Raw genomic sequence first — 69,687 nt, forward strand, 5'->3', positions numbered from 1 at the left:
CGTCCCCCCCTCGCCGTCCCCCTCTCGCTGTCCCCCCCTCGCCGCCGCCCCCTCGCCCTCGCCGTCCCCCCCTCGCCGTCACCCCACTCCCTCAGGACTGACCCTCCGACAGTGCCCGCTCCCTCAGCACTGACCCTCCGACAGTGCCCGCTCCCTCAGCCCTGACCTCCGACAGTGCCCGCTCCCTCAGCACTGACCCTCTGACAGTGCCCGCTCCCTCAGCACTGATCCTCCGACAGTGCCCACTCCCTCAGCACTGACCCTCCGACAGTGCCCACTCCCTCAGCACTGACCCTCCGACAGTGCCCGCTCCCTCAGCACTGACCCTCCGACAGTGCCCGCTCCCTCAGTACTGACCCTCCGACAGTGCCCCTCCCTCAGCACTGACCCTCCGACAGTGCCCACTCCCTCAGTACTGACCCTCGACAGTGCCCACTCCCTCAGTACTGACCCTCCGACAGTGCCCACTCCCTCAGTACTGACCCTCCGACAGTGCCCACTCCTCAGCACTGACCCTCCCACAGTGCCCGCTCCCTCAGGGCTGCCCTGAGGTTGTGTGAGTGTGGGTGGTGGGGGCCCCTGGGGGGTGATGTGGGTTGGACGCTGGTGTTATTGGTGGGTATTATGTTGTGTGTTCTCCCCTCCAGGATCATTATTGTCGTGTGTCACCGGATCTACGTATACACCTTCCCGGACAATCCCACCAAACTGTTTGAGTTTGATACCCGGGAGAATCCGAAAGGTGAGTGTTTCCCGTCCGGCCGGACCCCTCCCTTCCTCCGATCGCTCTCTGTTCGGTGTTTGACAGAAACAGCTCATCACGCTGTTCCGGAGCTGTCCTGGGGATTTCATCTGGGGGATAGGACAGGCAGAATGGGCAGAATGGCCTCCTCCTGTCTTTGTGGCCTTCCCTGACTCCTCCAATCTCCATCACCCATTCTCACTCCCTCGTTCCCTCCCTGTCCTTGCCCTCCACTATCCATCTCATCCCCCCCCCACCCACATGCTCCCTCTCTCTCTCCCACCTCTCCATCTCTCTCTCTCTCTCTCTCTCTCCCTCCCTCCTCCTCTCCATCTCTCTCTCCCCCTTGGTCTCTCTCTCTGTCACCTCCCCACCCCCTCACAACCCCAACTCTCTCTGTCCCCCCCCCACTCCCCCATCTCTCTGTCCCCCCCCCCACTCCCCTGTCTCTCTGTTCCCCCCCCACTCCCCCGTCTCTCTGTCCCCCCCCCACTCCCCCGTCTCTCTGTCCCCCCCCCCCACTCCCCCGTCTCTCTGTTCCCCCCCCTCCCCCCCCCACTCCCCAGTTGGTGCTCCCCCTGCCCCCCGGGAGGACCTGGTCGATGGTTTCCAGCGTGGAAGGCGCTAGCTAAATGCAGGTTGTTGTTGTTGTTGTTGCTGCAGGGCTGTGTGACCTGTGTCCGAGTCTGGAGAAACAGCTGCTGGTGTTTCCGGGGCACAAGTGTGGGAGCCTGCAACTGGTGGTGAGTGTCACAGGATCCCCCCACCCCCCACCCCCACCCTCACACCCCCACCCTCACACCCCCACCCTCACACCCCCACCCTCACACCCCCATCCTCACCCTCACCCTCACACCCTCACCCCCACGCCCACCCTCACACCCTCACCCCCACCCCACCCTCACCCTCACACCCACCCTCACACCCACCCTCACACCCTCACACCCTCACCCCCATGCCCACCCTCACCCTCACACCCACCCTCACACCCTCACACCCTCACCCCCACGCCCACCCTCACCCTCACACCCACCCTCACACCCTCACCCCCACCCCCCCCCACCCTCACCCTCACACCCACCCTCACACCCACCCTCACCCTCCCCCAGCCCCTACACCCCCTCCCTATCCCTGTCCTGACCTATGAACCCTTCAGCTGTGCTGACCCCCCACACAGAGTGATGGGTGTACAGCTGATACCTCCCCCCCCCCCCCCCGGGGGGTGGGGTCCGGGCGGAGGGATGGGGGTGGGGGTGGGGAGGTAGGTGAGGGGTGGCACTGTCTGGGGGGGTGTTTGGTGTTACCGGGAGGACCCCCTCTCACCCGCTGTCCGTCTGTCTGTCTGTGTGCCAGGATCTGTCTAACACGAAGCCGGGCACATCCTCTGCCCCATTCACGGTGAATGCCCATCAGAGTGAGATCGCCTGCATCGCCCTCAACCAGCAGGGCACCGTCGTGGCATCAGCCTCCCGCAAGGTACGCCCTCAGGACCAGGGGGTCCTCACTCTCGCTGTCACTCTCGCTGTCGCTGTCGCTCTTTCACTCTGTCTCACACTCGCACTCTCTTTCTCTCACTCACTCTCACTGTCACTCTCTCTCACCCCCTCTCACTGTCACTCTTTCGCACTCGCTCTCGCTCTCACTGTCACTCTCGCTCTCTCTCTCTCGCTCTCTCTCACTGTCACTCTTTCACTCTCAGTCTCACACTCGCACTCTCTTTCTCTCACTCACTCTCACTCTCACCCCCTCTCACTGTCACTCTTTCACTCTCGCACTCACTCTCGCACTCACTCTCGCTCTCTCTCTCTCACCCCCTCTCACTGTCACTCTTTCGCACTCTCTCACCCTCTCTCACTGTCACTCTTTCACTCTCAGTCTCACACTCGCACTCTTTCTTTCACTCTCGCGCTCTCTGTCACTCTTTCAGTCTCACACTCGCTCTCGCTCTCTCGCTGTCGCTCTCTCGCTGTCGCTCTCTCGCTGTCGCTCTCTCGCTGTCGCTCTCTCGCTGTCGCTCTCTCGCTGTCTCTCGCTCTCTCTCTCTCGCTGTCTCTCTCTCTCTCTCTCTCTCTCTCTCGCTGTCTCTCTCGCTGTCTCTCTCTCGCTGTCTCTCTCTCGCTGTCTCTCTCTCGCTGTGTCTCTCTCGCTGTCTCTCTCTCGCTGTCTCTCTCGCTCTCCCGCTCGCTCTCTCTCTCGCTCTCTCTCTCTCGCTCTCTCTCTCTCGCTGTCTCTCTCTCTCTCTCTCTCTCTCTCTCGCTGTCTCTCTCTCGTCGCTGTCTCTCGTTCGCTGTCTCTCTCTCGCTGTCTCTCTCTCGCTGTCTCTCTCTCGCTGTCTCTCTCACTGTCTCTCTCGCTCTCCCGCTCGCTCTCTCTCTCGCTCTCTCTCTCGCTCTCTCTCTCGCTGTCACTCTCTCGCTGTCACTCTCTCGCTGTCACTCTCTCGCTGTCACTCTCTCGCTGTCTCTCTCTCGCTGTCTCTCTCTCGCTGTCACTCTCTCGCTGTCACTCTCTCGCTGTCACTCTCTCGCTGTCACTCTCGCTGTCTCTCTCGCTGTCTCTCTCTCGCTCTCCCTCTCGCTCGCTCGCTCTCTCGCTCGCTCTCTCGCTCGCTCTCTCTCTCGCTGTCTCTCTCTCGCTGTCACTCTCTCGCTGTCACTCTCTCGCTGTCACTCTCTCGCTGTCACTCTCTCGCTGTCTCTCTCGCTGTCTCTCTCGCTGTCTCTCTCGCTGTCTCTCGCTGTCTCTCTCTCGCTCTGTCTCGCTGTCACTCTCTCGATCTCTCGCTCGCTCTCTCGCTCTCTCTCTCGCTCTCTCTCTCGCTGTCTCTCTCGCTGTCTCTCTCGCTGTCTCTCTCGCTGTCTCTCTCGCTGTCTCTCTCTCGCTCTCTCTCTCGCTCTCTCTCTCGCTGTCTCTCTCTCACTCTCCCTCTCTCTCGCTGTCTCTCTCTCACTCTCCCTCTCTCTCGCTCTCTCGCTCGCTCTCTCGCTCGCTCTCTCTCTCGCTGTCTCTCTCTCTCGCTGTCTCTCTCTCTCGCTGTCTCTCTCTCTCGCTGTCTCTCTCTCTCGCTGTCACTCTCTCGCTGTCACTCTCTCGCTGTCACTCTCTCGCTGTCACTCTCTCGCTCTCCCTCTCTCTCGCTCGCCCTCTCGCTCGCTCTCTCTCTCGCTCTCTCTCTCGCTCTCTCTCTCGCTCTCTCTCTCGCTGTCTCTCTCTCGCTGTCACTCTCTCGCTCTCTCTCTCGCTGTCGCTCTCTCGCTGTCTCTCTCGCTGTCTCTCTCGCTGTCTCTCTCGCTCTCTCTCTCGCTCTCTCTCTCGCTCTCTCTCTCGCTCTCTCTCTCGCTCTCTCTCTCGCTGTCTCTCTCGCTGTCTCTCTCTCGCTCTCTCTCTCGCTGTCTCTCTCTCGCTCTCTCTCTCGCTGTCTCTCTCTCGCTGTCACTCTCGCTGTCACTCTCGCTGTCACTCTCGCTGTCACTCTCGCTGTCACTCTCGCTGTCACTCTCGCTGTCTCACTCTCGCTGTCACTCTCGCTGTCTCGCTCGCTGTCTCGCTCTCTGTCTCGCTCGCTGTCTCGCTCGCTGTCTCGCTGTCTCTCTCGCTGTCTCTCTCGCTGTCTCTCTCTCGCTGTCACTCTCGCTGTCACTCTCGCTGTCACTCTCGCTGTCACGCTCGCTGTCTCGCTCGCTGTCTCGCTCTCTCTCTCTCGCTCTCTCTCTCGCTCTCTCTCTCACTCTCTCACTCTTTCACTGTCACTCTTTCACTCTGTCTCACACTCGCACTCTTTCTCTCACTCGCTCTCGCTCTCTTTCACTCTCTGTCTCGCACTCGCACTCTTTCTCGCACTCACTCTCACTGTCACTCTTTCACTATCTCGCACTCTCGCTCTCTCACGCTCACTCTCACTCTTTCTGTCACTCTCTCTGTCACTCTCACTCTCTGTCACCCTTGCTGTTGCTCACTCTCACTCTCTCACTGTCACTCGCTGTTACTCTCTCTCTCACTCTCGGTGAGACACACTCTCCTCAATGTGCGCACACTCTCCCTCGGTGTTACTGTCCCCTTGTAGACCCTCTCCCCCTGGTGTCGCGCGGAGACCCACCCCCCTCCTCCTCCATCTGAAGGTAAATCTCAGTCATGTTAAGGGCCTAAGGGCTTTCCCAATGGGGACTGTTCATCCGTCCGTTCCCTGGGCTGGGGGAGTCCAGGACTAGAGGGGCGTAGGTTTGGGGTGAGGGGGGAAAGATATAAAAGGGACCTCAGGGGCAACTCTTTCCCCCCAGAGGGTGGTACGTGTATGGAATGAGCTGCCAGAGGATGAGGTGGAGGCGGGTACAATGACAACATTTAAGAGGCATTTGGATGGGGACACGGGCGGGGAGGGTTTGGAGGGAGATGGGCCGGGTGCTGGCGAGGGTCAGCACGGATGAGATGGCCCGAAGGGCCTGTTTCCGTGCTGTATGTTTCTATCAGGCCTCTCGACGGGTTAGTCCCAACATGGATTGGGGTCAGTGTCACTGACCTGCTATTTCTGGCTGTTAAATCTGACCGAGGGGAGACCCTTTGGCCCATCGCCTGTGACTATCACTGGGCCTTTGTGGCCAGGCTTCCCTTCTTGCTGCGTCTCGACTCCCACGCTGCCGTGCGGTTCCTGCCCCAGGGATGTGTACCTCAACCCCGGCCTGGCCCCCATTCTCACCCCCTCCCTCCCTCCCCCTCCCAATCGGGATTCCCTGACCAGGAGTTGTCCCCGGGGGCACGTGCTAATGCCCCCAGCCTCACATCCGCCCTCAGTCCCACGGCCGCACCGGGGAGCCAGCCTGGGGGGAGAGCGCGATGCCTCCTGCAGCCGAAGGTCCCCCTCCCTCTCTCTCTCCTCCCCCGCCCCTTCCTGCTGGCTGAACGTTCCTGTCCTCCTCTCCGACCAGGGCACGCTGATCCGATTGTTCGATACCCAAACTAAGGAGAAGCTGGTGGAGCTGAGGAGGGGCACAGACCCTGCCACCCTGTACTGGTGAGGATCCGGGGGTCAGGGGCACAGCACCCACTGGCACTGGGCACAGGGAGACAGGGATAGAGGGGGAATGGGATAAAGACCCAGAGGGGGAGACGGGGATAGAGGGGGGAACGGGATAAAGACCCAGAGGGGGGAGACGGGGATAGAGGGGGGGACGGGATAAAGACCCAGAGGGGAGACGGGGATAGAGGGGGGGACGGGATAAAGACCCAGAGGGGGAGACGGGGATAGAGGGGGGACGGGATAAAGACCCAGAGGGGGAGACGGGGATAGAGGGGGGACGGGATAAAGACCCAGAGGGGGAGACGGGGATAGAGGGGGAACGGGATAAAGACCCGGGGGGGGAGACGGGGATAGAGGGGGGGAACGGGATACAGACCCAGAGGGGGAGACGGGGATAGAGGGGGAACGGGATAAAGACCCAGAGGGGGAGACGGGGATAGAGGGGGGAACGGGATACAGACCCAGAGGGGGAGACGGGGATAGAGGGGGGAACGGGATAAAGACCCGGGGGGGGAGACGGGGATAGAGGGGGGACGGGATAAAGACCCAGAGGGGGAGACGGGGATAGAGGGGGAACGGGATAAAGACCCAGAGGGGGGAGACGGGGATAGAGGGGGAATGGGATAAAGACCCAGAGGGGGAGACGGGGATAGAGGGGGGACGGGATAAAGACCCAGAGGGGGAGACGGGGATAGAGGGGGAACGGGATAAAGACCCAGAGGGGGAGACGGGGATAGAGGGGGAGGGGATAAAGACCCAGAGGGGGAGACGGGGATAGAGGGGGAACGGGATAAAGACCCAGAGGGGGAGACGGGGATAGAGGGGGAACGGGATAAAGACCCAGAGGGGGAGACGGGGATAGAGGGGGGGAACGGGATAAAGACCCAGAGGGGGAGACGGGGATAGAGGGGGAGGGGATAAAGACCCAGAGGGGGAGACGGGGATAGAGGGGGGGAACGGGATAAAGACCCAGAGGGGGAGACGGGGATAGAGGGGGAGGGGATAAAGACCCAGAGGGGGAGACGGGGATAGAGGGGGAATGGGATAAAGACCCAGAGGGGGAGACGGGATAGAGGGGGGACGGGATAAAGACCCAGAGGGGGAGACGGGGATAGAGGGGGAACAGGATACAGACCCAGAGGGGGAGACGGGGATAGAGGGGGAACGGGATACAGACCCAGAGGGGGAGACGGGGATAGAGGGGGGAACGGGATACAGACCCAGAGGGGGAGACGGGGATAGAGGGGGAACGGGATACAGACCCAGAGGGGGAGACGGGGATAGAGGGGGGAACGGGATACAGACCCAGAGGGGGAGACGGGGATAGAGGGGGAACGGGATAAAGACCCAGAGGGGGAGAGGGGGATAGAGGGGGAACGGGATACAGACCCAGAGGGGGAGAGGGGGATAGAGGGGGAACGGGATACAGACCCAGAGGGGGAGAGGGGGATAGAGGGGGAACGGGATACAGACCCAGAGGGGGAGAGGGGGATAGAGGGGGAATGGGATAAAGACCCAGAGGGGGAGACGGGGATAGAGGGGGAACGGGATAAAGACCCAGAGGGGGAGACGGGGATAGAGGGGGAACGGGATACAGACCCAGAGGGGGAGATGGGGATAGAGGGGGAACGGGATACAGACCCAGAGGGGGAGACGGGGATAGAGGGGGAATGGGATACAGACCCAGAGGGGGAGACGGGGATAGAGGGGGAATGGGATACAGACCCAGAGGGGGGAGACGGGGATAGAGGGGGAATTCTCTGTGATCTGGCGGTGTTGCGGATGCGGAGTGTATTTGAAAGCTCCGAAAGGGGAGGAACGGGATGGGAGGGGTTGGAGATACGTACAGGGCATTTGTCGGGGAGTGGGGGGGGAAGAACAGCAGAGAGGATGGGAGTGCTGGAATGGTTCCATTAGGGCCAGCACTGGCTCAATGGGCAGAATGGCCTCATTCTCTGCCATGGGATATAGAGAGTGGTGTTCCAAATCCTGGGGCAGTAACGTGCTGCTCAAGGGGGAGGGGGTGGAGGGGGTAGGGAATCCCGGGATGCTGATTCTGTTATTACCCCACCCTGCCCCTCCCCCAACAGCATCAACTTCAGTTATGAGTCGTCTTTTCTCTGTGCGTCAAGTGACAAGGGAACGGTTCACATCTTCGCCCTCAAGGACACCAAACTTAACCGGAGATCAGCGTGAGTGAGGAACGGGGAGGGCTGGGGGGGGCGTTCGAACCCTGGAATGGCAGGGTCTGACACTGGGGATGGACACTGCAAATGGCCGTCCACGGTCAGTGGGATGGACACTGCAAATGGCCGCCTCTCGGTCCACGGTCACTGGGGATGGACACTGCAAGTGGCCGCCCCTCGGTCAGTGGGGATGGACACTGCAAATGGCCGTCCACTGTCAGTGGGGATGGACACTGCAAATGGCTGCCTCTCGGTCAGTGGGGATGGGCACTGCAAATGGCTGCCTCTCGGTCAGTGGGGATGGACACTGCAAATGGCCGCCTCTCGGTCAGTGGGGATGGACACTGCAAATGGCCGCCTCTCGGTCAGTGGGGATGGACACTGCAAATGGCCGCCCACAGTCAGTGGGGATGGACACTGCAAATGGCCGCCCACAGTCAGTGGGGATGAGCACTGCAAATGGCCGCCATGGTCAGTGGGGATGGACACTGCAAATGGCCGCCCACAGTCAGTGGGGATGGGCACTGCAAATGGCCGCCATGGTCAGTGGGGATGGACACTGCAAATGGCCGCCCACAGTCAGTGGGGATGGGCACTGCAAATGGCCGCCTCTCGGTCAGTGGGGATGGACACTGCAAATGGCCGCCTCTCGGTCAGTGGGGATGGACACTGCAAATGGCCGCCCACAGTCAGTAGGGATGGGCACTGCAAATGGCCACCTCTCGGTCAGTGGGGATGGACACTGCAAATGGCCGCCCACAGTCAGTGGGGATGGGCACTGCAAATGGCCGCCATGGTCAGTGGGGATGGACACTGCAAATGGCCGCCCACAGTCAGTGGGGATGGGCACTGCAAATGGCCACCTCTCGGTCAGTGGGGATGGACACTGCAAATGGCCGCCCACAGTCAGTGGGGATGAGCACTGCAAATGGCCGCCTCTCGGTCAGTGGGGATGGACACTGCAAATGGCCGCCTCTCGGTCAGTGGGGATGGACACTGCAAATGGCCGCCCACAGTCAGTAGGGATGGGCACTGCAAATGGCCACCTCTCGGTCAGTGGGGATGGGCACTGCAAATGGCCGCCCACAGTCAGTGGGGATGGGCACTGCAAATGGCCGCCTCTCGGTCAGTGGGGATGGGCACTGCAAATGGCCGCCTCTCGGTCAGTGGGGATGGGCACTGCAAATGGCCGCCCACAGTCAGTAGGGATGGGCACTGCAAATGGCCACCTCTCGGTCAGTGGGGATGGGCACTGCAAATGGCTGCCCACAGTCAGTGGGGATGGGCACTGCAAATGGCTGCCCACAGTCAGTGGGGATGGACACTGCAAATGGCCGCTCCATCTTTTGATGCGTACCCGTTTGCTCTGGTGTGATTGGTCAGGTTGGCTCGAGTGGGCAAGGTGGGCCCGGTGATTGGGCAGTACGTGGATTCCCAGTGGAGCCTGGCGAGTTTCACCGTCCCTGCGGAGTGCGCCTGTATCTGCGCCTTCGGGAAAAACACATCCAAGAACGTCAACTCAGTCATCGGTACGGAATGTCGGAGCGGGGTGGGTGGGGGGGTGTGCCGGGGGCCGGGGGAGGGGCTGAGGGGGTGGGGCAATGGAGGACAGCTATTGGGGGGGCAGGGGGAGGGGACAGAGGGAATGGGGAAGGGGTGTGGGGGGGTCGGGGAGAGGGAATGGAGATGGGGGACAGTGGGAATGGGGGAGGGGTGTGGGGGGACGGTGGGAATGGGGGAGGGGGGAGGGGGGGATAGTGGGAATGGGGAATGGGAGATGGGGGACAGTGGGAATGGGGAAGGGGTGTGGGGGGGACGGTGGGAATGGGGAATGGGTGTGGGGGGACGGTGGGGATGGGGAAGGGGTGTGGGGGGACGGTGGGGATGGGGAAGGGGTGTGGGGGGACGGTATGGACAGGGAATGGGAGATGGGGGACAGTGGGAATGGGGGAGGGGTGTGGGGGGGTCGGTGCGGATTCCTTGAGGCCTGAGAGGAGGAGTCGAGGGTCTGATGCAGGGAAGGAGAGGGGATTCTGATTGGTGCGTGAGGGTGGGGGTCCCGCGATGGGGTGGGAGGGATGATGAGAATCAGCGGCAAAGGGCAAGACCAATCAGAAGGCCCCCAGGGAGGGGCCTGGGCTGGACCTGGGGAGGCCTCGCGAATCAGTCCAACCGAGGCATCATGTGCGCGCACTCCCCGTCCCCACGAGGGGCCGGACTGTTGTCTCTCCTGTTTCTAACCCCCTCCCCATCTCTCTCTCTCTCCGCCCCCTCCCTGTCTCTCTCTCTCTTCCCCCCCCGTCTCTCTCTCTCTCTCTCTCCCCCCGTCTCTCTCTCTCTCTCTCTCCCCCCCCCCGTCTCTCTCTCTCTCCCCCCCCCCGTCTCTCTCTCTCCCCCCCGTCTCTCTCTCTCTCCCCCCCCCCCGTCTCTCTCTCTCCCCCCCGTCTCTCTCTCTCTCTCCCCTCCCTGTCTCTCTCTCTCTCTCTCTCTCTCTCTCCCTCCCTGTCTTTGTGTCTCTCTCTCTCTCTCTCTCTCTCTCCCCCTCCCCCCCCCCCCATCTCTCTCTCTCTCTCTCTCTCTCCCTCTCTCTCTCCCCCTCCCCCTCCCCCCCATCTCTCTCTCTCTCGCTCTCTCTCTCTCTCCCCCGCAGCGATCTGTGTCGATGGCACCTTCCATAAGTATGTCTTCACCCCCGAGGGGAACTGTAACCGAGAGGCGTTTGATGTTTACCTCGATATCTGTGACGATGACGACTTCTGAAACACCAGCGCGACCCCTTCCCCCCGACATTCACCTCCTTCCACCCTCCCACACTCATCACCCTCACCCCCACCCCCTCTCAGTGTAGAGGGAGCTTTACTCTGTATCTAACCCCGTGCTGTCCCTGTCCCTGGGAGTGTTTGATGGGGGGACAGTGTAGAGGGAGCTTTACTCTGTATCTAACCCCGTGCTGTCCCTGTCCCTGGGAGTGTTTGATGGGGGACAGTGTAGAGGGAGCTTTACGCTGTATCTAACCCCGTGCTGTCCCTGTCCCTGGGAGTGTTTGATGGGGGACAGTGTAGAGGGAGCTTTACTCTGTATCTAACCCGTGCTGTCCCTGTCCCTGGGAGTGTTTGATGGGGGGGACAGTGTAGAGGGAGCTGGGAGTGTTTAGTTCTGTCTCTGTTGAATTGTGATTTTAAATAAATGTTGACGGTTGTTGTAGATAATGGAACAAGTCTCTCTTTCCAGAACCTTCTGCCACCTCCCAACATCCTCCTCGGCCCCCAGTGATCGAGCTTTCTGTTTTTGGGGTGGGTGGGGGCGAATCACTCAAACGTACACCTTCCCCATCCCTGTTCGTTGGAGAAACTGAACTGGGACCCAGCCCCAGATCAATCCCGCGGCTACAGGAGCAGGGTAGAGGCTGGGAATCCTGCAGCGAGTAACTCCCCTCCTGACTCTCCCCCCAAAGCCCTGTCCCACCATCGGGTCAGAGGCTGGGAATCCTGCAGCGAGTAACTCCCCTCCTGACTCTCCCCCCAAAGCCCTGTCCCACCATCGGGGTCAGAGGCTGGGAATCCTGCAGCGAGTAACTCCCCTCCTGACCCTCCCCCCAAAGCCCTGTCCCACCATCGGGTCAGAGGCTGGGAATCCTGCAGCGAGTAACTCCCCTCCTGACTCTCCCCCAAAGCCCTGTCCCACCATCGGGTCAGAGGCTGGGAATCCTGCAGTGAGTAACCCCCCTCCTGACTCTCCCCCCAAAGCCCTGTCCCACCATCGACAAGGCCCAAGTCAGGAGGGTGAGGGAATACTCCCCACTTGCCCTGGACAGGGGCAGCTCCAACAACACTCGAGAAGCTCAACACAGTCCAGGGACAGAGCAACCCCCACCCCCCCCCCACACTCGATCGACACACTGACCCCACCTTCAACACTCACTCCCTCTACCCACCCACACTCAATCGACACACTGACCCCCCCTTCAACACTCACTCCCTCAGCCTCCGACGCTCCAGGGAAAACAGCCCCAGCCTGTTCAGCCTCTCCCTGTAGCTCAAATCCTCCAACCCTGGCAACATCCTTGTAAATCTTTTCTGAACCCTTTCAAGTTTCACAACATCTTTCCGATAGGAAGGAGACCAGAATTGCACGCAATATTCCAACAGTGGCCTAACCAATGTCCTGTACAGCTGCAACATGACCTCCCAACTCCTGTACTCAATACTCTGACCAATAAAGGGAAGCATACCAAACGCTGCCTTCACTATCCTATCTACCTGTGACTCCACTTTCAAGGAGCTATGAACCTGCACCCCAAGGTCTCTTTGTTCAGCAACACTCCCCAGGACCTTACCATTAAGTGGATAAGTCCTGCTAAGATTTGCTTTCCCAAAATGCAGCCCCTCGCATTTATCCGAATTAAACTCCATCTGCCCCTTCTCAGCCCATTGGCCCATCTGGTCCAGATCCTGTTGTAATCTGAGGGAACCCTCTTCACTGTCCACTCCACCTCCACGGTCTCTGTTCAGCAGCTCTCCCCAGGACCCCACCGTGATGTGTAAGAGTGAGGCCCCGGGATCTCGAATCGTTCTCGAAACCGAATGTATTGCTCAAAGATTCACAGCAATGTCTCACCTCCTCCAACGGTGCCAGTGAAAATGTTTAATTACACACATGCTAACAAACCGCTGGCAATTTTCAGAATGACAGCGCGACCCAGCAAGCAGCCCCCAAATAAATCACCGAGGAAAGCCCCCCCCCCCAGTACGATTTCCGGAATAAAGATCTGAACAGCAGCAAGCGATAGCTGTTTCAGGACCGTCTCTCGGTGCTGCTCTGTCACTCAGTGAGGTACAACGCCTTGGTCAGGGTGGATTCCATCACCAGGGTTGTCTTCACTATCGAGTTCTTGTATTTCATCTCCTTCCTGACCATTCTGTGGTTCACCTGCAGCGTCAGAGAGAACGAGGGCAGTCAGCAAACTTTCCTGTGGGGATTGGGCGGACAGCACGCTGTTATACCCCAGAGCGTAGCTGCTCCCAGCCCCGGGCAACTCTGTCTGTGTGTGGGGTTTACACACTCTCCCCGTGTCTGCGTGGGTTTCCTCCGGGTGCTCCGGTTTCCTCCCACAGTCCAAAGGTGTGCGGGTCAGGGTGAATTGGCCGTGCTAAATTGCCCATAGTGTTAGGGGAATGGGTCTGGGTGGGTTACTCTTTGGAGGGTCAGTGTGGACTGGTCGGGCCGAAGGGCCTGTTTCCACACTGTAGGGAATCTAATATAACCATTGCCCCATGACATTCAAAGACATTACCATCACCGAATCGCCTACTATCAACATCTTTGGGATCACCATTAACCAGAAACTCAACTGGACCCACCACAAAACCATAGCGGCTACAGGTCAAAGGCTGGGAATCCTGCAGCGAGTAACTCCCCTCCTGACTCTCCCCCCAAAGCCCTGTCCCACCATCGGGTCAGAGGCTGGGAATCCTGCAGCGAGTAACTCCCCTCCTGACTCTCCCCCCAAAGCCCTGTCCCACCATCGGGTCAGAGGCTGGGAATCCTGCAGCGAGTAACTCCCCTCCTGACTCTCCCCCCAAAGCCCTGTCCCACCATCGGGTCAGAGGCTGGGAATCCTGCAGCGAGTAACCCCCCTCCTGACTCTCCCCCCAAAGCCCTGTCCCACCATCGGGTCAGAGGCTGGGAATCCTGCAGCGAGTAACTCCCCTCCTGACTCTCCCCCCAAAGCCCTGTCCCACCATCGGGTCAGAGGCTGGGAATCCTGCAGCGAGTAACCCCCCTCCTGACTCTCCCCCCAAAGCCCTGTCCCACCATCGGGTCAGAGGCTGGGAATCCTGCAGCGAGTAACCCCCCTCCTGACTCTCCCCCCAAAGCCCTGTCCCACCATCGGGTCAGAGGCTGGGAATCCTGCAGCGAGTAACTCCCCTCTTGACTCTCCCCCCAAAGCTCTGTCCCACCATCGGGACAGAGGCTGGGAATCCTGCAGCGAGTAACCCCCTCCTGACTCTCCCCCACCCCCTGAGGGAGCAGATACAGGGGGGAACACCACCCCCTGAGATTACTCTCCGAGCCCCCCCATCCCATCCCATCCCGATCGAGAACGATATGGGCCGTTCCTTCAGTGTCGCTGGGGTGAGAATCCCGGAACCCCCTCCCTCACGGGGCATGGTGCGAGGGGCGGGGGGGAGGGTGGTCTCACTGGTAACACTGACCTTGACGAAGAGATCGTACAGGTGGAATTGGTTCCCAACATCTCGGAATACCTCATCCATGAAGGTGATCAGAAAGGAGCCTTGCAACGGATCACGGAACGCCACGTAACCTAACAAGAGGGTTAGATGGTGACACAGTGTAAAGGGCAGAAGGTGAACCCCACCCCCTCAGCACTGACCCTCCGACAGGGCCCACTCCCTCAGCACTGACCCTCCGACAGGGCCCACTCCCTCAGCACTGACCCTCCGACAGTGCCCACTCCCTCAGCGCTGACCCTCCGACAGTGCCCACTCCCTCAGCGCTGACCCTCCGACAGTGCCCACTCTCTCAGCGCTGACCCTCCGACAGGGCCCACTCCCTCAGCGCTGACCCTCCGACAGTGCCCACTCCCTCAGCACTGACCCTCCGACAGTGCCCACTCCCTCAGCACTGACCCTCCGACAGGGCCCGCTCCCTCAGCACTGACCCTCCGACAGTGCCCGCTCCCTCAGCACTGACCCTCCGACAGTGCCCGCTCCCTCAGCACTGACCCTCCGACAGTGCGGCACTCCCTCAGCACTGACCCTCCGACAGTGCGGCACTCCCTCAGCACTGACCCTCTGACAGTGCCCACTCCCTCTCAGTCTGGGATCCCCTTCCCCCTGGAATTCTGGTTTCCAGACCCATGACATTGGGAACATCACTGCCCACTGCTGGTAACTGGTATGTCTGTATCCCAGGAGGTCATTCCTCTCACTGACCAAGGGACAGAGAAATGTACTGACCAATCGGTGAGGGGTAGACTGTAAAGGTGTCAGACATTGTCGGCAGGGTCTTGGGCTCATCATCGTCCTCTGTGGTCATTAAGCGGAATCCAGCCGTGACGACCCCACGGTCAACTTTCACTGAAATGGAGACAGACAATGATCTGGGAATTCTGTCTCTTGGTCTCATGACCAGCTCAACCCGTGCCCTTTTCCCAGTGTGGGCCTCAGGTGAAGGGTCAAGGTGTTTACAGTGACAGATGACAGCCATCCACACACCGATGGCCAGTGACATTCTGCGTGACCCTTCGTTGGGCCGGGAGTACACCTCAGACCCAGTGATATTCAGCACCTCCTGCCTCACAGAGCCACGAACCCAGGCTCGATTCCCACACTGGGGCAACTGTCCATGTGGCGTGTGCACTATCTCCCCCTGTCTCTGCGTGGGTGTGCTCCCACAGTCCAAAGATGTGCAGGTTAGGGTGGATTGGCCGTGCTAATTTGTTCCCGTCGTGCCCACGGATGTGCAGGTTAGGGTGGGATTGGCCGTGCTAAATTGTCCCGTAGTGCCCAGGGATGTGCAGGTCAGGGTGGATTGGCCGTGCTAAATTGTCCCGTAGCGCCCAGGGATGTGCAGGTTAGGGTGGATTGGCCGTGCTAAATTGTCCCATAGTGCCCAGGGATGTGCAGGTTAGGGTGGATTGGGCGTGCTAAATTGTCCCGTAGTGCCCAGGGATGTGCAGGTTAGGGTGGGATTGGCCGTGCTAAATTGTCCCGTAGTGCCCAGGGATGTACAGGTTAGGGTGGATTGGCAACGCTAAATTGTCCCGTAGTGCCCAGGGATGTGCAGGTCAGGGTGGATTGGCCGTGCTAAATTGTCCCCGTAGCGCCCAGGGATGTGCAGGTTAGGGTGGATTGGCCGTGCTAAATTGTCCCATAGTGTCCAGGGATGTACAGGTTAGGGTGGATTGGCCGTGCTAAATTGTCCCCCTAGTGCCCAAGGATGTGCAGGTGAGGGTGGATTGGCCGTGCTAAATTGTCCCATAGTGCCCAGGGATGTGCAGGTTAGGGTGGATTGGCCGTGCTAAATTGTCCCATAGTGCCCAGGGATGTGCAGGTTAGGGTGGATTGGCCGTGCTAAATTGTCCCATAGTGCCCAGGGATGTGCAGGTTAGGGTGGATTGGCCGTGCTAAATTGTCCCCGTAGTGCCCAGGGATGTGCAGGTTAGGGTGGGATTGGCCGTGCTAAATTGTCCCGTAGTGCCCAGGGATGTGCAGGTTAGGGTGGGATTGGCCGTGCTAAATTGTCCCCGTAGTGCCCAGGGATGTGCAGGTTAGGGTGGATTGGCCGTGCTAAATTGTCCCGTAGTGTCCAGGGATGTGCAGGTTAGGGTGGATTGGCCGTGCTAAATTGTCCCCGTAGTGCCCAGGGATGTACAGGTTAGGGTGGGATTGGCCGTGCTAAATTGTCCCCGTAGTGCCCAGGGATGTGCAGGTTAGGGTGGATTGGCCGTGCTAAATTGTCCCCGTAGTGCCCAGGGATGTGCAGGTTAGGGTGGATTGGCCGTGCTAAATTGTCCTGTAGTGCCCAGGGATGTGCAGGTTAGGGTGGGATTGGCCGTGCTAAATTGTCCCCGTAGTGCCCAGGGATGTGCAGGTTAGGGTGGATTGGCCGTGCTAAATTGTCCCCGTAGTGCCCAGGGATGTGCAGGTTAGGGTGGATTGGCCGTGCTAAATTGTCCTGTAGTGCCCAGGGATGTGCAGGTTAGGGTGGGTTGGCCGTGGGAAATGCTGGGTTACAGTAATAGCATTGCGGGGTGGTTGGGGGTGGGATGCTTTTCAGAGGGCTGGTGTGGACTTGATGGGCAGAATGGCCTGTTTTCACGCTGTCGGGACTCTGTGAACAGTGGTCTTACTCGTGTCACCACCAAATAATCCCAGCACAGGGTTCGATACAGAGTAAAACTCTCTCTGCACTGTTCCCCACTCCCGGGGACAGGGACAGCACGGGGTTAGATGCAGAGTAAAGCTCCCTCTACGCTGTCCCCCCATCAAACCCTCCCAGGGACAGGGACAGCACGGGGTTAGACACAGAGTAAAGCTCCCTCTACACTGCCCCTCACTCCCGGGGACAGGGACAGCACGGGGGTTAGATACACAGAGATTGAGTGGGGGGTAAAGCGTACCTCCGCGACAAGCCTGGATTATGAAGACCTTCGGTTTGTTTTGGAGTTGAGGGCACCCTTCGTTATTGAACATCTCAAAGATCACCTCCAGTTCCACTCCAGTCTCTCTCGGAGCTCCGAAAATACACGTATTGTTTCCATGGGTCATGAGGAAGAAGAACGCACAGCTAACGTTCCGGGGAGGCTTCAGTTCCTCACGAAATTGTTCCATCGCGGGGATTATTTCCTGAGGAGAAATAACGCCATTCACAAGGAGGTTTGTGGGAAGGTCTGTTCTGACCAAAATGGTGACAATTGATCCCCCTCCTGCCCCATTGTCTTGAACACACCACGTGTTCCTCAGGGGAGTGTCCCGGGCCCAACCATCTCCACCTCCGTCATTGATAACACTTCCCTCCATTAGAGGGTTAGACGGAGAGATGTTCACTGATGATAGCACAATGTTCAGCACCCTTCACTGCTCCTCAGATACTGAAACAGTCCGTGTTCAAATCCAGCAAGAGCTGGACAATATCCAGGCTTGGGCAGGCAAGGAGCAAGTTACAGTCACACCACACAGAGAGCAGGCAGAGACCATCTCCAACAAGAGACAATCAAACCATCACCCCCTTGACATTCAATGGTGTTACCGTCACTGAATCCCCCTTCCCCCCAAGTATCAACACCCTGGAGGTTACCGTCTCCAACAAGAGAGAATCGAACCATCGCCCCCTTGACATTCAATGGTGTTACCGTCTCTGAATCCCCCACTATCAACATCCTGGGGGTTACCATCTCCAACAAGAGAGAATCTAATCATCGTTCCCTTGACATTCAATGGTGTTACCGTCACTGAATCCCCCTTCCCCCCCCCCCACTATCAACACCCTGGGGATTACCATTGACCAGAAACTGAACTGGGACCCAGCCCCAGATCAATCCCGCAGCTACAGAAGCAGGTCAGAGGCTGGGAATCCTGCAGCGAGTAACTCCCCTCCTGACTCTCCCCCCAAAGCCCTGTCCCACCATCGGGTCAGAGGCTGGGAATCCTGCAGCGAGTAACTCCCCTCCTGACTCTCCCCCCAAAGCCCTGTCCCACCATCGGGTCAGAGGCTGGGAATCCTGCAGCGAGTAACTCCCCTCCTGACTCTCCCCCCAAAGCCCTGTCCCACCATCGGGTCAGAGGCTGGGAATCCTGCAGCGAGTAACCCCCCTCCTGACTCTCCCCCCAAAGCCCTGTCCCACCATCGGGTCAGAGGCTGGGACTCCTGCAGCGAGTAACCCCCCTCCTGACTCTCCCCCAAAGCCCTGTCCCACCATCGGGTCAGAGGCTGGGAATCCTGCAGCGAGTAACCCCCTCCTGACTCTCCCCCCAAAGCCCTGTCCCACCATCGGGTCAGAGGCTGGGAATCCTGCAGCGAGTAACCCCCCCTCCTGACTCTCCCCCCAAAGCCCTGTCCCACCATCGGGTCAGAGGCTGGGAATCCTGCAGCGAGTAACTCCCCTCCTGACTCTCCCCCCAAAGCCCTGTCCCACCATCGGGTCAGAGGCTGGGAATCCTGCAGCGAGTAACTCCCTCCTTCACGGGGCATTGTGCGGGGTCCCCCTCACCTCACAGGGGGCTGGGGGTGGACTACAGTGGGTCAGGAAGGCTGCTCACCCCCATGTATTCGGGGGTGGCAATTAGGGTCGGGGTGATAAATGATGAGCTTGGCAGTGATAGCTGCATGCTCCTGCTGTCATGTTGAAGGCGTGTACTGTACCTTTAAGAGAGAGTGAATTCTGGCAAGCACCTGGCGTGTGACTGACTAGCAGGCACAGAGCATACCGGAGAATTAAAAGTTGTCACCTTAAGCTATAACATTTGGGCTGTAATGTGGAAATGTCAATAGTTTTTACAGCAGTTCAAATTTAACCAATCAGTTATATTTATGCCCCAAGATACTAAAACCCAATCAAATTTCAAGTTTACTGTTTTGACAACATTGAACCAATGAGACGATCCATGTTTGGGATATAAAAAGCATGCCTTTTGGACAGTTAGCCATTGTCAGACAGAATACCCGAAAACCCTCTTCATCAAAGGTACCTTTTGCATATGAAATATCTGGGCAGCACAAGGGCAAGAGAGAACCCAGGGAGATCGACAAACAGATGAAGATCGACACTGGAGACAACAGCCGCTGTCCGGTTTTGAAAATAGAGTTGCTGTAAATTTAGTCGGGACTTTATCGATTCTGAACTGAAAAATGTGTTGCTGGAAAAGCGCAGCAGGTCAGGCTGCATCCAAGGAGCAGGAGAATCAACGTTTCGGGCATAAGCCCTTCTTCAGGAATGAGGAGGGTGTGCCAAACAGTCTAAGATAAATGGTAGGGAGGAGGGACTTGGGGGAGGGGCGCTGGAAATGCGATACATGGAAGGAGGTCAAGGTGAGGGTGATAGGCCGGAGTGGGGTGGGGGCGGGGAGGTCAGGAAGAAGATTGCAGGTTAGGAGGGCGGTGCTGAGTTGAGGGAACCGACTGAGACAAGGTGGGGGGAGGGGAAATGAGGAAGCTGGAGAAATCTGAGCTCATTCCTTGTGGTTGGAGGGTTCCCAGGCGGAAGATGAGGCGCTCTTCCTCCAACCGTCGTGTTGTTATGGTCTGGCGGTGGAGGAGTCCAAGGACCTGCATGTCCTCGGTGGAGTGGGAGGGAGAGTTGAAGTGTTGAGCCACGGGGTAGTTGGGTTGGTTGGTCCGGGCGGCCCGGAGGTGTTCTCTGAAACGTTCCGCAAGTAGGCGGCCCGTCTCCCCAATATAGAGGAGGCCACATCGGGTGCAGCAGATGCAGTAAATGATGTGTGTGGAGGTGCAGGTGAACATGTGGCGGATATGGAAGGATCCCTTGGGGCCTTGGAGGGAAGTGAGGGACGAGGTGTGGGCGCAAGTTTTACATTTCCTGCGGTTGCAGGGGAAGGTGCCGGGAGTGGAGGTTGGGTTGGTGGGGGGTGTGGACCTGACGAGGGAGTCACGGAGGGAGTGGTCTTTTTGGAACACTGATAGGGGAGGGGAGGGAAATATACCTCTGGTGGTGGGGTCCGTTTGGAGGTGGCGGAAATGACGACGGATGATACGCTGTATACGGAGGTTGGTGGGGTGGTAGGTGAGAACCAGTGGGGTTCTGTCCTGGTGGCGGTTGGAGGGGCGGGGCTCAAGGGCGGAGGAGCGGGAAGTGGAGGAGATGCGGTGGAGGGCATCGTCGATCACGTCTGGGGGGAATCTGCGGTCCTTGAAGAAGGAGGCCATCTGGGCTGTGCGGTGTTGGAACTGGTCCTCCTGGGAGCAGATGTGGCGGAGACGAAGGAATTGGGAATATGGGATGGGGTTTTTCCAGGGGGCAGGGTGGGAGGAGGTGTGGTCTAGGTAGCTGTGGGAGTCGGTATATTGTTATAGAGTGGGAGGTAGGTAGCAAATCTTTAAAATAAAGGAGGATTAGAGTCATAACTAATTGTTGTTTAATGTTCACCTTTGGAGTTAAAGAATAAAATTGATATTTTTTTCTTTAAATAGTGGAATTTGGATAGTTCTCTGTCACTCGCACTGTAACAGATTACGGGGTAAGGTGGGTTAGTCTGTGGACTTAGTTGACTAAGCAGGAGGGTTTATCATTGTGTTGTAACACTCCGAATGAACGAGCGCGGCAAGTGTTATTTCCAATGAACATTCAGCGAAACTGTTCAAAACAAGAAGGGTGAGTGTTTACCTCTTCCTTTGGGTCAATGCACTCCTTGACCTGAAAGTGGAAATAATCCAAAAGGTTCCTCAGCCTCTTTAAATCCTCCTCAGCACCTGACCTATCCTTCTTGACGCACAGCAGAAAAGCGACTCTGTCCCCAGACATGTCATAGCGATCCTGGGAGGGAGGAGATATCAATACCTTTCAAGCGTATTGTCAAATGTTATTTAGCTTTAGATTACATTACAGTGTGGAAACAGGCCCTTCGGCCCAACAAGTCCACACCGACCCGCAACCCACCCATACCCCTACATTTACCCCTTACCTAACACTACGGGCAATTTAGCATGGCCAATTCACCTGACCCGCACATCTTTGGACTGTGGGAGGAAACCGGAGCACCCGGAGGAAACCCACGCAGACACGGGGAGAGAACGTGCAAACTCCACACAGTCAGTCGCCTGAGGCGGGAATTGAACCTGGGTCCCTGGCGCTGTGAGGCAGCAGTACTAACCACTGTGCCACCACACACGGTGTGAGATTGAAAAGCCGGACATCATTGCAGGGATGACACTTTTAGGGACAAGATTAAAGCTGTCCGGAGTGAATTTAACAGGTTCGGCAGAAGATTAGAGAGTCAGACCTTCTAAGGTGTCATTTCCAGTTTATATGCAATGTCAAACCCAAGCGAGGGAAGGACCGAAAGGTGAAAGGAGATAAATCGATGGCTGAAAGAGCTGGCGTATTGCTCAGGGATTCAGGGTTTTGGTCAATTGGAACGTGTCCCAGGACAGAAAAGAGCTGCTCAAAAAGGATGGGTCTAAACTGCTAAGGCATCTTCATAGTTACATCCTCAAAAAATTCCAGAAGATGAGTCCAGCATGATTTCCCCTTCATAAATCCATATTGACTCTGTATCCTGTTACTACTATCCAGATGTGTCGTAATTCCATCCTTTATAATAGACTCCAGCATCTTTCCCACCACTGAGGTCAGACTAACTGGTCTATAATTTCCTGCTTTCTCTCTCGCTCCTTTCTTAAAAAGTGGTACAACATTAGCCACCCTCCAATCCGCAGGAACTGATCCCGAATCTATCGAACTCTGGAAAATAATCACCAACGCATCCACAATTTCTAGAGCACCTCCTTCAGTACCCTGGGATGTAGACCATCAGGCCCCAGGGACTTATCACCCTTCAGACCTAACAGTCTCTCCAACACCAATTCCTGGCAAATATAAATTCCTCTCAGTTCAGGTCCTTCAGCCACTGTTACCTGTGGGAGATTGCTTGTGTCTTCCCCAGTGAACACAGATCTGAAGTATCGATTCAACTTCTGCCATTCCCTTGTTCCTCATAATAAATTCACCTCTTTCTATCTTCAAGGGCTCAATTTTAGCCTTAATTTTTTTTCTTTTCAACATACCTAAAAAAAGCTTTTACGATCCTCCTTTATATTTTTGGCCAGTTTGCTTTCCTACTTCAGTACTTTTCCACCTGTTGCCATTTCAGTTATCCTCTGTTGCTCTTTCAAAGTGTCCCTGTCCTCTGGCCTCCTGCCCACCTTTGCTATGTTATACTTCTTATCTTTTATCTTTATACACTCCTTAACTTCCCTCGTCAGCCACGGTCAGTCCTGCCTCCACTCAGAATATTTCTTCCTCTTTGGAATGAACCGATTCTGCACCTTCTGCATAATATCCAGAAGTACCTGTCGTTGTTGTTCCCCTGCTATCCCTGCTCAGGTAATGAACCATTGAACTGTGGCCAGCTCCTCCATCATAGTTCCATAGGTCCCTTTGCTCAACTGCAATACTGGCACTCCCAATTCTCCCTTCTCCCTCTCAAACCGTAGTTGTCCAATAGCAATGACCCTCCAGCAATCTGCAAAACAATCTCTCCAAAGCTGTAACAAGCATTGCCCTGTCTAATATAGGACGGGCAATAGATCAGAGCTGAAAATGTGTTGCTGGAAAAGCGCAGCAGGTCAGGCAGCGTCCAAGGAGCAGGAGAATTGACGTTTCGGGCATGAGCCCTTCCTCAGGAATCATGATTCCTGAAGATTCCTGAAGAAGGGCTCATGCCCGAAACGTCGATTCTCCTGCTCCTTGGACGCTGCCTGACCTGCTGCGTTTTTCCAGCAACACATTTCCAGCTCTGATCTCCAGCATCTGCAGACCTCACTTTCTCCAGGCAGTAGATTACTCCGCCCAGAAATAAGGGGAAGCAAGGAACTCTTGCAACTGGAGGAAATCATGAGATCATATACAACTCTATGAAAATGTTCTTTTTCTTGTAGACAAAGCTGATAAACTCAGGATATGTTTAAGAACATGCTGTTGGGATGACATAGCTATTACAGAAACTTGGACAGGGGACTGGCAGCTAAGTGTCCTGGGTTTTAGATGCTATAGGAAAGCAATAAGGGGAGGGAGGCTGGTGAATTTGATCAAGGAACACATTACTGCTGTAACTGGGGAAGATATTCCTGAAAAATCGCCCAGTGAAATTATACAGGTGGTAGAAATTATGGAAAGGTTGCTTTGCTGGGTTGTACTAAAGGCTGAGCCTAGTAAGACAGAAACAATTCGGTTGGGAGATCTCAGATATATGGGAGTATAAGAAGGCTGTAATAATGGGGGATTTTAATTTTCCAAACATTGGCTGAGGCTAGAATAGTGTTAAAGGTTTGGATGGTGAAGAATTTGTCAAACGTGCTCAAAAAATGTTCTTTATCAAAATGTGGATGCTCCTGCTAGAGACAGAGCAAAACTGACAGATGGAGTTCAACGGTGGCACAGTGGTTAGCACTGCTGCCTCACAGCACCTTGAGACCCGGGTTCAATTCCCGACTCAGGCGACTGACTGTGTGGAGTTTGCACATTCTCCCCGTGTCTGCGTGGGTTTCCTACGGGTGCTCCGGTTTCCTCCCACAGTCCAAAGATGTGCGAGTCAGGTGAATTGGCCATGCTAAATTGCCCGTAGTGTTAGGTAGGGGGTAAATGTAGGGGTATGGGTGGGTTGCGCTTCGGCGGGTCGGTGTGGACTTGTTGGGCCGAAGGGCCTGTTTCCACACTGTAAGTCTAATCTTATCTAAACCTGGATAAATGTGAGGTGGTGCATTTTGGAAGGGCGAATTTGAAAGCTGAGTATAGGATTCTTGGCAGTGTGGAGGAACAGGGACTATTTCCCAGGGCAGAAATGGCTAACACAAGGGGTCATCGTTTTAAGCTGGTTGGAGGAAAGTACAGAGGGGATGTGAGAGGCGGCTTCTTTACACAGAGAGTTGTGAGAGCATGGAATGCGTTGCCAGAAGCAGTTGTGGAAGCAAGATCATTGGGGACTTTTAAGAGACTGCTGGACATGCATATGGTCACAGACATTTGAGGGTGCATAGATGAGGATCAGTGGTCGGCACAACATCGTGGGCTGAAGGGCCTGTTCTGTGCTGTACTGTTCTATGTTCTATGTTCTAAAACTAGACCTTCTTTTGGTTATAAGGTAGGGTAGGTGACTGGAGTCAAAGTCGGGGAACACTGCGTCAACAAAGTTAAAAATCGTACAGCACTAGATTATAGTCCAACAGGTTTAATTGGAAGCACTAGCTTTCAGAGCAACGCTCCTTCATCAGGTGGGTGTGGAGAATAAGCTCATAAGACACAGAATTTGTAGCAAAAGTTTACAGTGTGATGTAACTGAAATTATATTTTGAAAAGGACCTGGATTGTTTGTTATGTCCTTTTAGAATGACCATGTTGGTTTCAGTTCTTTCATGTGTAAATCGCAGAACCTTTTCTTTAAAAGTTACATTCGCGAGTGAACTTTAACAATTGGCATCATGCCAGCCCCAGATAATGTATTAAGGTGTTAGCTCCCCTGTGTGAGGCTGTCTGTGGTCACAGTGGTCAGACTGATTCCAACCTAAAACACGGATTTACAGAACCTTACATAGATTCACACAGCTTTTGAGTAAAATAAAATGTTTTTTTTGCAAAGTTTTGAGCAAACCAGCGCTCAAAAAGCTAATGCTGCCAAATAAACCTGTTGGACTATAACCCGCTGTTGTGTGACTTTTTTCTTTGTACTCTCCAGTCCACCACCAATATCTACAAATCATATCGTAGGGTCCAGCAATCAAAGTTCTATTGTCGTTTCAAATGGTTATGGAAAATGATAAGACTTCCATAAAAGTGTTTAATTAGAGTAAGGCAATCTTTAATGGTATGAGACAAGGACTTTCAAAAGTTGATGTGAGTTGACTGTTCACAGATAAAAAGAGTCTGACAAGTGGGAGGGTGTTCAAGTGTGTGATGATAACAGTTCAGAGGCATTAAATTCCTGTTAGACTGAAGGGTGGGACTGGTAAGATTAAGGAACAATGGACGAATAAACTTATTGAGCTTTTAGTTAAGACTAAAAAGGAATAACGACAACTTGGTTCAGTTGAATTTCTTAATTAATATAAAGAGTGTAAGGGCATTCAAAAGAGAGAAATCAAGAGGGTTAAGAGGGGATATGAGATAGCATCGGCAGGTAGGTGTAAGGATAACACAAAGCGATTAAGAGCAAGAGGGTAAATAGACAGAGAGGGTTGGGCCCCGGAAGGATCAAGGTCAGCATTGTGTTAAACCCCAGGAGATGGGAGAGAAACTACATGAATATTTCTCTCAGTTGTTACTATGGAGAAATAAACTTTGATGTTTTAAAAACAGCTCACATTACAGAAGAGGAGGTTTGGGAGAGAATATAAATCTCCTGATGTAATGTCACCAACGACCTATCTCTGTCCCCTCCTCCAGCCCCTACACCGCCTCCCTATCTCCGTCCCCTCCTCCAGCCCCTACACCCCTCCCTATCCCTGTCACCTCCTCCAGCCCCTACACCCCCTCCCTATCTCTGTCCCCTCCTCCAGCCCCTACACCCCCTCCCTATCCCTGTCATCTCCTCCAGCCACTACACCCCCTCCCTATCTCCGTCCCCTCCTCCAGCCCCTACACCCCCTCCCTATCTCTGTCCCCTCCTCCAGCCCCTACACCCCCTCCCTATCCCTGTCACCTCCTCCAGCCCCTACACCCCCTCCCTATCTCCGTCCCCTCCTCCTGCCCCTACACCCCCTCCCTATCTCTGTCACCTCCTCCAGCCCCTACACCCCCTCCCTATCTCCGTCCCCTCCTCCAGCCCCTACACCCCCTCCCTATCTCTGTCCCCTCCTCCAGCCCCTACACCCCCTCGCTATTTCTGTCACCTCCTCCAGCCCCTACACCCCCTCCCTATCTCTGTCCCCTCCTCCAGCCCCTACACCCCCTTCCCTATCTCTGTTCCATCCTCCAGCCCCTACACCCCCTCCCTATCCCTGTCACCTCCTCCAGCCCCTACACCCCCTCCCTATCCCTGTCACCTCCTCCAGCCACTACACCCCCTCCCTATCTCCGTCCCCTCCTCCAGCCCCTACACCCCCTCCCTATCTCTGTCCCCTCCTCCAGCCCCTACACCCCCTCCCTATCTCTGTCCCCTCCTCCAGCCCCTACACCCCCTCCCTATTTCTGTCACCTCCTCCAGCCCCTACACCCCCTCCCTATCTCTGTTCCATCCTCCAGCACCTACACCCCCTCCCTATCTCTGTCCCCTCCTCCAGCCCCTACACCCCCTCCCTATTTCTGTCACCTCCTCCAGCCCCTACACCCCCTCCCTATTTCTGTCACCTCCTCCAGCCCCTACACCCCCTCCCTATCTCTGTTCCATCCTCCAGCCCCTACACCCCTTCCCTATCCCTGACCCCTTCTCCAGCCCCTACACCCCCTCCCTAAATCTGTCAGCTCCGGTGGCCCCCTACACCCCCTCCCTAAATCTGTCAACCCTCCAGCCCGTACACCCCTCGCTCCAAGCCTCCTCTCCTCCACATCTGCACCGACTCATTCCCTAACCCCCACTCCCTACCTCCGTCACTCTCTCCATTTTCACCCTACTGTTCCCTGGCCTTTCTCCCTCCACTTTGTCCTGCCCCACCACCCCCCTCCCTCCAACGCTCCTCATCCATCCCTCTGTTTGCCCTCCCGTCCCACTCTCTCCCTCTCTCTCCTGCCCCCTCGGAACCTGGGGATCGTTTTATCCTGGCCACTGTCACCAAGATCAGTGTGAGTTTTGTCTACGTACCTCAGTCATCCTTGTCTCTCCTGCTGTCTCTGTACCTCCAAAGAGAAATCACAAAGTCAGAAATGAGCGTGGCTTCAGCACCGTTTCCTGGCACAGGGTGAGGCTATTCTACCCTTCCCTTTCCTGCCAGCACTTTGGAACCAATTACTCCAACACTCACACCAGTTGCATACGCGTCCTCTGCTCTGCTTAAACAGTTTCCCTGTTGGGAAAGTGTTGGCTTCTTATAGCTATTCACAGTAGCCAAACGTGACTAGTGTGTGGCCTGCCCCTCTGCGCACTTATCATACCTTCCAGGATCCGAGAACCACAAACAGCCTCCTCCCAATGAGCTCCCTCCTCAAGCAAGGAGCAGTCGCCCAAGGGAACCACCCCTATCACCTGGAGCAGGAAGTGTTGGAGTATAGTCTGCAGGATTCCCTCCCAAACACCCAACTGCATTGTACTGAGTGCCCTGTGCCAGTTGGTTTGCCTGAGGACTGACCAAACAGGCTGGGGTTTGAAACGTACTCTCTGTTATAACGCAGCCAAGAATTCACAGCAAACACTAACTTCCTGACTGAAGATGGGAGGGTCCTGATCTCAGAGACAGTGACGTGCCTGATCTCTCCTGCAATCCATCTCCAACTCCATTTCTGTTCCCATCGCTGGTTCCATTCCAACGTGCGAACTCTCATCCTGACGAGCGCTTTTCCATTCTCTCTCCCCTGCTATTTGTCGCCAATCTAATTTCCAATTCGTTCTTCCCAAATCCCATTCCCAACTGAAAGAGCAGGGAGTGAGGGAGGAGAGTGGGATTAGACTGGGTGGGATATTAAAGGGAGCGGGGAGTGAGGGGGAGAGTGGGATTAGACTGGGTGGGATATTAAAGGGAGCGGGGAGTGAGGGGTAGAGTGGGATTAGACTGGATGGGATATTAAAGGGTGTGGGGAGAGTGAGGGGGAGAGTGGGATTAGACTGGGTGGGATATTAAAGGGAGCGGGGAGTGAGGGGGGAGAGTGGGATTAGACTGGGTGGGATCTGAAAGGGTATAGGGAGTGAGAGGGAGAGTGGGATTAGACTGGGTGGGATATTAAAGGGTGTGGGGAGAGCGGGATTAGACTGGGTGGATATTAAAGGGAGTGGGGAGTGAGGGAGGAGAGTGGGATTAGACTGGGTGGGATATTAAAGGGAGCGGGGAGTGAGGGGGAGAGTGGGATTAGACTGGCTGGGATATTAAAGGGAGTGGGGAGTGAGGGGGGAGAGTGGGATTGGACTGGGTGGGATATTAAAGGGAGCGGGGAGTGAGGGGGAGAGTGGGATTAGACTGGGTGGGATATTAAAGGGTGTGGGGAGAGTGGGATTAGACTGGGTGGGATCTGAAAGGGAGTGGGGAGTGAGGGGGAGAGTGGGATTAGACTGGGTGGGATATTAAAGGGTGTGGGGAGAGTGAGGGGGAGAGTGGGATTAGACTGGATGGGATATTAAAGGCTGAGGGGGAGAGTGAGATTAGAGTAGGTGTTGCAAAGGACAAGTGGGTTCAAACTGTCCAGGTGGTGGTGGGGAGGTGCCGGGGTGCGGTATAGTGGGATTCGATGGTATTATTGCCAGACTCTGTCTCCAGAAACCAAGGTAAACAGTTGGCCAGCATGGTTCGAATCCCGGCATGGCAAATTGTGGGGTTTGGATTCAATAAGGAAAAAGTTAATGATTGAATAAAAGTCATGAGTGGTGCAGGTTCCCTGTCATCGAGAGAAGGCAGCGACCCTGTGGGTGGGTGTCCCACTGCCCTTAATCAATGTTTATTACTGAACACCACACTGCACCCCCTGATCTCTCTCTCTCTCACACACACCATACACCCCTACCCCACTCTTATACAATGTCCACAGGGAGAGCAGCTTGGAGAATATGGGTCCCCCCATGTGGTTTGCAACTTCAGCACCTCACTGATCCCCAGGTCACACCATGGACAGGGACCGGGAAAGAATTTGCCATTCACTGTGGAGAACAAGCGGAGGCTGTTGGCGATGATGACAGTACTTTTTTGGCAGTGGCTTTGCTGCTCCATTTGTTTTAATCTGGCACCAAATGCTCAAGAAATGAAACTACATTATTCAATTAAAAAGCCACCTTTAACTGTGGTAGATATCTGCGCTGAAAATGTGTTGCTGGTTAAAGCACAGCAGGTCAGGCAGCATCCAAGGAACAGGAAATTCGACGTTTCGGGCCAGAGCCCTTCATCAGGAATCTGGCCCGAAACGTCGAATTTCCTGTTCCTTGGATGCTGCCTGACCTGCTGTGCTTTAACCAGCAACACATTTTCAGCTCTGATCTCCAGCATCTGCAGTCCTCACTTTTTACTCCTGTGGTAGATATCTGCTGAGCAGCTTATATCCTCAAGAGTCTGTTAATCTTTCCAGTGAGGTGTTCTTGTAAATAAAAATATTGAGAGATTTAAAAAAAAACGTTCTCCCCGTGTCTGCGTGGGTTTCCTCCGGATGCTCTGGTTTCCTCCCACAATCCAAAAATGTGCGGGTCAGGTGAATTGGCCATGCTAAATTGCCCTTGGTGTTAGGTAAGGGGTTAATGTAGGGGTATGGGTGGGTTGCGCTTCGTCGGGCTGGTGTGGACTTGTTGGGCCGAAGGGCCTGTTTCCACACTGTAAGTAATCTAATCTCCTGTTTAAGTTCCCAGGAAGGTTCCTGAACAATTAGCTCTGATTTCTCTGCACTGATGCTGCCTGACCTGCTGAGCTTTTCCAGCAACTTCTGTTTTTTGGTCTCCCATCTCTGCCTATGGTTTACTCCTTACTCCCTCAGACCCCTGCATTTTAAAAACATCATTGTCCTAGCTGCTATCAGCTTTGAAGAAGCGTCCCCGAACACCCCCACCCTCCAGCCCCAGGGAGGTTAAGTCTGATTGGCAGCCAGTTCTGTTTTGGTCCCAGCCGCCCGCAGCACCATTCCGGGTTTGCTGTTTGTGTGGGACATCCGGGCCTCCGGCCTGGCGGAGTGGGCGTGGCCTGCGGTGCCCTGGGCCGGAAGCGCGTCATCGTGAATACGGTCTATCTGGGCAGCGGGAGGAACAGCCGTGACGTCACGGGGGCCGAGCTCCCGCCAACGGTTTAACGGCGGCAGCGCGAGAGGGAGAGAGAAGGCGGGAAAGTGAGAGAGGGGGAGGGGCAGAGGTACAGGTACAGTGACAGGTACGGGGGGGGGGATACTGAGGGGGAGGGGCAGAGGTACAGGTACAGAGGGGGCGATACGGGAGGGGGGAAGATACAGGGGGATACTGGGGGGGAGGGGTGATACAGGGGGATACTGAGGGGGAGGGGTGATACGGGGGGGATACTGAGGGGGAGGGGGAAGATACAGGGGGATACTGAGCGGGGAGGGGGAGATACGGGGGGATACTGAGGGGGAGGGGTGATACGGGGGGATACTGAGGGGGAGGGGTGATACGGGGGATACTGAGGGGGAGAGACGGGGGGATACTGAGGGGGAGGGGTGATACGGGGGGATACTGAGGGGGAGGGGTGATACGGGGGATACTGAGGGGGAGGGGTGATACGGGGGATACTGAGGGGGAGAGACGGGGGGATACTGAGGGGGAGGGGTGATACGGGGGGATACTGAGGGGGAGGGGTGATACGGGGGATACTGAGGGGGAGGGGTGATACGGGGGATACTGAGGGGGAGAGACGGGGGGATACTGAGGGGGAGGGGTGATACGGGGGGATACTGAGGGGGAGGGGTGATACGGGGGATACTGAGGGGGAGAGACGGGGGGATACTGAGGGGGAGGGGGAGATACGGGGGGATACTGAGCGGGGAGACGGGGAATACTGAGGGGGAGGGACGGGGGATACTGAGCGGGGAGACGGGGAATACTGAGGGGGAGGGACGGGTTAATACTGAGGGGGCGAGACGGGGGATACTGAGGGGGAGATATGGGGGGAAACTGAAGGGGAGGGGGAAGATACGAGGGGATACTGAGGGGGAGGGGGAAGATACGAGGGGATACTGAGGGGGACGAGGAAGATACGGGGGGATACTGAGGGGGAGAGACGGGGGGATACTGAGGGGGAGATATGGGGGATACTGAGGGGGAGATATTGGGGATACTGAGGGGGAGGGGAAGATATGGGGGGATACTGAGGGGGAGGGGTGATACGGGGGATACTGAGGGGGAGGGGTGATACGGGGGATACTGAGGGGGAGGGGGAAGATACAGGGGGATACTGAGGGGGAGGGGGAAGATACAGGGGGATACTGAGGGGGAGGGGTGATACGGGGGGATACTGAGGGGGAGGGGTGATACGGGGGATACTGAGGGGGAGGGGTGATACGGGGGATACTGAGGGGGAGAGACGGGGGGATACTGAGGGGGAGGGGGAGATACGGGGGGATACTGAGCGGGGAGACGGGGAATACTGAGGGGGAGGGGGAGATACGGGGGGATACTGAGCGGGAGATATGGGGGATACTGAGGGGGAGATATTGGGGATACTGAGGGGGAGGGGGAAGATATGGGGGGATACTGAGGGGGAGGGGTGATACGGGGGATACTGAGGGGGAGGGGTGATACGGGGGATACTGAGGGGGAGGGGGAAGATACAGGGGGATACTGAGGGGGAGGGGGAAGATACAGGGGGATACTGAGGGGGAGGGGTGATACGGGGGGATACTGAGGGGGAGGGGTGATACGGGGGGATACTGAGGGGGAGGGGTGATACGGGGGATACTGAGGGGGAGGGGTGATACGGGGGATACTGAGGGGGAGAGACGGGGGGATACTGAGGGGGAGGGGGAGATACGGGGGGATACTGAGCGGGGAGACGGGGAATACTGAGGGGGAGGGACGGGTTAATACTGAGGGGGCGAGACGGGGGATACTGAGGGGGAGATATGGGGGGAAACTGAAGGGGAGGGGGAAGATACGAGGGGATACTGAGGGGGAGGGGGAGGGGGAAGATACGAGGGGATACTGAGGGGGACGGGGAAGATACGGGGGGATACTGAGGGGGAGAGACGGGGGGATACTGAGGGGGAGATATGGGGGATACTGAGGGGGAGATATTGGGGATACTGAGGGGGAGGGGGAAGATATGGGGGGATACTGAGGGGGAGGGGTGATACGGGGGATACTGAGGGGGAGAGATGGGGGGATACTGAGGGGGAGGGGGAGGGGGAGATCTGGCGGGTGGGGGGAAATACTGAGGGGGAGGGGGAAATCCGGGGTGGTGAAATCCGGGGGGGGGGAATACTGAGGGGGATGGGGAAGTCCGGGGGGGGGATACTGAGGGGGCGATCTGGAGGTGGGGGGGGAACACTGAGGGGGAGGGGGAGGGGGAAATCCGGGGGGGTGAAATCCAAGGGGGGATACTGAGGGGGATGGGGAGGTGGAGATCCGGGGGATATTGAGGGGGAGGGTGAGATCTGGGGGGGAATACTGAGGGGGAGGAATACGGAGGGGGAGATCCGCGGAGGTGGGGGGGATACTGAGGAGAAGGAGGAGGAGGGGGAGGGGGAGGGAGGAGAAGGGGGAGGGGGAGGGGGAGATCCGCGGAGGTGGGGGGGATACTGAGGAGGAGGAGATCCACGGGGGTTGGGGGGATACTGAGGGTGAGGGGGAGGGGGAAATCCGGGTGGGGGGATACTGAGGGGGGGGAGGTCCGGGTGGGAGGATAGTGGGGGGGGGGGGAGAGATCCGGGTGGGAGGATAGTGGGGGGGGGGGGAGAGATCCGGGTGGGAGGATAGTGGGGGGGGGGGGGAGAGATCCGGGTGGGAGGATAGTGGGGGGGGGGAGAGATCCGGGTGGGAGGATAGTTGGGGGGGGGGAGAGATCCGGGTGGGGGGATAGTGGGGGGGGGGGGGATCCGGGTGGGAGGATAGTTGGGGGGGGGGAGAGATCCGGGTGGGGGGATAGTGGGGGGGGGGGGATCCGGGTGGGGGGATACTGAGGGGGAAGGGAAGATCCCGGTGGGGGGATACTGAGGGGGAAGGGAGATCCAGGTAGAGGGATGCGAGGGGGAGATACGGGGAGGGGGACGTGAGGGGGAGGGGGAGGGGGACGCGAGGGGGACGTGAGGGGGAGATACGGGGAGGGAAGTGGGAGATACGTGAGGGGGATACGGGAGGAGAGGGTGACGTGAGGGGGATACGGGAGGAGAGGGTGACGCGAGGGGGAGATACAGGAGGGGAGGGGGAGATACAGGAGGGGGACGTGAGGGGGATATGGGAGTGGAGGGGGACACGAGGGGGAGATATGGGGAGGGGGACGCGAGGGGGAGGGGGAGGGGGAGATACGGGGAGGGGGACGCGAGGGGGAGATACGGGGAGGGGGACGCGAGGGGGAGATATAGGAGCTGTGGGGGAAATGGGGGAGATACGGGGAGGGGGAAACGAGGGGGAGAAACGGAGAGGGGGAGATACGGGGAGGGGGACGCGAGGGGGAGATACGGGAGTTGAGGGGGACGCGAGGGGGAGATACGGGGAGGGGAGGGGGGTGTGAGGGGGAGATACGGGGAGGGGAGGGGGGTGTGAGGGGGAGATACGGGGAGGGGAGGGGGGTGTGAGGGGGAGATACGGGGAGGGGAGGGGGGTGTGAGGGGGAGATACGGGGAGGGGAGGGGGGTGTGAGGGGGAGATTCGGGATTGGAGGGTGACGGGAGGGGGAGATACGGGAGGGGGAGATACGGGAGGGGAGGGGGAGATACAGGGAGGGAAGGGCGACATACGTGAGGGGGATATGGGAGGAGAGGGTGACGCGAGGGGGAGATACGGGGAGGGGGATACTGAGGGGGAGATCCGGCGGGTGGGGGAAATACTGTGGGGGGAAATCCGGGGTGGGGGGGAGAACACTGAGGGGGAGGGGGAAATCCGGGGGGGGGGGTGAAATCCAAGGGGGGATACTGAGGCGGATGGGGAGGCGGAGATCCGGGGGATATTGAGGGGGAGGGTGTCGCGAGGGGGAGATACGGTGGGGGGGGAGATACGGGAGTGGAGGGGGACAGGAGGGGGAGATACGGGAGTGGGGGGGGACAGGAGGGGGAGATACGGGAGTGGGGGGGGACAGGAGGGGGAGATACGGGAGTGGGGGGGGACAGGAGGGGGAGATACGGGAGTGGGGGGGGACAGGAGGGGGAGATACGGGAGTGGGGGGGGACAGGAGGGGGAGATACGGGAGTGGGGGGGGACAGGAGGGGGAGATACGGGAGGGGAGGGGGACGGGGGGATACGGGAGGAGAAGGGGACGTGAGGGGGGATACGGGGAGGGAGACGTGAGGGGGAGATACTGCGAGGGGGAGATATGGGGAGGGGGACGCGAGGGGGAGATATGGGGAGGGGGAAGGGAGAGGGGGAGATTCGGGAGTGGGGGGGGTGATTCGGGAGTGGGGGGGGTGATTCGGGAGTGGGGGGGGAGATTCGATGGGGGGAGGGAAATTCGGGAGATACGGGAGTGGGGGGGGAGATACGGGAGTGGAGGGGGAGATACGGGAGTGGAGGGGGAGATACGGGAGTGGAGGGGGAGATACGGGAGTGGAGGGGGACGGGGGGGATGCGGGAGTGGAGGGAGACGTGACTGGGGGTACGAGAGGAGAGGGGGACGTGAGGGGGGGATACAGGAGGAGGGAGTGATGTGAGGGGAGATACGGGAGGAGTGGGGGACGTGAGGGGGATACGGGGAGGGAGACGCTAGGATACGGGGAGGGGGAAGGGAGAGGGGGAGATTCGGGAGTCGGGGGAGATACGGGTGTGGGGGAGATATGGGAATTGGGGGAGATACAGGAGTGGGGGGGGACAGGAGGGGGAGATACGGGAGTGGAGGGGGACGGGGGGGATGCAGGAGGGGAGGGGGACGTGACTGGGGGCACGAGAGGAGGGGGACGTGGGGGGGGGATACAGGAGGATAGGGTGACGTGAGGGGAGATACGGGAAGAGAGGGGGACGTGAGGGGGACCGGGAGGAGAGGGTGAAGTGAGGGGGGTATATGGGAGGAGTGGGGGACGTGAGGGGGGAATACGGGGAGGGGGACGCGAGGGGGAGATACGGGGAGGGAAGGGGGAGATACGTGAGGGGGATACGGCAGGAGAGGGTGACGCGAGGGGGAGATACAGGAGGGGAGGGGGAGATACAGGAGGGGGACATGAGGGGGATATAGGAGTGGAGGGGGACGCGAGGGGGTGATATGGGGAGGGGAGGGGGACGCGAGGGGGTGATATGGGGAGGGGAGGGGGATGTGAGGGGGAGATACTGGGAGGGGAGGGGGGCGTGAGGGGGAGATACGGCGAGGGGGAGGGGGGCGTGAGGGGGAGATACGGCGAGGGGGAGGGGGGCGTGAGGGGGAGATACGGCGAGGGGGAGGGGGAAGTGAGGGGGAGATACGGGAGGGGAGGTGGACGTGAGGGGGATATGGGAGTGGAGGGGGACGCGAGGGGGAGATACGGGTGGGGGTCGTGAGGGGTTGATAGGGGGAGGGGGACACGAGGGGGAGATACGGGGAGGGGATGCGAGGTGGAGATATGGGGAGGGGGAGGGGCACGCGAGGTGAAGATACGGGGAGGGGGAGGGGGACGCGAGGGGGAGATACGGGAGTGGAGAGGAACGTGAGGGGGAAACGGGGTGAGGGGGAGATACGTGAGGGGGATACGGGAGGAGAGGGTGACGCGAGGGGGAGATCCGGGAGGGGAGGGGGACGGGAGGGGGAGATATGGGAGGGGAGGGGAAAATGGGGGAGATATGGGTAGGGGACGCGAGGTGGAGATACGGGGAGGGGGAGATATGGGAGGGAAGGGGGAAATGGGGGAGATATGGGTAGGGGACGCGAGGTGGAGATGGGGGAGGGGGACGCTGGGGGAGATACGGGAGTGGAGAGTGACGTGAGGGGGAGATATGTGATGGGGATACGGGAGGAGAGGGTGATGCGAGGGGGAGATACGGGAGGGGAGGGGGAAATGGAGATAAGAGAGTGGAGGGGGACGTGAGGGGGAGGTATGGGAGGCAAGGTATGCGAGGGGATGGGTATGAGATGGGAGGGGGATGGGAGGTGGGTTGGGAGGAGGATGTGTGATTTGCGAGGGGAGGGGTGATCTGAGGGAGGGTTAAGGTGGGATCGGGGAGAGGAATGAAGACAGTTTGGGGGGGAGCTGGTCAGGTGAGGAGAAGCTGGAGTGTCAGAGGGAGAGCGAGCGGTCTCTGGGGATTGTTGTTGTGGGAGGGAAATGAAAGTGGAGAATGAAGGGAGAGAGCATGTGGGCACAATGATAGAGATGGTATGGCAGGAGAAAGGTGTTGTCGGGAATGTGTTATACCCCCAATTTCATTCATTAATTACTCCCTGTAAAGCTGGGTCTTCTTGGCAGGAGGGGGAATGGGATTCGGGGCTGGGGGCTGTGACGCAGAGGGACGACCAGGCTCTCACATTGGTCACTTTTCTTCCACAGGTGACAGTTTCTAATAGGAGACTGGGGAGTCTTGCTGATCCCGGGGGCCAACGAAGGAAGCAGGTTCGTCATGGTGAGTATCACCCAGGTCAGGGAGTGGGTCATATCACCTGGTTATTGGCTTACTGTCACCCGGAGCCCCCTCCTCCAGCCTGTTACACAGGGACAGGAGGCCATTCAGCCCCTCCCTCCTCCAGCCTGTTACACAGGGACAGGAGGCCATTCAGCCCCTCCTCCTCCAGCCTGTTACACAGGGACAGGAGGCCATTCAGCCCCTCCTCCTCCAGCCTGTTACAGAGGAACAGGAGGCCATTCAGCCCCTCCTCCTCCAGCCTGTTACACAGGGACAGGAGGCCATTCAGTCCCTCCCCCTCCAGCCTGTTACACAGGGACAGGAGGCCATTCAGCCCCTCCCTCCTCCAGCCTGTTACACAGGGACAGGAGGCCATTCAGCCCCTCCCTCCTCCAGCCTGTTACACAGGGACAGGAGGCCATTCAGCCCCTCCTCCTCCAGCCTGTTACACAGGAACAGGAGGCCATTCAGCCCCTCGTCCTCCAGCCTGTTACACAGGAATAGGAGGCCATTCAGTCACCTCCCTCCTTGAGCCTGTTGCATTGGAACAAGAGGCCATTCAGCCCCCTTCTCCTCCAGCCTGTCATACAGGAACAGGAGGCCATTCAGCCCCTCCTCCTCCAGCCTGTTACACAGGAACAGGAGGCCATTCAGTCACCTCCCTCCTCGAGCCTGTTGCACTGGAACAGGAGGCCATTCAGCCCCATCCCTCCTTGAGCCTGTTACACAGGAACAGGAGGCCATTCAGCCCCGTCCCTCCTTGAGCCTGTTACACAGGAACAGGAGGCCATTCAGCCCCCTCCCTCCTTGAGCCTGTTATGCAGGAACCGGAGACCATTCAATTGCTTCAGGTTCTCCGAGCATCCAGAATTGCTGTGCGACTGGCAAGAGGGTTGCAAAGAGGATTTGGGTTATAGAGTCTTAGAGATGTACAGCACGCAAACAGACCCTTTGGTTCTTAATGCATTTTCTCTGAAGGGGCCTGTTTGACCTTCAGTCTCGTCTCCTGCATTCCCGATCCCTGCACGAGAGAGGAAAGCGTGCCTGCAAGCTGATATAAGGAAATTATTCAGGAGGGTCGACTTCAAGGGCTTCATCTGAAATGCCCTCAGCTCGACTTTCGAGTTGCCAGTGCTGATTCCTGCTGACAGCGCTGTCAGAGTTTCCATAATCCAGCGAGTAAATTACGCTGACCACCTTGACATTAAGATGCCTTTTTAATCCGGGAATACTAGTGTTGGGTTTCTGTAGGCATATTTCCCATGCAACCATCACATTCCCATTCCCCATACATTGTCGGATAACGGGGGAGTTTATTGCAGTTTGAAGACCATACGCTTGGGGTCTCTGAGTTGAAACCTTTTTGTTTTATCACTTGTTTCCATTTCTTGCAGGATCTGCAGGATCAGATTATGGAAGAGGTGAGAATTTATCTCCGCTGTGTAAGCTGTGACCCCTTCGTGCCTTTTGTCCACAGTAGGGTTTCCTGCCTTTTCGACCTCCTCTGGGTCTGGGTGGGGATTGCTGCCGGGGGTCCATTACTCAAGAAGGAGGCATTCTTTTGTGAAATGCATCTGATCACCAAGTGTTTTTTTTCCATTCACGGAATGTGGGCATCGTTGGCCTTGCCAGCAGTTTTATTGCCCAGAGCACAGTTAAGAGTCAACTGCATCCCGTGGCTGTGGAGCCACATGTCAGGATGGCAGATTTCCTTCCCTCATGACAGGTATGAAAGATTTGAGTTATAAAAGAAAGGCTGGATAGGCTGGGCTCTTTTCACTGGAGCGTAGGACGTTGAGAGGTTTATAAATTCGTGAGGGGTATAGATCGGGGTTAACGGTAGCTGTCTTTTCCCTTGGATAGGGGATTTCAGGACTAGGAGACATATTTTTGAGATAAGAGGACAGAGATTCGAAAGAAGACATGAGGGGAAAGTTCATTACACAGAGGGTGGTTCGCAAGTGGAATGAAGTCGTGGGTGCAGGCATAGTTACAACGTTTAGAAGGTACTCCGATAAGTCGAAGAAGATTGAAGATTAGAGGATACAAAAGCGATTTTTGGTACACAATGTTGTGTCAAACATGATGCCAAATTAATCTAATTCCATTTGCCTGCACTTGGTCCAAAATCCCTCTGTTCCTTGTATATTCATATGTGTATCTAAAAGTCCCCTGAAAGGCCCTAATGTATCTACTTCCATGACCATGCCCTGGCAACAAATTCCAGACACCGGCCACTCTCTGTGTAAAACATTTGCCTCTTACATGCCCCCTAGCATTAGATATTATACCTCTGGGGAAAAGATTCTGGCCGTCAACCCCATCTATGTATCTCATAATTTGATAGACTTCTATCGACTCTCCCCTCAGCCTTTACTGCTCTAGAGAAAACAAGCCAGGTTTTCTAGCATAGGGATAGGAAAGGGGCCAAGAGCATTCAGGTGGGAGTAGTTTAGTTTGGGATTATGTTTGGCATGGATTGGTTGGATCAAAGTGTCTGTTTCCTTACTGAATGACTCTATGATGATAGTGAGTGAGGTGGGTTTTTCCAACAATAAACAACAGTTTCATGGTCATCATTAGACTCTTAAGCCCTTGCCATGGAAAAATCTGGAATTCTGCCCGAAACGTCGATTCGCCTGCTCCTCAGATGCTGCCTGACCTGCTTTGCTTTTCCAACACTACACTCTTGTCTCTGGATTAATAGTCCAGTGGTAATACCGCGAGGCTCTGCTTTCAGACAGATCACTGGGGGCAGTGTGGCAGTACAGTGGGCTGGTGGGTAATGTCACTGGACTAGCTATGTGGAGGTCCCTGAATTAATGTTGTAGTGGGCACAGGGGTAGTTCAAATCCCACCATAGTCTCTGGTGGAATTTAAATTCTATTGTTAAAATCTGGAATCAAGAGCCAAGTCTCAGTGATGATGACAGTGTTCCATTGTCATTAAAATCTGGTTCGCTTGTGTCCTCTATGGAAGGACATTACCCAGTGATTACCCAGTCTGGGCTGAAAATGTGTTGCTGGAAAAGCGCATCAGGTCAGGCAGTATCCAAGGAACAGTAGATTCGACATTTTGGGCATTAGCCCTTCCTGTTCCTTGGATGCTGCCTGACTTGCTGCGCTTTTCCAGCAACACATTTTCAGCTCTGATCTCCAGCATCTGCAGTCCTCACTTTCTCCTCGAAGACATTACCCAGTCTGGGCCTACATGTGACTCCACACTGGCTGGGCGCCTGGTTCAAAAGGGCAATTAGGGACAGGTAACAGATGCCAGTGCTGCCCACACCCTGTGAATGGGTAAAGAGAAACAAATTTTGTTGCATTCCCCCATGTGGGATCTCTGTGAAAATCGATTCTCTGACATCCACCATTCACGGCTGTCTCTTTCACTGCCAGAGAGGTTTGTGAAGGATGTGAGAAGGGCTATCACAATGCAGGTCCTTCTATCGGCTGGTCGGGGAGTCCAAAGTGCAGTGTGTGGGAAGGGTACTGGGTCTTAAGATGAGAAACGCCTTTTGTCTTCAGTCAGAGGCTTGTGGATCTTTGATACTGTCAACCTGTGAGAGTTGTGGAGCTCCATCATTGGGTGCAGCGCAGTATTTTGTTTTCTTGGGAAATCCAGGGATATGGGGAGCAGACGGGAAATGAGTTGAAACCCAAGATCAGCCATGGTCGTAGTGACAAGTAGAGGGGCCAAATAGCCTAGTCCTGCTCCTGTCCCTTGTGTTTGCATGTGCTCTTATCTTTCTTCTCACCGCACGCTAGTCGCTAATTAGACCCTGGACTACAGCATTGCGTTCTGTTGTGGTCACCACATTTTGGGAAGGATGCGAGGATGTAGAGAGCGCGGTTCTGGATATGAGGGGAATCCAGGGTGGGGGTAGAGGGGTAGAGATTTGATTGAGGTTGACCAGATAAAGACAGGATTGGGTGAGTTTGATGAGGAAACGCTATTCCTGTTTTGTGTACAGAGATTGAAGGTCGTGGATAAGTGTGAAGGGGAATTTGAAACCTCTTTTCTCATTCAGCAGGTGGTTAGGGTTTGGAACATGCCACCTGAGGGTATGGGGGAGAGGTTCACTTGTGGCTGTTGAGAGGACTCCGATGTGTAACTGAAAAGGTTGAATGTGCAGAGATTACAGGGAGAGTGGCATCAAATGCACCACTACTCTGGAGATGGGCTGAATGGCCTCTTCCTGTTCTGTAACTAAGATGTGACCTGGAACTGGCGGGGGCCCTGGGAGAAGCTGGGGTGGAAAGGATTACAAGGAAGTTGGGGTGGGAAACGCAAGGGGAATATGTGGGGGGAGGTGAGTTGTTGGCAACTGTGTGGATGGATAGATGGACAGGGGAGAGTGGCTTTGATGTGGCGTGCTAACTGGCTGGACTGTGCCCCTTTGTGTGTGAAGTGTGAATCTTTACCCTTGCGATTCCTACAGGCCAAGGAGCTGGCTCGACGTTCATTGCTGTACCAGAGTCACCTGCCTCCACCTCTCGTCAATGCCAAGCCCCTCTCGGCCACGGCTGAGGAGGAAGTGCTGGAGGAGTGCAACGAGGCCTGGAGGGAGCTGGGAGAGGTGAGACACTCGCAGCCTTTCCCGTTCCTCTGATTCCCACTTCTCTTTTGCCAGGTTTAATTGATAAATCATTGTTGAGCAAAAGGTATTAATAGATTTGGGTCAAAGGTAGGTTCTCATGAAATGGCAGAACAGGCTACAGGGATTGAATGATCTGTTGTTGTTCCTAAGCCATTGTTGTCCAACCTACTGCTTTTTTCCACCTCCTGACTTCTTCCGCAAGTAACTCCACCTCCCCGCCCCCCCCAACCCCCACCCCCCCCGACTTCCCCCAAAGCCTGTCCCACCATCGACAAGGCACAAGTCAGGAGTGTGATGGAATACTCCCCACTTGCCTGGATGGGCGTGGCTCCAACAACACTCAGAAGGTCAACGTCTTCTAGCAACATCTCTCCTGATCGACACGGTGACTCCCACCTATACTCCTTCCCAACACCAACGGCACACAGCGGCAGCACTGTTTACCGCTTACAAGACGCACTGCAGCAATTCGCTGAGGCTCCTCTGACAGCACCTTCCAAACCTGACACCTCTATGCCTTGAAGGACGAGGGAAGCAGACGCAGGGGGGAGCACCACCCCCTGCAAGATCCCCTCTGAGGAAATACACACCACCGTCTACCATCCTGACTCGGCACGGTATTGGCCGATTCATCACGGTTGACAGATCAAATACCTGGGTTCATTTTGTCATTCTTTGTCTTGGTGTTCAGTTCCAGAACAAACTCACTCTTGCTGATATCAGGGAGATGGTCCAGGATTCGGAAAATCCGGTGAGAATCTGGTTTTCAAATCTGCAAGTACTGCTGGAGGGTCAGAGCCGAGGGAGTGTCGCACAGTCTGTGGGATCATACCGAGGGCGCGTCACGATGCATTGGCGGGGGGGGGGTCTGTGCTGAGGGAGCACCACACTGCCTGGGGGGCGGGGGGGGGTTGGTGCTGAGGGCACGCTGCACTGCATGGGGGTTGGTGCTGAGGGAGCGCCACGCTGCATGGGGGGTTGGTGCTGAGAGGGCGCTGTACTGCTGGGGTAACGGTGAGCTGCTGGAGTGTCAGTGCTGAGCAAGCTCTGTATGCCTGGGGTGCCAGTATAGAATGGGCGCTGTACTGCTGGGGTAACGGTGGGCTGCTGGAGTGTCAGTGCTGAGCGAGCTCTGTATTCCTGGGGTGCCAGTATAGAATGGGCGCTGTACTGCTGGGGTAACGGTGGGCTGCTGGAGTGTCAGTGCTGAGCGAGCTCTGTATTCCTGGGGTGCCAGTATAGAATGGGCGCTGTACTGCTGGGGTAACGGTGGGCTGCTGGAGTGTCAGTGCTGAGCGAGCTCTGTATTCCTGGGGTGTCAGTATAGAATGGGCGCTGTACTGCTGGGGTAACGGTGGGCTGCTGGAGTGTCAGTGCTGAGCAAGCTCTGTATGCCTGGGGTGCCAGTATAGAATGGGCGCTGTACTGCTGGGGTAACGGTGGGCTGCTGGAGTGTCAGTGCTGAGCGAGCTCTGTATTCCTGGGGTGTCAGTATAGAATGGGCGCTGTACTGCTGGGGTAATGGTGGGCTGCTGGAGTGTCAGTGCTGAGCGAGCTCTGTATTCCTGGGGTGTCAGTATAGAATGGGCGCTGTACTGCTGGGGTAACGGTGAGCTGCTGGAGTGTCAGTGCTGAGCGAGCTCTGTATTCCTGGGGTGTCAGTATAGAATGGGCGCTGTACTGCTGGGGTAATGGTGGGCTGCTGGAGTGTCAGTGCTGAGCGAGCTCTGTATGCCTGGGGTGCCAGTATAGAATGGGCGCTGTACTGCTGGGGTAATGGTGGGCTGCTGGAGTGTCAGTGCTGAGCGAGCTCTGTATTCCTGGGGTGCCAGTATAGAATGGGCGCTGTACTGCTGGGGTAACGGTGGGCTGCTGGAGTGTCAGTGCTGAGCAAGCTCTGTATGCCTGGGGTGTCAGTATAGAATGGGCGCTGTACTGCTGGGGTAACGGTGGGCTGCTGGAGTGTCAGTGCTGAGCGAGCTCTGTATTCCTGGGGTGCCAGTATAGAATGGGCGCTGTACTGCTGGGGTAACGGTGGGCTGCTGGAGTGTCAGTGCTGAGCAAGCTCTGTATGCCTGGGGTGTCAGTATAGAATGGGCGCTGTACTGCTGGGGTAACGGTGGGCTGCTGGAGTGTCAGTGCTGAGCGAGCTCTGTATTCCTGGGGTGCCAGTATAGAATGGGCGCTGTACTGCTGGGGTAACGGTGGGCTGCTGGAGTGTCAGTGCTGAGCAAGCTCTGTATGCCTGGGGTGTCAGTATAGAATGGGCACTGCACTGCTGGGGTAATGTTGGGCTACTGGAGGATCAATGCTGTTGGTGAGGCCATCCCCTCATCCTTCAAAACACAATCACCTGTGGTGTGTTTGCGGGAGCACTTGCTGACTGGTTCCTCCTGATAATTATTATTCCCTCTCTCTCCAGCTGGCTGTGCTGTTCGCTCGGGAAAGAGCTCTCCAGGCAGAGCTGAGTGTCCAAAAGAACAGAACCCCAAAACGTGAGTAGACTGTAAAGCTGGAGCTGGAACGGATGTGCAAATCTGAGGCAATTGGTGTGCACTGCCGGAAGGAGGGAAGAGGGACTTTCCAAGTTGTTAGTAAACTCCTCTTTAGACCGGCCACCTAGAATTTGAAATAGAACCCCAACAAGATTAGAGGGAGCAGTTTTGGACACCGAAACCTCCTGAAGGAGATACCAACCACAGAGGGAGTGCAGCGTTGATTTCCCAGTGCCGTACAGGGACTGCAAGGGGTGAAATGATGAGGGGAGATAAAACACAGGCTAAGAATCCAGAGCTTGGCAAGTTAAGGGGCTGACCGATTGAGGATCGTGAGATGTTTTAAGGAGCTGACAGTCAATAGAGAGGAGCTGGTTCTGCTGCTCGGTGTTGGGGGGGGGGTTGGGGTTGCATAGCCTAAAATTGAGAGTCCGACCTTTCACAAGGGACATTTGGAAACACTTACACCGCATTTGGGCTCGGGGGTTATAGGGTGGGTGGGGGAGTTTGCAACGCCCTGCAAGTGGCACTTAAAGCTGGGTCTGTTAATGTTAACTCCAAACCATTGAGAGATTTGTGTGAATTAAAAGCATTGAGTGATATGGGGCAAAGGCAGTATATGGAGTTAGTTCACACATCAGCTAGGATTGTGTTAAATGGTGGACCAGGCTCAAGGAGGCAGATGAGTGGGCCTTTTCCTGTTGCTAACTTGTCTGATTTTATGCCTGTGTTATCATGTCTCTCCTCTGTAGCTCTGCTGGCCAATCCTGAGGTGCTGACCTGTTTGGGGAAGCAAGAGGTGAGATCATTTTCTTTACCATGAATTACATATTTTCCGTGTGTTGAAGGAGTTTTACTCTGTATCCTAGCCTGTACTGTACCTGTCCTGGGAGTATTGTGGAATGTTTACTTTCAGTTGAAAGAGTGGAGGGAGCAAAAGAGTAGAGAAAGCTTTACTTTGTACCTAACACCGTGCTGCACCTGTCCTAGGAATGTGTTTTTTTTTGGTGTCAGTATTGAGGGACATTTACTTTAATTTTAAATGAGTAGAGCTAACTTTCCCCTGTATTTTACCCAATGCTTTCCCTGTCCTGTGAGTCCTTGATATGGACAGTGTAGAGGGAGTTCTGATTCCTGTTTAAAAGAATATAGGAAACTTTTAATCTGTATCTAATCCCATCCTGTACTTGGTCTGGGAGTGTTTGATGGGGATAGTGTCAGAGAGCTTAACTTTCATTGAAAAGAGTAGAGGGAGCTTTACTCTATGTCTAATTTTGAAATGTCCCTGTCCTTGGAGTGTTGGATGGGGACCATATTTTTTTACCTGTTGTTTAAAAGAAACGAGGGAGGTTTATTCTGTATCTATCCGGTCCTGTACTTGGGTGTAGTATGTACCTGTCCAGGGAATATTCTATGGGCGCAGTGGAGAGGGAACTTTAATTTCAGCTTGAAAGCTTTGCCTGAAATTTAAAGGGGTAGAGGAAGCTTTACTGTTAGTCTAACCCCATGTTGAACTGGCCATGGGAGTATTTGTGCAGAGGTCTGGCCAGCATACTGCAACAGGTCAGGCTGCTGGTTACCCTGACTTTTCACGAACCTACCTGTCTGCTCTTTCAGTTACAGAATACCGACAAACAGCTGGAGATGATCCTCTCTTGCGTTAGAACAAGGAAGAAATCCTTACAGGAGGAGTTGGCAAGGTTTGTCAGTGTTGTTTCAGAGTTATTCCCCATCCTCCCACCACCTCCACTGGTTTCGCCTTTGTCGGTCCAGTTTATGGGTGTCCCAACTGACTTGCTGCAGGCCTTTGGGACTCTGGGCTGAGTTGGCCCCAGAGCTAAGTGTGCTATAGTATATGTTAGTGACTGATGAATCCCAGAGAGATTTCTGATCAGAGGGTGCTGACCAAACTCTGTGAGCTTTGCACTCCTTGAGTCCTCTCTTTGGCAAAGAGGTGGGTGGGGTAAACCACCAACCATGGCTTCTCAACATCTTCAGCCCATGCAGGAGGGACACTGCACTCCTGTGAGGGCTGAGCTGCAGTCTTTTTGTCTATGATGGTATCCCACATGTGACATACTGTCCCTGGAGCGAGGTGGATGGTGTGTAAAAGCAATGAGGTCCAGGTTCCTGAAGGGAACAGGCAGCAAAGTGGAATTGAGGCCCCAGTTGGAGCATCAGAGGGAAGTCCTGGAATGTGAAGCACAGAAAGTTAGGCAGCAGGTCCGGCAAGTAATCAGGAAGAATGTTTTCATTTATCGTGAAGAAAGCTGATGCTAGTTAGAACTGTACCGAGCACAGGTAAGGTTGCATCTGGAACACTGTGCACAGCTCCTTATTTAAGGAAATATGCTTTGGAGGCATTTCAGAGAAGGTTTACTCAGACTGATCTCAGGAATAGGACAGGTTGTCTTATGAGGAAAGGTTGGACAGACTGGGCTTGTATCAACTGGAATTTAACAGAGTAAGGAGACTCGATTGAAACATCAAAGATCCTGAGCGAGTCTTGATAGGTTGGGGTATAGAGAGATTGGTTCCTCCTGTGAGGAATCTAGAATGAAGGGCGTGACTTTACAAATCACAGGTAACCCATTCGTAACAAAGAAAGCTCATTCAAGATCGAAAATAGGCAAAGTTTAAAACAGTACCCCCCCCGCCCCATCTCACACATGCGCGCACACAAAAACTGCAGAAACAGAGCCATTGAATATTTTGAAAGGCAGAGATGGATCAATTCTTAGCAGGTCTGGCAGAAGGCTCACTGGACTCGAAATGTAAACTCTGCTTTCTCTCCACAGATGCTACCAGATTTGCTGAGTTTTTCTATTTTTGTTTCAGATTTCCAGAATCTGCCAGTCGTTGTTATTTTAGTAGATAGCTTCTTGATGAGTGAGGGGCTGGGTGAAAGGGTTGAAAGTGTAGGCCCAAACATAGTTTTAAGATTACAGTCAGATCACCCATGATCTTGTTAAATGGTAGAACAGGTTGAATGGGTCTCCCCCTGTTCCTGTGTAACAGGTTTGAAGAGAGGTCCGAATGGTCTCATGCTTCTATTTATCAAGATCCTCTTTTTCTCCTGGGATTTTTTGCAGGGAGCAGAAGTGGCTCGAAGAGCAGTTGGAGTTGGAGAAGACGGTGCAAGAGACGTTTGACCATCAGCAGCAGAACCTCCTTGCTATCTCCAAGAACAGGTGAGAGAGACACACCCTATAGTTGGGATATGCTGGGTGCTGAGTGCAATATGTTGTCTTGCACACCATCCACATCCTGCCCCTTTTGCATATAATTCCACCAGCACAGTATCAGTGCTGCACTGAGGGAGAGCCACACTGTTTGCGTGTCAGCACTGAGGGAGAGCTGCACTGTCGGAGGGTCAGTGCTGAGAGAGTGGGCACTGTCGGAGGCTCAGTGCTGAGAGAGTGGGCACTGTCAGAGGGTCAGTGCTGAGGGAGTGGGCACTGTTGGAGGGTCAGTGCTGAGGGAGTGCCGTGCCGTCGGCGGGTCAGCGCTGGGGGAGTGGGCACTGTCGGAGGGTCAGCGCTGGGGGAGTGGGCACTGTCGGAGGGTCAGCGCTGGGGGAGTGGGCACTGTCAGAGGGTCAGTGCTGAGGGAGTACCGCACTGTCGGAGGGTCAGTGCTGAGGGAGTGGGCACTGTCGGAGGGTCAATGCTGAGGGAGTGCCGCACTGTAGGAAGGTCAGTGCTGAGGGAGTGGGCTCTGTTGGAGGGTCAGTGCTGAGGGTGTGCCACGCTGTCGGCGGATGAATGCTGAGGGAGTGGGCACTTTCAGAGGGTCAGGGCTGAGGGAGTGGGCACTGTCGGCGGATGAGCGCTGAGGGGGTGGACACTGTTGGAGGGTCAGTGCTGAGGGAGTGCCGCACTGTTTTGTTGTTACGCCGCAGGTCTCTATTTGCACTTGAGTGGATCCCAGTATCCCTATTGGTGTTAGAGTGGGGAGCTGGGTGACGTTTCCTGATGTTCTTAGACCCGAATTTATCCCTGAGTCAACACTGTTTGGTCAGTCGTTCAGCTTCTTATCTGTGTGCAGATTGCCCAATGCCTTTGTTGATTCCCTCTGCTCTCCTTTCCTGTACCTTAGCGAGATCCAAAAGCTGAAAAGCCGCTTGGAGAAGGTGACTAATCAGAAAGACGAGCTGCTGTCTGCTCTGGGAAAATTCTTGGATGTGCATTACCCTCCCCCTAGTGAGAAAGACACCCGGCCAAAGACGTCGGTAAGCTGTGGGTGCTGGGTTTAAGTACGGGAGCAGGAGACTGCCATTTGACTCTTTGACTCTGCTCTTGCGTTCAGTATGATGGTGACCAGTCTTGGTCTTTAAATCTGTTTTCCCATATGCTCCTCCAATTCCCTCGCTTTTATGTATGTCCAAAAGTTGTGGGTGGAGTTTCCACATCTTCCAAGGTGGAGAATTCCAATGAATTACAGCCCTCTGAGTGAAAACATTTCTCTCTTGCTCAGACCAAAGACCTGAGATTGTGCCCTCCCTTGTGTTTTAGATTTAACCCCTGTCTGAGCCCCTTAAGCTTATTGTGACCTCAAGCAGATAACCCCCCCTTAGATTTTTTTTTAAAATTTGGGTTTGATTTATTGTTGTCACACATACTCAGGGACAGCGAAAAGTTTTGTTTTGTGTGCAGTACAGGCAGATCAAACCATACAAAGTACATTAGGGTAATCGAACAGAGCGAGGAATACAATGATACAGTTGCAGAGAAACATAAAGAGCGAAATCAACATTAAATTTAAAATTTGAGAGGTTCTTTCAGAAGCCGAATAACAACGGAGAAGAAGCTATTCCCGAATCTGTTGGAACGCATGTTTAAGCTTTTGTATCTTCTGTCTGATGGAAGAGATTATAACTAGGGTGGTAAGGTCTCTGATTATGTTAGCTGCTTTTCTGAGGTAACGAGAAACCCCTTTCCCAGTCTTCTCATTTCTGGGGGAATATCAGCCCAATTTTCTCAGCCCCTCATCATAAATCAACTCCCCGTCATCCCAGGGATATTGTGAAGCTTTGCCGTGTCGCCTCCAACACAAAATATTTCCTGAAATAGAGAGATGGAAATGGCACCCAGTTTTCCAGCTGGGGTCTTATCAAGGCCTTCAATAAGACTTTGTCCCTGTCCTCTGAGCCAACATTTCACTTGCCTCGTGATCTTGAGTGTCTGCAGGACAGAACCTCAATCTGCAAATGCAGAAAGTCTTATTGAGTTCATTCTCTCTGCTTGGCCTGCACCTTCTGCTTTTATTTGAGCCTTTGGTTAGTTGGGGCCTTGGAGACTGTCTGTCTGAAGATTCTTGCAGTGTGTATCCTCTCCCAGTACAGATGCAGCCCACTCAACACACACTGCACAATGTCAGCCTGTGTTTGTCTCCGTGTGGAGCGTTTGCTGCCTCCTGCTCAGTGCACACATGAACCAATTGATACAAAATGGGCTTCTTAGAAAATGGTCATTGTAGACTTGTCACAGTGCAGGGGAGAGGCCATCTAGCTCATTGCTATGCCTGTCCAAATCTGCAATTCACTTAGTTATGTTTCTATGCCCTCTCCTCATGCGTTAGCTCGGTACGTCATTCCTTTTCAGATAACGATACAATTCCCTCTTCAAAACCTCAATTTGAACCTGCTTCCCCCACCTCCCCATGCTCTCAGGCAGCGTGTTCCAGACCATAACCACTTGCAGTGTGAAAACTCATGTTTCTGCTCATGTTGCTGAGTGCCTTCAGTCCGTGTCCTCTCTGTGTTCCAGGTCTCCTCTAGATTTCAAACACCTCATCAAATGCCCCTGTTGTCCTTCTCTTCCAAAGACAACATTCCCAGTTCCTACACTCTCCACATCACTGGAACTGTCAGAATTTTAGAACTAGGTGCGGGAGTAGGCCATTTTACCCCAAGAGCCTGCTCTGCCATTTGATACAACCCTGGTTGATCTCAACCTGATGTCAACTCAACTTTTTTGCCTGCTGTTTATAACCCTAACACATTACAAACTAAAGAGAAAAAAACCAGAAAGTGCTGGAAAAACACAGCAGGTCTGGCAACATATGTGGAGAGAAAGCAGAGTTTATATTTCAGGTCTAGTTATATTCGTCAGAACTAATTAAAGATTTGTGTGTCTCCTCCTTGACTCGGCGTCCACTGCTCTCTGGGGGAGTGAATTCTACAGATTCATGATCCTTTGAGAGAAGTACTTTTTCCTTCATGTCTGTTTTAAATCTGCCAACCCTTATCCTAAAGTTAGAATCTCTAGTTTTAGATTTCCTGACCAGGAGAAATATCTGAAATCACCTTTCAGCATTTTATCTACCTCAGTTAAATCTACTTTCATGTTCCTCCGGAGGATATAAGCCTAAATTATTCAACCTCTTTGCATAAAACAAGCCCCTCATCACCGGAATCTATCTCGTCAGCCTACTCTGAACTGCCTCCAATGTAATTGCATCCCTCCTCAAGTAAAGGGACCAAAACTGAGTGCAGAATTAATTGGAAACACCGATATGTTGTACAATTATAGTAGCACTTCCCTACTTTTATACTGTTCCCCTTTAGCAATGAGTAAAAAGTGAGGACTGCAGATGCTGGAGATCAGAGCTGAAAATGTGTTGCTGGTTAAAGCACAGCAGGTCAGGCAGCATCCAAGGAACAGGGAATTCGACGTTTCGGGCCAGAGCCCTTCATCAGAGCCCTCTCCTCATTCCTGATGAAGGGCTCTGGCCCGAAACGTCGAATTTCCTGTTCCTTGGATGCTGCCTGACCTGCTGTGCTTTAACCAGCAACACATTTTCAGCCCTTTAGCAATGAGCACACAAATTCCATTTGCCTTCCATGTTACCTGCTGTACCCCAATACTAGTTTTCTGATATTCATGCAATGAGGCACCCAGGTCCCTCTGCACTGAAGCGCTTTGAAGTTTCTCACTCCTTGGAATCTTGCTATTATTCCCAGTTTACATTCCAAAGACCTATCTGCAGTCCTTGCACAACCAAGTCTCCATCAAAATGTTTCATTGTTAGTGTATTCTTCAACCATTGGTTTAAGTTCCTCTTACGGTGGAGTGGCACTGAGCGAACTGCTCACTTACAGAGCTAGTCCAAATGCGAAGGGCCAAAAGGCTACTTTACGGGCCGCAGGGGTGGTGAGGGGAGCAGGGATCAGCTTAAGGGCTGTCATTAACCTTCATATGACTCCCCATTTTCCAGAGATCGGCTGCTGAGAGAGATAAAGGCTCGGCCAACTTGATCACGCTGCATGAGATTCTTGAGGTGAGGATTATGGTTAATGGGGACAGAGGTGGAGGGTGGGGATGGGAGAGGTGTGTTTCAGTTAACGCTGCCCGCCACTGTGGGAATAGGAGGTTTGGACTGTGGCTGGTAAACCTCCTCCCGTGCTTCCAACAGAGATAGGGAGGGGGTGTAGGGGCTGTAGGTGGTGACAGATAGGGAGGGGGTGACGGGGTTAGGGAGGGGTGTAGGGGCAGGAGGGGGTGACAGAGATAGGGAGGGGGTGACGGGGATAGGGAGGGGTGTAGGGGCAGGAGGGGGTGACGGGGATAGGGAGGGGTGTAGGGGCAGGAGGGGGTGACAGAGATAGGGAGGGGGTGACGGGGTTAGGGAGGGGTGTAGGGGCAGGAGGGGGTGACAGGGATAGGGAGGGCGAGTGGGTGAGGAATGATTTTAAAATGGCAATGTTGCCAGATCCTGAGTCAGTTGATCCCACGTGTGGAAGTCCGTGCTGGGTGAATGGTGGGGGGGTGGTGGTGGAGGTGGTGGAGGTGGTGGTGGTGGAGGTGGAGTGGCTGTTTGGATGAGTTGCTGTTTGGACGAGTTGCTGGAGGTTGGGAAGCCAGTCAGCAGCACTTTGGGGTTTAAACGTTCACGGAAGTGTTGCCTTTCCAAACAAGAAGACTTTCAGCCTGTCTGTCTTCAAATCTGTCGGGTGCCGTTTAGTCTTGTTTGAATTTGTTTTGATGTTTGAATGCAGCCTGGCCCTTATCCGCTCGTGTCTGTGTCTCCATGCCCCCCCCCCCTCTCTCTCAGCTCCTCATTACCAAGGCTATGAAGACCCCCCATGATCCCTTCTTGGAGCTGGACGATACTTTCTGGCCGCCCTTTGTCGAAGCCCTGCTGCGTTACGGGGTGGTCCTACGCCACCCCGACGACCCCAACCGAATCCGCCTGGAGGAATTCAACCAGTAGAGGTGAGGTGGGGGTGGCCCTTGGCCACATCGTGAACCCCCTCACCCCTTCCCACCGGCAATGGACCGACTTTGCCATCTCCCCACCATGCTCCTCTCCTCCTGCCTGGCTATGCCCGGCAGGACACAGGACCGGCTTCTGTAAACAAAGGAGTTATGGAGTGGGGAGGGCGGGGGAAGCCCATTCCCCCCCCCCCCCCCCATAACTCTCCGCTGATGCTGGACAGTTTGGGTGAGCACGTTTCTGTTACTTCCTGCACTCCCTGGGAGCCCCTGATGTGAGCTGCTTTGTCTGGTTGTTCCCCACCCATATGTGCATGCGACGTGTGGACCATACCTTTGCAGCGCGAGCAAGCAGCGGGAATGGATGTGCACAACCCCACCGCCCCCACCCTCCACCACCTGGGGTCCACGTCCCCTCACTTATAAACAAGGCAACAGCAAAATGCCTCACCAATGGAGATGAAGTGGACGCAGAGCTTGACACCATTGTACAAAGGGATGGTAGGCAGTGGAATGTTCCCAGGCTCCACTGTCCTGTGCTCTGGAATGTTCCGAGATGCAGTTGTTGGACCCTACTCTCCTCCCCGGCCCTGTGCAGCCAGGGACACCGATTCACACGCCCGGTGTGCCACATCCTGATGACTCTGCAGCGACCTTGTAGAGTTCCTCCTGATGTATTGTTCATTAAAACTCTTGTAACTTGACTTTGCCTCTTGCTTTCGACACCTTGATTTTCTGAGAGGTTGGTAGACTTTTGTATCGACTGAATTTTGTGTGTGTTTTGGGGGGGGGGGGGTAGTGGTGGGAGTTGGTGGGGCTGCTGTTGAATTTGGGGAATGTACAGAGTCAACATTGTTCCCATCGAACATTCCCAGGTGTAATGCAGGGCTACAATCAGAGAAAACCTCCCTCCCCAAGTAAAGGAGTGGCTGAGTGTGGGGGGTTGGAGGGAGGAGGTGTGGAAGGTGGGGGTCAGTGTGTTGATCGAGTGTAGGGGGGGTGGAGTGAGTGAGTGTGGAAGGTGGGGGTCAGTGTTAGTGGGGAAGAATGCTTTTTCCCCACTAATATTTATTCTTCGACCTGAAGCAACTAAAATCTATTGATTGTGGTCATTGTGACACTGATGTTTGAGTGAGCCTGATGTGCAGAAATTGGTTGCTGTTAGTTTGCAGTGGTGATTGCAGCCCCTAAAGGTTTTTCGAAGTCCTCTAGCTGAGGCGATCTTTGGACTGAGATGGTGCAGGATGCAACAGGCAGACAAATGTTTACCTTCCTGTTAACTGGTGGTGTCCACAAGGTGTCCTCCTCAGACTGTCTGTCTGAGACAGCCCACACTGTACCAGAGCCATAGCAGCTTTGGAGTGGAGAGAGAAAAAACACCGTTAACGTTTCAAGTCCAGTGAACCTTCTTTCGAACTGATGGTAGCTGGGGAAAGTGGTCTCTACGCTGAAGAAGCAGCATTAGGGCTGAGGCAGAGGAAGTAGGTTGGCTAGTTGGAGGAATGGGGAGGAAGAAAATCTGACATTGGGGCTGATGAGGCGATGAAAATGGGTTGGCTTTGCTGAAAGTAGCCCGTGCCATTTGACAGGGCCTGGGGTGTGTGAGTAGGTACAGGACAAACTCCATACTGAATCCTGGAGGCTGCCGAGACCCCAAATGAGATCCTGTTCTTCCAGCTGGCATTTTTTTCCAAGCTGCTGTCGGTTCTGAATAAAGGTCGCAGTAATTGAAAGCAATTGTTCTGCTTTCTCCCGGTGGACACTGCCAGACTTTGGGCTTCTCCAGCAATTTCCGTTTCAGGCCGTCAGCACCCGCAGTTGTATGAAAGCCACAGTATCCGGTTGTGTTCGTACGATGGGGTTGGCCTGGCGACATTATCCGAGCCACCCCCTCCCTGCCCCAATGTAGGCGTTTGAGAAACCCAGCTGCAGGGTTGCTGAATTGTTTTGGAGTGGAGGAAGGCAATTTGACCCATTGCTGCTACCTGTTCAAATGAGCAGCTCATCTCATGCCTCTCACGCACCTTCCTCCCACCATAACTCTGTACATTCATTCTGTTCAGATAATTATCCAAATCCCTCTGAAAATCATCGATTGAAGCTACCTCCACCTCATCTTGCGTTCTCAGGCAGTGCATTCCAGACCCTCGCCCCACCTCCTGCATGAAGATGGTTCTCCCAGTGTCTCCCCTTTGGCTGATCACCTTCAATCTGTGTGGTCCCTTTGACTCCCAGTCCACCTGTCACCGAGAGCGGTTTCTGTTCCTCTGCTGCAGCCCTGACCTCCCCTTCCTCTTGGTTTGCATACCTTGATCGAATATCCAATTTCTCCTTGGAACTTCACCTGACCAAGGAGCAGTGCTCAAAAAGCTGGTGATTTCAACTAAACCTGTTGGACCGTAACCTGGCGTAGTGAGACCTCTGACTTTGTTCACCACTTGCACCTCTATTTCACGGCTTCTCGAATAAATACAGCCTCAGCTTCTCCAGAAGCCCAAGTCTGTCTACGCTGGGAACCTTTCTTGGCGATCTTTCTGTTTTGAAAATGTGTTGCTGGAAAAGCGCAGCAGGTCGGGCAGCACCCAAGGAACAGGAAATTCGACGTTTCGGGCATAAGCCCTTCATCAGGAAACTGATGATTCCTGATGAAGGGCTTTTGCCCGAAACATCGAATTTCCTGCTCCTTGGATGCTGCCTGACCTGCTGCGCTTTTCCAGCAACACATTTTCAGCTCTGATCTCCAGCATCTGCAGACCTCACTTTCTCCTCGAAGATCTTTCTGTTTTGCCCAGTTTATTTTCTGGAAAATGACTAGTCCTTGCACAGCAGGCCATCACTGCCAAAACCATCGAGCTTAGCTATATTCTTTGACAGTCAGCTTGGAGGACGTCCAGCAGAGGAGAGGCATTGTTCCAGCATCTCTAATGTCTTCACCTCACTGACACCCCTCATCCCTGTGAACCACGTCCAGCAATTTGCCAGCATTGGAACTGCACTGTTACCATTTGGCCGGGTGGGGGAGGGGAGGGGAGGGGAGCAGACATTGCACAACTTGCTATGCAACACAAATCAGAGAATTGCTCAGATTAGATTAGATTCGATTACTTACAGTGTGGAAACAGGCCCTTCTGCCCAACAAGTCCACACCGACCCGCCGAAGCGCAACCCACCCATACCCCTACCCCTAGATTAGATTACTTAGATTAAAGTGATGCAGAACAGACCATTCGGTCCATCGTAGTCGCACTGTTTCTGTTGCCAAGTGCCAATGTCTCCTGCCTTTTCTCCATTCCTCTGCGTGCCATTGCTTTCTAAAAACAAGCATCCAGTGATCTCCTGGACTGAACCTGCCTCCACCACTCTTGCAAGCAGTCCATTCTGTACCCTAACTACTCAGTCAGTCAGAAAGTTTATTTCTGACATCGCGCTTGCTTTGTTTGCACATCACTTTTAATCCGCGCCCTTTCATTCTTGTTTCTTGTATGAGTGGGAACGGCCTCTCCCTGTCTGCTCTGTCCCTCACCCCCATTCACAATTTTGGAAACCCCTATCAGATATTCTCTCGGCTTCCTTCACTCCAGGGAGAACGCTCATTACTTCTTCGGTCTGTCCTCACAGCCGACACTGCTCATTCCTGGAGCTGTTCCTGTAAATTGCTCACCCTGCATTTCAAGGCGATCCCACGTGGACGGGATGGGAGGGTTCCACTCTACACTCCCCATCTCCACCCATCCTCTCTGAAGCCAATTCTGCTCTCCTTCAAGAACGTGGGCTGATCCACTGTTCTCACATCCCTCAAAAGCTTCTCCCCCCAGACCCATCCGGATGCCTACATCCCCCCCCCACCCCTCCCAGTCGGAACAGGGACCAGGTACCATGCTCCATGGACGGGGGTCTGCCTCTTGGCCGACTGCCTTTCCTTCCCACCTCCTGGGAGATAAAGACCATTTCCTTTCCTGGGCAGGTGACCAAGCCCTGGCTTTCTCCTCTCTCTTGTGGTTGACCGGGAATCTCCCGTTCTTAACCGCCTGGTGTGTCGGAAGGATTTGTCTGTCTCTGAGTCTGGAATCCGAGCGGGAGTCTTTGTGCTCAGGATCAGTGACATTGCCCACCCATTTGCCTATCCCTTCGTTCTCATCTGACCCTGAACACAGACAACGATGTGGGTCGATAGAGGGAGGGGAGAGGAATTGCACAGCTTGAATAACAATCAGTTCACATCCACCCCAACTTGGCAACGGGTTCGGAGTGAATTGAAGGCTCACTGTCTCCATCATGAAGCTCTCGCGTCATATTGTTTATGCATAACTTGTTGTAATTCAGGGAGGTGTGGGTGAATCATTAATTGTCAGCAGTTATTTCAGAGCACTTTTTTGAATTGCATGTTTTGGATGTGAATGATTTTGCTGAGGATTAATCTTATCCACTTGGACAGGGGGGAGGGGAACCTGCTATGCCACACTTTGCCGCCTCTACTCAGCACTGATACTCCAACAGTGTGGCACTCCTCAGCGCTGACCCTCCAACAGTGCGGCACTCCTTCAGCACTGACCCTCTGACAGTGCAGCGCTCCCTCAGCACTGACCCTCTGACAGTGCGGCACTCCCTCAGCACTGACCCTCTGACAGTGCCCACTCCCTCAGCACTGACCCTCCGACAGTGCCCACTCCCTCAGCACCGACAGTGCGGCACTCCCTCAGCACTGACCCTCCGACAGTACCCACTCCCTCAGCACTGACCCTCCGACAGTGCCCACTCCCTCAGCACTGACCCTCCGACAGTGCCCACTCCTCCGACAGTGCCCACTCCCTCAGCACTGACCCTCCGACAGTGCGGCACACCCTCAGCACTGACCCTCCGACAGTGCGGCACTCCCTCAGCACTGACCCTCCGACAGTGCGGCACTCCCTCAGCACTGACCCTCCGACAGTGCGACTGACCCTCTGACAGTGCAGCACTCCCTCAGCACTGACCCTCCGACAGTACGGCGCTCCATCAGCACTGACCCTCCGACAGTGCCCACTCCCTCAGCACTGACCCTCCGACAGTGCCCACTCCCTCAGCACTGACCCTCTGACGGGGCCCACTCCCTCAGCACTGACCCTCCGACGGGGCCCACTCCCTCAGCACTGACCCTCCGACAGTGCGGCGCTCCATCAGCACTGACCCTCCGACAGTGCCCACTCCCTCAGCACTGACCCTCCGACAGTGCCCACTCTCTCAGCACTGACCCTCCGACAGTGTGGCACTCCTTGTGCTTTGACCCACACATTTTATATGTTTTTAAATTGTCGTTCTTTTGTCTCTGAGCAACGAGTGAGTGAATACTTGTTTTTTTTTCCCTGTCCCATGCAGCAACGTTTAAAATGTATTCTCTTTTTACTTTGTTTCCTGAAACTTATTGTGCTGAACTCCCACCAGCATTTAATCGATTCATTCTTGTATCTCCACAGATCCTTTCTCATGGATCTATCTCCCACCCTCATTCCTCATGTTCAGACTGAATATTAAATTCTATCATGTTATGATCAATATTCCCTAGGGAAGCTTTCATTTAGCCTGGCCCGTGACAAACAAAAGATTCAGGATAGTCTGTTCCCTGGTTGGTTCCATGAAGTGTTGCTCCAGGATACTATCCCCAATGCATTCACGAATTCTTTGATTGACCCAATTGACATGAAGATTAAAGTCATCCATAATTATCACTTCCTGCAAATCAGGGCAGGGCCTATACACAATGGTGGGGTCCTGGGGTGTTGCTGAACAAAGGGACCTTGGAGTGCAGGTTCATAGCTCCTTGAAAGTGGAGTCGCAGTAGATAGGATAGTGAAGGCAGCGTTTGGTATGCTTTCCTTTATTGGTCAGAGTATTGAGTACAGGGATTGGGAGGTCATGTTGTGGCTGTACAGGACATTGGTTAGGCCACTGTTGGAATATTGGGTGCAATTCTGGTCTCCTTCCTATCGGAAAGATGTTGTGAAACTTGAAAGGGTTCAGAAAAGATTTACAAGGATGTTGCCAGGGTTGGAGGGTCTGAGCTACAGGGAGAGGCTGAACAGGCTGGGGCTGTTTTCCCTGGAGCGTCGGAGGCTGAGGGGTGACCTTATAGAGGTTTACAAAATCATGAGGGACATGGATAGGGTAAATAGACAAAGTCTTTTCCCTGGGGTGGGGGACGCCAAAACTAGAGGGCATAGGTTTAGGGTGAGAGGGGAACAATTTAAAAGAGACCTAAAGGGCAATGTTTTCACACAGAGGGTGGTGCGAGTATGGAACGAAGTGGTAAAGGCTGACACAATTGCAACATTTAAAAGGCACCTAATGGGTATGGAAATAGGAAAGGTTTAGAGTGATATGGGCCAAGTGCTGGCAAATGGGAGTAGATTAGGTTGGGATATCTGGGTCAGCATGGAGGAGTTGGAGTGAAGGGTATGTTTCCGTGCTGTACATCTCTATGACATTACGACTGCTATTTGTCCGTGTTTGGGAGTCTGTACACTATTCCTTCCCATATCTTTGTTCCCCTTGCTATTTCTGACAGCTGTCGAAATGGATTTGCCATTGTGTGAGCCTTGTCCATCTCTTCATTTCATTTTCCTTTAGCAATGCTATACCACCTAGACTTTCCTTTCTGTCTTTCTAAAAGCTCAGACATCCCTGAATGTTAAGCTGCCCGTTCTGGTCTCCTTGTAACTATGTCTCCATAATGGCATTAATTTACCTTGTTTTGCACTGACACCTCAGCTACCTTATTCAAATGCTTTGTGTGTAAAGATACAATACCTTTAGGCTTGCCTTTTTGCCATTATTAATCATCCTAATGTTTCTTTGGCCCTATTTGCCTGTCGCCATTGACAGTGCTGAGGGAGAGTCACTTGACCCAAAATGTTGATGCTGATTTCTCTCCACAGACCTGCAGAGCTTTTCCAGCAATTTCAGTTTTGGTTTGCTATCGATTACCCTGTCTACGGTTTTTGCATTTTGCATTTTACTCCGTTTATTGCTTTCCTTGTTCCTCTTTCCTTTGTCAACCTGCTTTGGCTCCCATTTCTCCTCCCATTCTAGCTTAAGCCTGGCCCATGTCCTTTGATCCCTTTAACCCCAACAAATATATCCAACTCCTTCTTGAAAGCATTCAATGCTTCAGCCTCAGCTGCTTTCTGTGGCAGAGAATTCCACGGGCTCCCCACTCTCTGAGCGAAGGTGTTTCTCTTCACCTCAGTCTTCAGTGTCTTGCCCCATTATCTTAGACTGTCACTCACTGCCTCTCTTTGCTTATGCAGTCACTGTCTCTATTCCTCCTCCTTTTCCACGCATGGAGTCAGCTATTACGAGGGGGCATAGCTTTAAATTAAGGGGTGGTAGGTATAGGACAGGTGTTGGGGTAGATTCTTTACTCAGCGAGTCGTGACTTCATGGAATGCCCTGCCAGTAGCAGTGATGGACTCTCCCTCTTTATGGGCATTTAAACGGGCATTGAATAGACATAAGGAGGATAGTGGACTAGTGTAGGTTAGGTGGGCTTGGATCGGCGCAACATCGAGGGCCGAAGGGCCTGTACTGCGCTGTATTTTTCTATGTTCCATCTTGTTCACCTCATTCCCATTTCTTTCTTTCTAACTGTCCTGTCACTCTCCCCTTCTCTGTCTTCTGCCTCCTTCCACTTGTCTCTTTTACCATCTTTCCTCGCTGCACCCATCTCTCCCCCCCTCTCTCCCCGCTTCACTTTACCCCTCCCTCCTCCCCCTCTCTCCTTTCCCTCTCTCCTCTGTACTCCCATCTCTCTCCTTGTCTCCTCTCTCTGTCTCTCTGGTCTTCCTCTCTTCTCATCTCAATTTCTCTCCCTCTCCTCTCCTCTCTTCTACCTTTTTCCTCACAGCCCCTCTCCCCCCTCGGGCTCTGTGCTGTCCAATTGAGATGTTATGTGGCTATTTCCACCATGAGGCTACTGCAGTCGCTGCTTTTGCATGGGTCATTGCTGGGATTACCTTTGGACCGAGATTCACCTTGTCACTGAACAGTGGGAGGGGCTTGAGGATTTTAATTGGTGCCGTGTCTTTTAACTCCCTGTTCCAGATGTGGATCTGTGTATTTCAGACACGCCCAGAGTGGATCACTTGTCCTAAATCACACCTTGAGAAGATGGTGGTGAGCCACATGCTTGAAATGCTGCAGGCACGGGAACTTTCAGCTACAAACCCACAAACACCCAACTCCACAACTAAGGTGGTTCTGGGGAAAGTGAGAACCACCAGTAACAGAGTGGACTCCTTACAGCCTCTCCAATACCTTGCTTCATTCAGTGATCCTCGGCAGTGATTCAGCCCAGACCAGCTCTGCTCCACGTTCATCACACTTAAACAGCAGACATCTCATGATTCCACTCGTGAAGATTACACTTTGAGGAAGGGTCTTCGGTTCACAATTCTCTGGGCATGATGGCTTTTTTTGTCAGTCTTCTGTTGAGTGCCTTGGCTTTCATTTAGGGAGATGTTACCTGCTCCTGCATCTCCTCCCAGAAATGAGGACTGTGTCTGTGATTCCCCCACACGGTGACGGGACTGGGTTCTGTGTCTGTGATTCCCCCACACGGTGACAGGACGGGGGACTGTGTCTGTGACTCCCCCCCCCAACACGGTGACGGGATGGGGGTCTGTGTCTGTGATTCCCCCACACGGTGACGGGACTGGGTTCTGTGTCTGCGATTCCCCCACACGGGACGGGGGTCTGTGTCTGCGATTCCCCCACACAGTGACGGGACGGGGGTCTGTGTCTGTGATTCCCCCACACGGTGACGGGACTGGGTTCTGTGTCTGCGATTCCCCCACATGGTGACGGGACGGGGGTCTGTGTCTGCGATTCCCCCACACGGTGACGGGACGGGGGTCTGTGTCTGCGATTCCCCCACACGGTGACGGGACGGGGGTCTGTGTCAGTGATTCCCCCACACGGTGACGGGACGGGGGTCTGTGTCTGTGATTCCCCCACACGGTGACGGGACTGGGGTCTGTGTCAGTGATTCCCCCACACGGTGACAGTACGGGGGGGGGGATCTGTGTCTATAAAAACGAGAACAGTTTTAAAACTGCATGTCCTTCTGTACAGACAGACAGAGGTGAAGCTATGAGAACAGAACCGAGAGGGAATTTGAAGTTCAGGGCAGAGCCTCCTCAGAGGGCTAGTAGAGGTAGGAGGACCTGAAGCGTCTCTTGCTGTTGGGTGTAGTTTTGTGATGTCGATGCATAATGCATATCATGAGTTTGATTGCTGTATGCTGGATGATGTTTGAGATCGAATGTATTGTTACTATTATTGTTTGTCTCAGGGAGTATAATCATCGTTCAGAAAGCCACTGAACTAATCCTCTCAGTGATGTTGAAGTGGCCAGTATGTGTGTCCCAAACACAGCGGGGTTAGTTCAAGTAAAGTACCCCCTACACTGACCCCCATGAAACACTTCCAGGACAGGGAACACCATTGGGTTAGATATAGATTCAAGCTCCCCCTACATTTTCCCCCATCAAACACTCCCGGGAACGGGGACAGCGCATAGTTAGGTACAGAGTAAAGCTCCTTTTGCACTGTCCCCATCAAACACTCCCATGACAAGGACAGCACAAGGTTAGAGATTGAGTGAAACTCTTTCTACACACTCCCCCCATCAAACTCTCCCAGGGACAGGGACAGCACAGGGTGAGATACAGAGTAAAGCTCTCTCTACACTGTCCCCCATCAAACTCTCCCGGGGACAGGGGCAGTATGTGGTTAGATACAGAGTAAAGCTCCATCTACACTGTCCCCCATCAAACACACCCAGGGACAGGGACAGCACAGGGTTAGATACAGAGTAAAGCTCCCTCTACACTGTCCCCCCATCAACCACTCCCAGGGACAGGGACAGCACGGGGTATAAGAGATGGCTTTCCTCCTTTGAACATGAACTATATCTCCCTTTGCACTGTCCCTGTCCAAACCCTCCATGAAAGCCTCGCCAGCTGGACAGGATTTTGTTACGTGTGTAGCATTTTGTTGTCCTTCCCTAATTAACCAGAAAGCAGTTCGGAATCGACCGCCTGACTCTGGCCTGGTGTCCTGTGTCCGCTCAGACCAGGTAAAGGATGGCAGATTTCTTTCCCTTGAGCACATTTGTGAAGCTGATGGAGATTTCCTCCAGTCACCAACAGTTCCTTGGACACCGCTAGGGGTTTAGTTCCAGATTGTTTTTATTTATTGAACTCTTGTTCCACCATCAGGTATGGAGTGTGCCCGGAACATTCCCTGTGGGGTCTCTGGATTAATAGTTTAACGGCAAGGCCGATCGGTGATGCCCATGTCCCAGGAGTAGTTAATGCAGCACATAGCCGCCCCCACCACCCACACTGGGAATCAGTCTGGACTCTCATGATAGTGGGTGTATTAGCATCTGAGAGTTGCTCCCCTCCCATCCCAAACCCACCGGATGTCAACTTCTCAAAGCCCCAGGGAAGTGGAATTGGAGGTTGGTGGCGATGCCAACCGCAGTCAAATAGCTGACCCACCCTGCAGGAGAAAGGACTGCTTGCAGGTGAAGAGAAAGGTAGCAGTTCGATCAGAATCTAGCACCCACCACCCACCCCACTCCCCGACACCCTGCCCACTGACCGAGCGAAGCCCTGTATTAGGACTGTTTCTGCTTCACCCTCCTCAGGGCTCGGTACAGCCTCCTTATGGCCAGGAGGGCCAGCCCGGTGAGGGACGCCACAACCACGCCCAGGCACAGTGCCACGTCCAGGCTGTAGTAGGCGTACCAGGGCAGGCCGGAGGAGGTGGTCCGCAGGTGGGTAGCTCCGCCGTGCCGCAGGACAAACTCCACCCAGAAGGCAGCGCGTTGCAACGGGGTCTGCGGCTGGTCGCGGTGCAGGGCCGAGAGCCGGGCCATGGCCTCCCGGTAAGAGGGCTGGCTCAGGACCTCCCTCAGGCCTTCCAGCAGCTGCCGGGAGTCCAGGCGGCCCACGTCCAGGGTCAGGGAAGCACCCCGGCTCTCCAGCCGGACCAGGTTGTCGTACTGGTCGAAGATCAGGGGCAGGCCCAGCACCGGCACCCCGTGGTAGATGGCCTCGTAGATGCTGTTGGTGCCGCCGTGGGAGATGAAGGCCCGGGTCCGGGGGTCCCCGAGGACGTCATTCTGCGGCGCCCAGCGCACCAGGAGGGTGTTGTTGCCCAGGTTTGCCGGCCTGTCGCCCTGGTACTTCCAGATCACCCTCTGGGGCAGCTGGGCGAAAGCCTCGGCGATGGTTTCTACCAGCTCGGCGGGGATCTGTGTCACCAGGGTGCCCAGTGACATGAAGACCACTCCGTGCTCCCCAGAGCCCCGAGCGAACTCTTCCAGGTCTGGCGGCAGAGGCCGGGCTGGGTGGCACTGCATCCCCCCAATGTAGACCACATTGGGCATGGTGGGCCGCGGGAACTCAAAGACAAAGTCCACCTTCATCAGCCACAGGTCGGCGCGCTGCGTCAGGCTCTCGATGTCGGTGCCCGGCCCCAGGAACCGGTGGCACAGCTCGTCGTAGCTGGGGTGTATCATGGCGCTGCCCAGCTTGACAGTGATGATGTAGTGCATGGCGTTGGCCAGTCGCTGCAGGAAGGACATGTTGGCGGTGTAGCGCGAGCCCACCACGGGCACGTAGGAGGGGGGCGATGGCGCGATCAAATAGTGGCCGTCACCGAAGGACAGCCAGCGGGTGTGGCAGACCAGAGGCAGCTGCAAGTGGTGGGCCAGCATCACACCGGCCGGGAAGAAGGGATCGGTCAGCACCAGGGCGAACCCGGCTCCTTGCAGCTTCTCCATCAGCGCGCCGTCCTCAAACAGGAGCCGGATGAACTCCCGCTGCTTGTGGTGAGTCTCCCACAGCATCTTGCGGATGATCTGGGTGTTGCGCACGAAGGCAGTCAGGGTCAGCCCCCCGCGCAGGATCTCCAGCGATTCCAGCAGGAACTGCGACAACATCTCTTGGTCCTCTGTGATGCCCAGCTTGCCATGCAGGGACATGGTGAAGCAGTGGTAGAGTGAGGGCTCCTCAGCGATGTACTGGCTGGAGGACGAGCGCAGCACACTGATGTTGTGTCCCCGGGCATGCAGCTCCTCCAGCAGCACTCGCATGTTGAGCCAGTGGCTGCCGTCCACTGGCACCACTAGGATGTTGGAGCAGCAGGTGGGTGGAGACAGCAATACCATCACCGCTGCAATCTTCAGCCAACTTCCCCAGCTCTCCCAGCTGCCACGGGCCATTGCTGGTGACATCCAAACCCCTGCAGGCCATTGAAAACAAAACCATCAGGACAGCAGGCCGTCCAATTGGCTGAGAGATTCAGGGACAAACCTGGGGATCGGGTTCATACTCAAGGATAAACTCAAGACCTTGGTAAAGGGACAGCATGAGATCCCCGTCCCGGGACTGTTTACTGGAACTTTACTCTGTATCTAAACCAGTATTGTCTGGGTTCTGGGAATGTTTACTGGGACAGTAAACCCATGTTATCCCTGTCCTGATGGGGACAGTGTAGAGGGAGCTTTACTCTGTATCTAACCCCGTGCTGTCCCTGTCCCTGGGAGTGTTTGATGGGGGGGACAGTGTAGAGGGAGCTTTACTATATCTAACCCCGTGCTGTGTTGGTACAGATGAGGTCACTAGCAATGCCTACTGCAGTCAGGTCTGTGCACACATTCACAAAGCAGGGAACACCTGAGTGGAGTATCCACCAGCCATCAGTCTCTGAGCTCAGGACACGGTTTTCAATGTTATTAATTGTTTTGGGAGGGGGGGGGGGTGCTGGGGTTGGATACTCAGGAGCTGTTCAGGAGAGTGGGGCTGGATAAAGGCAGAAAAATACAGAGCATGAAGTTTCTAAGATGACAAACGAATCAAAGCAGTGGGGCATTTCAAAATACACATGGACCAGGCCCTTCAGCCCACACTGTTGTACTGAACATCAGACCCAATTCAACCAATCCCTTCTGTCTTACCTTGTTCCATATCCCTCCATTCCTTACATATTCATGAGCTTATTTCAAACTCCCTTAAACATCTTTATCATACCTGCGTCCATCACTACCCCAGGCAACACATTCTGAACTCCTACCACTCTCTGTGTGTGAAAAACTTGCCTCTCACATCTGGATTGACAGTCAGTATCTTTTCCCAATCTCTGTATTTCATAATTTTACCGACTTCTATCAAGTCTCCCCTCAGCCTCCGCCGCTCCAGAGAAAACAACCTGAGTTTTTCTGGCCTCGCCTTATAGCCATTCCCTCTAATCCAGGCAGTATCCTGGTAAAGCCCTTCTGCCCCCTACCCAAAGTCTCCACATCCTTCCTGTAATGTCGTGACCAGAACTGAACGCAGTACTCTAAGTGTGTCCTAACCAAAGTCTTACAAAGCTCCAACATGACGTCCTGACTCTTGTAGAGTCAAGGTCAGAGTGATGCTGGAAAAGCACAGCAGGTCAGGCAGCACCCGAGGAGCAGAGAAATGGATGTTTCGGGCAATCCTGACCCTTGTACTCAATTCCCTGACCAATAAAGGCAGGCACGCCACACGCCTTCTTTACCACCCTGCCTACTTGTGTAGCCACTTTCAGGGAGTTATGGACTTGAACCCCATGATCCCTCTGTACATCAATGCTGTTCAGAGTCCTGCCATTAAATGTATCCTTAACCTTTGACCTCCCAAGGTGCAGCACCTGACACTTACCTGAATTAAACTCCATCTGCCCTTTCTCTGCCCATATCTGCAACTGATGGATATCTCGCTGTAACCTTTGATAACCTTCTACACCATCCACCACTCTGCCATCTTTGTATTGTCTGCAAACTTACTAACCCACCCATCTTACATTTCCATCCGTGTCATTAATGCATATATCCCAAACAGCAGAGGTCCCAGTATAGATCCCTGTGGGACATCACTAGTCACGAATCTGGAGCCTGAGAAAACAACCTTCCACCTCTACCCTCTTGTCTTCTACGGACAAGCCAATTCTGAATCCATGTGGCCACAATGCGTTGTATTTTTCCAGATGAGCCTACGGTGAGGGACCTTGTGTGAAAGCCTGACTCAGACCCATGTAACCACCATCCACTGCTCTGCCCTCATTGATCACTTTGTCACCTCTTTGAAACATTCAATCACGTTGATCTCAGCTACTCACACGGACTTCCAGCAACAGCATGTGTCCCCTGCTACAATTGGTGACACACATACAGTCTGAATGGGGAGCTCCTCGTTCCCACCTGTGTCTCTTTTGCTCATTTTAATTCAAGGACATGTTGGAATGAACGAAGCATCACAATCCAGTGGTGGGCAGATGGGACTGGCACTGTTCCACATCCTCCCCCCCCACCCCGCATCCTTCCATTGTCTCATAGACCAGCGTGTCCAGTGTCACACTGTCCCCATTTGGGATTGTACAGCCTCCGTTCTGGAGTCGAGATGTGATTGGTGCGGTAGACCGAGCTGGTACTTTCTGCTAATCGCGCAGAGATCGGGAATGGTGACGTTGTCCCTCATTCTTTCTCCCTCCCTCCCTATGGCCCGGAGAACATTCCAGGACCTCTGCCAACTCCAGCACAATCCACATTCCAAATTTTGTTTACCATTTAGCAAAATCCTGCCAAAACCGCTGTCAGGTGGCCCCGGCCTGCATCAACTTGCAGGGAGTTGTCAGCTGATTGTCAAGTGATAATTGACAAACTGTGGAGCTGGAAAAGCACAGCGTCCGAGCAGCTGGAGAGTTGGTGTTTCAGCTGGGAATGGCTTCATCACTTCCTCCTGGGCTTTGAGAAGATTTGTAGCTCAGGTTGACCTGCTGTGCTTTTCCCAGCTCCACACTTTATCAACTCTGCCTTTCCAGTATCTGCAGTCCTCATTATCTCTAGTCTGTCAAGCCAAAGTCATCACTTCAAGTTGGATCCAGCATCTGGAAGAGTCAGATCCACGTTAGGATCATGGAGTCATACAGCAACTGTCCAACTCGTTCATTCTGACCAGTTTTCCTAAACGGAACTAGTCCCATTTCCCTGAGGGTGGCCCATACCCCTGTGAACCTTTCCTATCCATGTACCTATCCAATATTATTTTGTACTCTCCTTTGGAAGGGTGTTCTGTGTACATGCCACACTCTTTGTGTACACGTTGCCTGTCAGGTTCCTTTTAAATCCTTCCTTTCTCACCTTAAGCCCATGCACTCCTCTGTTCTGGAGCTGCTGCAGAACATTCTGGCTGCTCTGTTATAGGAGAGATGTCATTAAACTAGAAAGGGTGCAAAACAGGATATAATGAGACTGAAGGGTTTGAGTCATAAGGGAAGACTGGATAGGTTGGGACATGTTTCCCTGGAGTGTAGGAGGCTGAGGGGTGATGTGGGTTCGGAAAGTCATACACACCACCAATCTCTCGGTGCCATTCCCATCAAACACATCGAGGACGGGGTCAGCATTGGATTCTGTAAAGGGTAAAGATGCCTCTACACCGTGGGCGGCACGGTGGTTAGCACTGCTGCCTCACAGCGCCAGAGACCTGGGTTCAATTCCCGACTCAGGCGACTGACTGGGTGGAGTTTGCACGTTCTCCCCGTGTCTGCGTGGGTTTCCTCCGGGTGCTCCGGTTTCCTCCCACAGTCCAAAGAGGTGCGGGTCAGGTGAATTGGCCATGCTAAATTGCCCGTAGTGTTAGGTAAGGGGTAAACGTAGGGGTGGGTTGCGCTTCGGCGGGTCGGTGTGGACTTGTTGGGCCGAAGGGCCTGTTTCCACACTGTAAGTAATCTAATCTAATATCCCCAATAAGCACCAGGACAGGTAACACATAGGGTTAGATACAGAGTAAACTTCCCTCTACTCTTTTCCTCTGAAAGTAAAACTACTTCTTCTGTTTTAAACAGAAAGTAAAGATTGCTCAACACTGTCTCAACACTCCCATAGAACACAGAGAGGGCCAGGGCATTTTATCTCATTCAGTTATCCTGCAGACATGGACCAGAGGTCTTCAGCAACACACTGATACTCACCTCATAAGACATTGCATTGCCTCAGTCCTGGAATCAAGATGTGATTGGTGCAAGAGGCAGAACCTGCACTTTCCGCTAATCACATACACAGATCGGGAATGGGGCCTCGTGTCCCCATTCTTTTGCTCTCCCTCCCTCCCTCATTCCAGGACATCTGCTACTTCCAGCATGGACCACAGTCTAACCCTTTGTTTGTCATTGACAAGATCCTGCAATACCATAACCCTGACAGGTAACCCAGTCTACACCAACCTGGAGGGAGCTGTCAACTCAGTGTCAAGCAACAGTTGGCATTGCCAGTTAGAGATGGCATCTCAAGGAATTAAGTCCATTTCAAAAAGGAAGGGGATATCACACAGGGCAGGGCCAGGACGGGGTTACATACAGAGTAAAGCTCCCTCTACACTGTCCCCCCATCAAACACTCCCAGGGCAGGGCCAGGACGGGGTTACATACAGAGTAAAGCTCCCTCTACACTGTCTCCCATCAAACACTCCCAGGGACAGAGACAGCAGGGGGTTAGATACAGAGTAAAGCTCTGTCCACACTGTCCCACATCAAACACTCCCAGGGACAGAACTGGTTTAGATACAGAGTAAAGCTCTCTCTACACTGGCACCATCAAACACTCCCAGGACTGGGACAGCACAGGGTTAGATATAGAGTAAAGCTCTCTCTACACTGTACCCCCATCAGTCACTCCCTGGGACAGGGACAGGGAAAGCACAGGGTTAGATACAGAGTAAAGCTACCTCTACAGTGTCCCCCCATCAACCACTCCCAGGACAAGGACAGCACGGGGTTAGATACAGAATAAAGCTCCCTCTACACTGTCCCCATCTAACACTCCCAGGAAAGGGACAGCACAGGGTTAGATACAGAGTAAAGCTCTCTCTACACTGTCCCCCATCAGTCACTCCCTGGGACAGGGACAGGGAAAGCACAGGGTTAGATACAGAGTAAAGCTACCTCTACACTGTCCCCCCATCAAACACTCCCAGGAACAGGGACAGCACAGGGTTAGAAACAGAGTAAAGCTCCCTCTACACTGTCCCCCATCAAACAATGCCAGCACAGGGTTAGATACAAAGACAGAGTAAAGCTCCCTCTACACTGTCCCTATCAAACACTCCCAGGGACAGAGACAGCATGGGGTTAGATACAGATTAAAGCTCCCTCTACACTGTCCCCCATCAAACACTCCCAGGGACAGGGACAGCACGGGGTTAGATACAGAGTAAAGCTCCCTCTACACTGTCCCCCCATCAAACACTCCCAGGGACAGGGACAGCACGGGGTTAGATACAGAGTAAAGTTCTCTCTACACTGTCCCCCCATCAAACACTCCCAGGGACAGGGACAGCACGGGGTTAGATACAGAGTAAAGCTCCCTCTACACTGTCCCCCATCAAACACTCCCAGGGACAGGGACAGCATGGGGTTAGATACAGAGTAAAGCTCCCTCTACACTGTCCCCCATCAAACACTCCCAGGGACAGGGACAGCACGGGGACGGGGTTAGATACAGAGTAAAGCTCCCTCTACACTGTCCCCCATCAAACACTCCCAGGGACAGGGACAGCACGGGGACGGGGTTAGATACAGAGTAAATGTTGAGTTTTGGTTTTTTTGAATTTTATTTTGGTTTTTGTTTTCTTTCCTTTGTTAAATTTTGACTATTGTATATTTGATTTAATTGTACATCAGTGTTTGTATTTGAGAGTTTTGTTTATTTTTATAAACTCGCAAAAATGTTAAATTTCTAATAAAAATATCTAAAAAAAAGATACAGAGTAAAGCTCCCTCTACACTGTCCCCCCATCAAACACTCCCAGGGACAGGGACAGCACGGGGTTAGATACAGAGTAAAGCTCCCTCTACACTGTCCCCCCATCAAACA

The 69,687-nt window shown here is 54.4% G+C and overlaps 4 protein-coding genes across 9 annotated transcripts; 2 read left to right on the forward strand and 2 right to left on the reverse strand.

The window, feature by feature from the left end:
• Positions 1-647: 647 nt before the first annotated feature.
• wdr45 (WD repeat domain 45) lies at positions 648-11,151 on the forward strand (the record flags this gene model as incomplete). The annotated part of the gene is made up of 7 exons (XM_060823344.1): positions 648-742; positions 1,406-1,485; positions 2,096-2,218; positions 5,665-5,750; positions 7,847-7,948; positions 9,326-9,471; positions 10,593-11,151. Coding segments are annotated over 7 exons (742 nt in total), but the record flags the coding sequence as incomplete, so codon positions are not given.
• Positions 11,152-12,578: 1,427 nt separating this feature from the next.
• On the reverse strand, positions 12,579-27,490 carry LOC132814024 (caspase-14-like). 2 transcript variants are annotated; one of them, XM_060823336.1, is made up of 7 exons: positions 27,445-27,490; positions 26,935-26,963; positions 20,808-20,957; positions 17,088-17,313; positions 14,923-15,042; positions 14,158-14,267; positions 12,579-12,871 (listed from the first exon to the last, which is right to left on the reverse strand). In XM_060823336.1, the coding sequence occupies exons 2-7, from the start codon at positions 26,941-26,943 to the stop codon at positions 12,764-12,766; spliced, it is 723 nt and encodes a 240-aa protein (XP_060679319.1). In that variant the 5' UTR covers positions 26,944-26,963; positions 27,445-27,490; the 3' UTR covers positions 12,579-12,763. The 2 variants fall into 2 exon arrangements, with proteins under 2 accessions (XP_060679319.1, XP_060679321.1); XM_060823338.1 differs by having other exon boundaries at positions 26,935-26,969; positions 27,445-27,482.
• Positions 27,491-30,003: 2,513 nt separating this feature from the next.
• On the forward strand, positions 30,004-52,450 carry cenpk (centromere protein K). 5 transcript variants are annotated; one of them, XM_060823340.1, is made up of 12 exons: positions 30,004-30,121; positions 36,363-36,435; positions 37,830-37,856; positions 40,877-41,014; positions 41,727-41,786; positions 43,458-43,530; positions 44,283-44,329; positions 45,148-45,230; positions 46,623-46,721; positions 47,629-47,761; positions 50,749-50,811; positions 51,586-52,450. In XM_060823340.1, exons 2-12 carry the CDS (start codon positions 36,433-36,435, stop codon positions 51,742-51,744), a joined length of 885 nt encoding a protein of 294 aa, XP_060679323.1. In that variant the 5' UTR covers positions 30,004-30,121; positions 36,363-36,432; the 3' UTR covers positions 51,745-52,450. The 5 variants fall into 5 exon arrangements, with proteins under 5 accessions (XP_060679323.1, XP_060679322.1, XP_060679326.1 ...); XM_060823339.1 differs by having other exon boundaries at positions 30,004-30,109; XM_060823343.1 differs by having other exon boundaries at positions 30,004-30,103.
• A 9,953-nt stretch (positions 52,451-62,403) lies between these two features.
• LOC132814027 (UDP-glucuronosyltransferase 2C1-like) lies at positions 62,404-64,014 on the reverse strand. The gene has a single exon (XM_060823345.1). The coding sequence runs from the start codon at positions 64,012-64,014 to the stop codon at positions 62,404-62,406; it is 1,611 nt and encodes a 536-aa protein (XP_060679328.1).
• Between the last annotated feature and the right edge of the window lie 5,673 nt (positions 64,015-69,687).

Source organism: Hemiscyllium ocellatum, unplaced genomic scaffold (assembly GCF_020745735.1).
Source record: "Hemiscyllium ocellatum isolate sHemOce1 unplaced genomic scaffold, sHemOce1.pat.X.cur. scaffold_625_pat_ctg1, whole genome shotgun sequence".
Classification (NCBI taxonomy): Eukaryota; Metazoa; Chordata; class Chondrichthyes; order Orectolobiformes; family Hemiscylliidae; genus Hemiscyllium; species Hemiscyllium ocellatum.

Coding starts and splice junctions, on each gene's coding strand:
- LOC132814024 (XM_060823336.1), bottom strand. Junction 17,314..20,807: donor GCATTGACCCAAAGGAAGAG/GTAAACACTCAC, acceptor ATTTCTCCTCAG/GAAATAATCCCCGCGATGGA. Junction 12,872..14,157: donor TGTACGATCTCTTCGTCAAG/GTCAGTGTTACC, acceptor CTGACGCTGCAG/GTGAACCACAGAATGGTCAG.
- cenpk (XM_060823340.1), top strand. Junction 46,722..47,628: donor CTTGCTATCTCCAAGAACAG/GTGAGAGAGACA, acceptor CCTGTACCTTAG/CGAGATCCAAAAGCTGAAAA. Junction 50,812..51,585: donor CGCTGCATGAGATTCTTGAG/GTGAGGATTATG, acceptor CCTCTCTCTCAG/CTCCTCATTACCAAGGCTAT.
- LOC132814027 (XM_060823345.1), bottom strand. CDS start 64,014: ATGGCCCGTGGCAGCTGGGAGAGCTGGGGAAGTTGGCTGAAGATTGCA.